At 39.0% G+C, this 72,089-nt stretch overlaps 1 pseudogene; it reads left to right on the top strand.

Annotated features, from left to right (window-relative positions):
• Window positions 1-56,817: 56,817 nt before the first annotated feature.
• On the top strand, window positions 56,818-57,156 carry LOC145046654 (putative mitochondrial protein AtMg00820 pseudogene; annotated as a pseudogene).
• Window positions 57,157-72,089: the final 14,933 nt, after the last annotated feature.

The raw sequence follows: 72,089 nt of genomic DNA, 5'->3' as shown, positions 1-72,089 counted from the left end.
TACGGGGACTATTTCATCCCTACCACTACCACATAATAACATAACATAACATATTGTCAGGCATATTTGGGTGTCCGACCTACCCTGTAGGTCCTTACAACCGATAACGGGGTCTATCTCACCCCTCCTACAACTATCACATAATATCATAGCATACTAGCACTTAACTCATAACAGATAATGACACACTAGACAACTATCATAAAGACAAGACAAAACTTCAAAAATGGTCCCTGTGGTTTTCGAAAATATCAAGTTTGGTCCCTAAGTTCAAAAAACCTCACAGATGGTCCCTATGGTTTCAAAACTTTTAACATTGGTCCTTCCGGCTCACTCCGTTACCATTTAGCCATTAAGTAAGGGGTATTTTTTCTCATTTCACTACCTAGGGGCCATTTATGAGGTTTTGTATTACTTTTTTTAAAATAAATAATAAATAAATAAATTTTAATATGCATGGGTCCCACCTCTCTCTCTCTCTCTCTCTCTCTCTCTCTCCGCTGTATAAAAAAACCCACACATCACAATTCTTCAAGAATAGTGTCTTGATCGAGGCTATGGAGGGAATCAATCAGATGCACTCTCAGTGACGTCGAACCTTTTGCCAATTCCATTCCGATGTCGTCGTCCAAACCAAATACATAAAACACAGATGTCCTGGCTTCAAAAGCGTGTGCTGGGTCGATTGCAACCATTTTCTCTCTGATCCTCTCATATCTTTCTCGTCTTACAGGTCCAAGACAAGGTAAATAGCCATTTCCACCATTACTCCCCTCTCTACTTCGGTAATCACCATCTCCATCTTTGATTTGCCCCTATTATGAACAATCCTTTTCAAACATCAAAAATGTATGGAACCTGGATAGGGAGACATACACGAGGTTGTAAGAAGAAACAAGAGGAAGGGGTATAAGGTGGTGGTCGGAAAACTCACACCTGCAGCGAATATGATGTCAACAGATGGCGGAGCAACGAGTGACGGTGATGGGTGGCGTGTTGTGGCAGCTCCGATGCCCTTCCATTGTGTTTTATCGGTGTGAACTCAGAGAGAATGGGGCAAGGAAGATGGCAGGTGGTGATGAAGGTTTCTCAGTGGTGTTGGAGGTTTAGGTTGTCCTCAGGAGGGAAGAAGTTAGAGGGAGGGAGAGTGGTGGTGGTGCTGTTTATGCTCGAGTTGGTACCACCGAGATGAAGAAGAGAAGGCTTGGCCCTTGGTTGGTCACAAGTAAAAGGGTGAAGGCATAGGAGGATGTTGGGTTTTTTTGTTTCATCAGTTATAGAAGAAGAAGAAGAAGAAGAAGAAGAAGAAGGAGAGAGAGAGAGAGAGAGAGAGAGAGAGAGAGAGAGAGAGAGAGAATGAGAGAGAGGGTTGGACCCTTTATTAAATTATTATATTTTTTTAATTAACAAAAAACTTCATAAATGGTCCATCTTTTGTGAAATGACGGAAATACCCTTCACTTAACGGCCAAACGCTAACAAAGTTACCGAAAAGGACCATTTGTTAAAAGTTTTAAAACCACAGGGACCATCTGTGAGGTTTTTTGAACTTAGGGACTAAACTTGATATTTTCGAAAACCACAGGGACCATTTTTGAAGTTTTGTCTAAAGACAATCATCTTAACTATAATCAACTACTAGTGGGTCGGTATTGGTGCATTTCACCCACTTCTACTGGAAGGTAACTCACCTCAATAACTGGGAAATAGCTACAAAGGCTCCTGCTCTGAAATCGACCCCTCTCAGACTCCTACACATAAACATTTCCTTTAATTACCCTTTCCATACTCATAACTGATGGATTTTGAGCAAAACATCAATCCTATGGTGTACATGTGAACCCTAAAGCTTTGGATCTAGTTTGTCTAGTTAACATGCAATAATCATCCAAAGCTCATAAACCCTAGATCTAGCATACAATAATCGAATTAACATATGAATTAGGGTTTAGATCTGACCTTGATTGTTATGTTGCAATAACAATCATAAATCTCCTTGATCTTGACTCTTGAAAGCTTAGTGCCTCAAATGTTGCACCTCTAATGGAATCACAAACACCATGAGAACCAAGATGATTTATGAGAGGGAGGAGGAGCACCAAAAACATCCATGATCTTCTAGAGAAATCTTAGCCACGTTTTTGGGAGCCTTAGGGGTCTTTATATTCTTGTGAGGGCTGCTAGGATTTTAGGTGAAACCCTAACTCTCTGCTTAGGCCTTAAGCAACCCATGGAGTCCCTCTAGAAAGCCCTTGGATGAAAATCACATGGGCTTCCCATAGATTTCGTCAAATGCCCTTTCCATTAAGAATCCATAGCCTAATTTGCAACTATCATATAATTTCAATATCAGTCCCCTTTATTTAATTAATATCTTTTAGTCACAAAGCTAATTCTCAATTAATTCTTGACTAATATTAATTAAACAATATGATTTATCCTTTAATACATTATTCTTATAATATATTAATCCTCTTTCTCCTTAGTTCATCCTATCAGTTGCTATGGTGAAGGCAACCCAAAAGGACCATGCTCGTAATCGGGTCAAGTACATACCAAAATAGTTATGGGCTTAGACACCTAATCCAACAATAACCCCCCTAAGGGTCAACTTGGTCAAATTCAAAGTCAAAGTCAACACCTTAGTCAAAGTCAATATCTGGTCAAAGTCAAAATTTGGTTGACTCAACTCACTGAGTTGGTCCATCAACTCGTTGAGTTCCATGAATCATAAAACCTTGAACTCGCGATCCAACTCGTCGAGTTCTTTCATGAACTTGTTGAGTTTCTCCCTATAACAGAGCCGAGAATTTTCACTACAACTTGTCGAGTCCTTCCTTGAACTCGTCAAGTTCTTAAATCATCAAAACTCGGAAAACCTTAACCAACTCGCTGAGTCATCTCCTAGACTCAGTAAGTTTTCTAAGGAATCAGAAAAGGTTGGGGATCACGATCCAGCTCGTCGTGTCACATGAACAACTCATCGAGTTCTTTTGGTCTATACCCATTCAGTTGTTTCCAATGGAGTTCAATGCTTCCAAACCATAGATCTGGTCCCCTAGGGCTGATATATCACATAAAGCTGCTAACTCTACATCCATGCATGGTGTCATGAAGCTAGAAACACCAAAACTAAGCTATATTAGAGATCTAGGGCATGGGGAAGGGCCAAGGCTTCACATAGCTGGCAACTTTAAGCCTCATAAGATGGTGAGTGTCTAGATCTGAAGTCACAACTTCATGATATATTCAAATCCCGAATATGACTTCGATATGGCCTAAAAGTGACAACATGCTCCCCTAAATGAAGATCTAAGTAATATAAAGTCAAGGTATCAACTTTATACCTCAAATGAGTTAGAAATGTAGCTCAAACTCCGGATCTATTAGCTTCCTCTTGACTCCCCATGCTTCTTCTTCCTTCTCAAGCTGTAAAATCACAAAGAATGCACAAAATGGATCAAAACTCTCCAAAAATGTATTAGGGTTTGGGAGGATGGAGGCTGTAAATGAGGCCATCCTTTGGGGTTAAGTTGTTTAAATAAGGTGCTAAACCCTGAAAATTAGGGTTTTAATCAGGCAGCCCTACTCGTCGAGTAGACTTTAAATCCTGCGTCCCAAATTTCCATTCTTACTCGATGATTTTGGGGACTCCAACTCGTCAAGTTCCTGAATATAATGAATAAATCTTATTTAAAATACATGTTAGGAACCGGGTGTTACAGTAGCAGTGGATTTGCAAGTAATAGATTGTGGTCATTATATGAGTATTCTTGAATTGGTTTAATTTATAAACTTTCAATTGTTATTATGGTCTTAAGAATAGCAACATTTTCTCATTCCCATGTTCAAGAACATATATTATTGTTTTTTTATACATTATTTTATTAATTTTGTATTGAAAAAAATCTTTCCTAGTTTTACAATTATAATCTTAAGAGTACATTGTTTATATTCTTTTGTATGGTGTTTATATTTATTTTATAGTTATTTAAGAAATTGATTCGGTTATTTTCTAAACAAAAACATTGAATTCAATAAAAAATAATACAATAAGGTAAAATGGTCATTTTATAATTCAGCACAACAATTCAGAGGTTCTAACCAAACATCATGTAAAAAATTTAGATCTTAAAAATTCAGAACCTCTTAGAAATTTAGACCTCTTAAAAACTCAAAATCTTAAAAATTCAGATACTACCAAACAACTCCTTAGTATAATTAAAACATTTTTACCTTAAATCTTTGCAAATCACCGCCTCCCAATCTCTCTTTAACCCTTTATTTTTGTCAAATATTGATGGTAATCCTTATTCTTCTTCTCAAGCGAAATGTAAAACTATGTTTGTATTCAGTTTCCATATTCACATTGAGGATTTTCTATTGCTTCTTATTTTTCTAATTTCATTTTGACTTATTCTATTCAGTTTTTGTTTGTTGTAGATTCGGTCGCTTATTAAAGATACCCACGATTGAAACTGAATGTGTATAAAGATTCGATTTTTAGTGTTGTGTTTCTTGATTTTGATTAAACTGATCTAACTGGTTTTTGAAATAGACATATCTTAGAGGACCCAGAAGTAACCATGGATAAAGATTTTATTGATCCAACTGGAAATGATGTTCTTGGTGGGAAGAATATGTAGAGAGGGCCATATATTATCTTCTTTTTATTGATTTCCTAATCAAATAAACAAGTGTGTACTAATCAGTGCTTTTTTATTCTTGAAATATAAATTTCCTGGAGGAATTCAAGTCCAAAGCAATTGGGAACAAAGATGTTCTTGAACATGAGAATGTGAATACAGGTTAGGAAACATGACATTCTATTTTGCATGTTATTTTTTTAATTTATTTAACTTTTGGGTCTTTTACTATGAATTTTAAAACTCTCTTGACTGATCTCCATTTGTTTAGAAAAAACAAATGAATCAACGATGGATGTAGTTTGAAATGCAAGTTCTAACTTTTAACCAACATCAATTCTTCAATACTCGAGGTGCAAAATTCTTCTTATACCCCTAAACCTTTTTTCTTATGTTGGTGTGTTTTAAGTTCAAGTATTTGCTTAATCAATATTTTTTAAGTATTAAGGAGATTAAAGCCTTAAGAAATAAGATGAATCAAGTTCTTCATGGATTTGATTGATCTTTTTATGGCTTAAACATCGCCACGAATCACCAACTTCATTCTGTTACTTGAAAGTTTCTAATTACTAGGGGTGGATCAAAGAAATTTAATTCAATTATACTTTTTTTAATTAAGAAACCAAAGTACCCAAATGATATAGATTTTGAGATAACCTAAATACTAGATTGCTATTTTTAAAAATAAAAATAGAATGTTATGTTCTTTTTTACCTTAAAAATGAAAGTACCAATAATAACATGGTACTTTCATTTTTAAGAACAAAATAGCATGTTACTTTCTTTTTCAAGGCTAAAGTTACATCATACTTTCATCTTTGAGGAAAAAAGCATGGTGCTTTCATTATTAAGCAAAAAATAGCATGCTACTTTCTTTTTTAAGGAAAAAAATAGCATGTTACTCTTTTTTTCTAGGCAAAAAATAGCCGGCTACTTTTATTTGTAATGAAAAATAGCATTCTACTTTTATTTTTAAACGAACAATAAGATATTACTTTTGTTTGCATTGTAAAAATATCATGTTTCTATCATTTTTAAGGTAAAAAAGTGCATGGTACTTTCATTCTTAAGCCAATAATAGCATGATGTTTTCCTTTCCAAGCCACATATAGCAGGCTATTTTCATTTTTTTCCGCAAAAATAGCATTTGACTTTTATTTTTAAACCAACACTAATAACATGCTTCTTTTCAATATTTAGCATCCTGCGTTTATTTCATCTTATTGCATGTAACATTATGCTTTGAAAAGGTCATGTAGTTATATAATTTTAATGAACCGTGAGTTATGAAAGATGATGATTCTTTGTTTTGCTCCAATGTTCATAAATGACTTAAACTTTATTAGCAAGAGTTTGACTTTTTTGTTAAATGTTTTTTGAAAGCAGAAATTGGAGCCATGGTTGTAATTTATTGTGCATAAACCAACAATGACATGCTACTTTCATTTTAGGGACACGGTTTTGTAAGGACACTCTCACACATGTGATTACATGTATAACTAGATTCATGATTTATTTTATGTTTAATTTTGGTTATTGCCATATTACTCTCATAACAACTCAGTTTTCTTAATGTATTGGTATCTTAATGCAATTATATGTACTTAAAATCACGTTTGATGCTTGATAAGTGTTTATCTGTATGGTAGTTTAGTAACTTTAAGTGGAATTTTTATTATTTTCAAATCATGCAAATCATTTGAGTCTAAATGTGAATGTGGTATAAGGGAAACTTATCATTTTTAAAATCATGCAACATTTGGATTATAAAAGCAATTCATTTGAATAAAAAATTTCAAGTGATTGATATATTTGTTTGGTAACACATTTTTCTTTCATTTGCTTAAATTTTCCTGCGATAAGACGTAGCCAAAACATTGATGATGTTTTGAAACCATTTTACATATTAATTGAAAATAACGATTATAGTTTTACGAACAAAACATTCAATGATGTTGTACAAAAATAATTGTTTTAAAATTATCGTTAATAATTATAACTTTTAGTCTATGTTATTTTACTTTGTCAACCGTGTTGTACATGGCTTACAACCTACTTATCATTAAGTAATTACCAAATGTTCCAATGTTTTGAAAAATGTAGATATTATACTTATTTTATATTTGCTTATGTTTCATTTGTTTCTTATGTTAATAGAAATACTAAGGATTATGTCGTATTTACTTCTTTTTCCATTCGGAGAATATACTTTGTCATTTTTAGCAATTATGTCAATATAATTTTGTTGTGATAATTTTGCATTTTCACTTAATTTAATCATCCAGATTTAGAAATAATTCATTATGCGATTATATATTATTATTATTATAGTTTATTCTTTACTGTAAGTACATTATTTATTAGTGTGCATTTTATGTAAAGCCTATATTATACTATGTCATTTAAAGCCTATTCATAAATATTTATATTTTCAATTAATGAGATGAGATATGTATGGAAAAATACTTTGCATATATGGTATCAAGCTAATCCTAATCTCTTTTATCCATTTCTAAGCCGACGACCTTCTTCATCCTTTGTTGTCCGATCTTTTCATATCTCATCTCATATTAATTCTTCTTCATTTCGTTCTTTCACAATGACGGGAGGTGATGCCCTAAAGTCACAACTAACACTAAAAACCCATATTGGATCGCTAATATCCATGCTTACATCTCGTCATCCTTAATATCGATCGAATGAATTATGAATCCGGGAGAGAGCTTTTTGAAATCCGCTATTATGGATTCGGTGTGGCTCATCACCTCAAATAACAAGTTGATCCCACACCGTCTGAGATGGAGGAATGGAAACGAATTGACAACATTGTTAAGATGTGGATATATGGTACTCTCTCCCCTTCTCTTCTTGAAATGTCATCCAAACAAAAAGAAAATGTTTTTTGCATTATCGTTGTATCTTGAGACTCATTTTTGTGAAAACAAAGACTCCATGGCGATGCAATATGATGCAAAGCTTTGTAATATCTTAATGGGGACGGCCATTGTCACTGAACACTGCACAAAGATCCAAACTCTTGTTAACCTCCTTAAAAAATTGAAAGTCGTAGTTCCACATAAAAACATTGTGATATGTATAATTAATGGTATCTCTCCTAAATTTTACCATGTTACTAGTTTGATTCGTCATAAAAAACCATTTCCCTCGCTCTACAACACCCGAGCCGTGTTACAAGTTGAAGAATAAAGATTTTAGTTGAATGAACAAAGACATCAACGCCACTCTTATTCTAATCATCCTTCCTGGCTATCTACTCTCGTCATCGGACCTGTTTCTCAACCATCGTTCTCGCGTGACAGTAATAAACGAAGATGTGGCGGATTTGGCTATCGACATTGCAGTAGAGGTCATCGTAATGGGGAAAATTACAATTTCAATCACATATGTCAACAATAATAGCTTCCGGCAGGATGGGGCTTCAAATGGTACCCTCTTGCGAACTCTTTGAGCTTATTGACAATGTCACAACATGTAACGCCCGCAGATCTGGGCTAGTCAATTTAGAGACAATGAGCATCAAAAATGAGTTTTTAATGGAAGAAAGTTGTAGTATATGTTATAAGGGTTCCGTACATATAAAGAACGCCAAAATCCGAGTTATAACGAAGAAGTTATGCCCCATCAAAGTTTTACGGCAAAACCGGCACAACACCGGGAGACGTAAGTAGTGAATTTTCGATAGAGGATATTTTAGCCTTAGTTAACTAGAAAGAAGTTGTAGTATATGTTAAACCGAGAACATACAAAAAAATAACGCCCAAATCTGACTTCGTATGAGGAAGTTATGAATTTTCTAAGATTTGACATAGTAGTACACGACCCGGAACTCGAATTTTAGTTCGAGCGGTTTTTGGCATATGCGAGCTAAATGAGAGTTGAAGATCTCATTAATAGGAACTCAATGATAAAAACAAGGATGAAAATAGAATCCGTATGTAGAAGTTATCAATTTTAAGCGGACATTTAACAATATAATCTCCTCCTACTATTAAATTTAACATCGGTCGAGAATGAGCCAACGGAGTCTAAATGAAAGTTGTAGATCTTGTTTTTACATACGATTGGATATAAAGAACGTTGAAAATGGAGCTTTTATGCGATATTTATGATTTTTCTAAGTTGGGAGGGTGTTGTGCGAGTTTGGGCGATGTATCTCCAAGGCAAGCCACTAAATGGTGACACCTTGCCATGGAATCGATGAGTAGGACCTCCTACTCGACGAGTAGAGTAGGATTCCAGCCTATAAGTAGAAGTGTCGGGTTCCCTCATTCTTCACACCATCCCAACTTCACTTTGTCTCTCTATACTCTCTCTAGCCTCCTTAAGCCCCCAAAGCCTAGGTAAAGCCCGTAGCACCCGAAGGAAGGCCGAAGGTTCCCGAATCCCCGAGAAAAGATTCTTTCGGCTCAGGAACACTGCTCTGGCAAAGACCAATTTTCGAGAAAACCCTTTGTAAGTGAGCTAGGCCTAACCTCTCTTTAGTATAGCTTATGTTTCAATATAGTAATGTTATTAGGAACTTATAATGAGTATTTGGGCTATTATTATGAGTTATATAAGTATCATTATAATATCTTTTTAACTACTCATGCTATAGGAAATCTGGTTTAAAGGGCCGCATAGGGTTGTTGGATTTCAGAAGTGCTATATGCCAAAATGGTCCTCCCCTCCGGTGTTTTATATCTGGCCCCTGTTTGTATAAAGTGGTTGTGATATATTTTCATGCTTATATAATAGTTATAATAGAAAGACTATTAATTAGTCTTGGTGAATATTAGACTAAACTCTAGTGGTAATGATACTAGGTTTTGTCAAAGGAAAATTGTGTTAAGCATAACGAAGTGCTGTCCGAGTGTCGAGTCACCACCTTTTCAAGTGAGTGCATGGTCTATTTCATCTTACGCATAGATATGAAGTATTTAATATAAATTACATGCTATGTGTGCATAGTCCCTTTCATCTTATGAAGTATTTTATATGAACTACATACTATGTGTGCATATTATCTGTATACTTGCTATCTATGCTGGATGAACGATTTTATATAAGTTTTATATGATTTAAACAGTATATCTATTTATATCTACATAATATGTTGGGTAAAACATGGGTAGATGAAATATGAGTTGGATGATGAGTTGAGAGGTGATATAAACCATGAGGTAAGGGTGAGAGGTGGACGATGTGAGAAGCCTTGTTCCCAAATGTTGGCTCCATCATGTAGCAGAGTATGGATGACAACCACGGATTATTCTAGACAGTCCAGTGGAACACTAACAGGCTCGCAATGTGTAGGTGTTGTGAACGTTGTGTTCATCGGTGTACTCTAAAAACCCATTGACATGTATTGCAAGTGGACTATCATAAACGATATTGTCAATAAACGAGATAAACCTATCAGCTGTGCTCGAAGGACAATAGCGGCAGCTGCGCCTCATAGAGAATGTCACAATTCTAGCAGATGCACCCAAGTGATAAAACTAGCAGCTGTGCCTGACAGCTGTGTCATTGACAACGATGGACTTCGTACCTATTCCTTAGGATAATCCTTAGAAATGAATGAATGAGAAATAGCTGATTCTTAGGGTAGACCCTTGAGAGTAAAGAAGATAATTGGGATGAGTAATTGGGTTAACTAGTTTGATGATTAAAAATAATAATTATATTATTGTTGGTTGAAAACCCTATGTATTGACAAGGTTTCTAAACCTAACCCACTCAGTTTATTTATATCACAGGTGTAGATATGTAGACACATTACACTGAGAGATTAAGGAGATATAAATCACCAGTGATAATGAATGTAAGTTATGTTTATGTTTATGTTTCTGTATTGACGATGACATCCTAAATGTTTTAAAATGAATAAAAATACTTTTCTTCGGAAATGCTTTGATAACGTATTGATCATGTTTTACTGGGAGCAAATTCTGCAACATTTTTACTAAAGATGTACTTTGATTTTTATAAAGCATAAACAAAATCGGTCTTTTTTGGCCGTGAAAATGGGGATGTCACACAACAGGCTAGCCTGTTTCTGCTGTTTTCCTTATAATGATCTCCAACCCAACTGGCCTCCTGGCATAATGTGTCGTAGCATTCTCGCCAACCTGGAAATTCCCACCTTTGGCATCAGGCCTTAGCAACATCAACTCAGCAACCCACTCTTCCTTAGGCTTGGTTTGGTCCATTGGGCTCATATTATCTTCAATAAAACGCATTGTGCTTTGGGGATTTTTTAGCACGATGTCTTTGAATAATCCTAATAATAACGGATGGTATATAGATATCGGGGCCACTACTCGTCCTCATGCAAAATCAGTTATTCTTAAAACTTTTAGCAAGAATATGGCTTGCTATATTGTAGTTGTTGGTGGTAGATATAATATTTCTGTAAGCAATATGGGTAACAATGACATTTCATTTTCCAACCCTTATCACTCCATTTCCTTGAAAGACATACTCATTTATCCAACATAATTCAAAATATTATTTTTGTGCATCGATTTACTAATAAAAATTCTTGTAGCATTGAATTTGAACATAATAGTTTTTCTATGAAGGATCTTCATACCAAACAAACACTCATTCAATGTGACAACACTGACGATGTGTCCCTTGTTACAACATTAACCCCTCAATATTTGTTCTCTGTTAGTCAATATCTTAAGCATTAACGCCTCAGCCATCCATGTCATCCAATTTTTTTAGCATCCTTTCTCTCATAATTTGCTTCCATCTACAAACATGAAACTTTCTAGTGTGTTTGATGCTTGTCAACTTCGAAAGCATACTTACTTGCCTTTTTGTTTATTTGATACTATTTCATAAAATGCCTTTAAGTTGATACATTATGATATTTGAACTTCTCCAATTGCTAGTATAAGTAGCATTAAATATTATGTTATCTTTCTTGATAATTTCTAACATTTTGTCTCGGTGTACCTATTACGATATAAATCTGATGTGTTCTATAAAATTGTCTATTTTCATCAATATGTCAAAACTCTTTTCGTGTCCTTACACTTCTAAAAAAAATGGAAAATCCGAGCAAATATTAAGAGCTATAAATAATATTATTCGCACATGACTATTTCATTCTTATCTCCCACCGAGCAAATGTTACACTTCTAAAAAAAAATGGAAAATCCGAGCAAATGTTAAGAGCTATAAATAATATGATTCGCAGATGACTATTTCATTCTTATCTCCCACTGAACTTTTGGGTGGAAGTGCTTCATATATTGGTTCATCTCTTGAATATTCTTCCTTCATCTATCCTTAAAATGACACACTCTTTTCCAAATTGTTCAATAAAAATCCATAATATTCACATTTACATGTGTTTGGTTACCTGTGTTACCCTCACACCTCCTCTCAAAAGACCGAACCCTTATATGTGTCATGCATCTTTGTAACATCCGGTTTAGGATTTTTTCTTATTTTAGGGTAGTAGACCATAATTTGATCAAGTAAGGTATCAGGCTTCAAGAGAATAAAGTTTAGACCTTATTAGCTGTTGATAATGTTGGTTAAGTAATTTAAGCCCATCAACTGTGTATTTGAGCCAAAAAGGGATAATAGGAGAAAGTGATATTTTCAACTATTTTGCATGTATTAATGAATTACGTTTGGTATTCATTAAGTGAAAAGTAATTGGATAAAATTGTCAGGCTTGTTAATACATTAGCATGCATATAAAGATTACTTAAATCGGGTTTGGAAGGAAAAATTTATGACTATTTGAAGTTGAAATGGAAGCCATGAAAACCAATCACCATGTCGTGGTGAGAAGTTCACCATGACATGATGAGGTCTGCAGCCTAAGCACATATAATTAGTGTTTGCTTCATATTTAAGGCTTTTCTCTGTAAATTTAGGTCATTTTAAGCGTCCATTACATCAAGAGCTCCTTAGGATCAAACCCTAGCCTCCCTTTCATAGATTAAGCTAGTCCTCTCACCTCTTGTAACACTATAAACTTTGAACTAATTTTTTTTTTATTTCCAAAATCACATAATTCCAATTATCACATTTCAAAAGAAACACAATTGTTTAAAATTAACAAAACACAATTCAATAATTGTTTAATAATCTAGGATCCTCTAAAAACATAAACTCCATCTCGTGTGTACAATCAAGTCGGCGCCTTCCCGCGATCGTGAGCAGTGCTTGAAACACATATCACATAACACGGTAAGCACAACACTTAGTGAGTTCCCCAAAATAACACACGCATATAGGTAGCCTCTCATGTCTATATCTCACATAAGACCGTTCGGTCAATGTCTGTCAGTGGACACCCTCCGGTTCCATAACTCGAATTTGGACACTTCGGTCCTAACTCAACAAAGCTGAGAATAATATACAACATATATCACAAAGATATAACGCATAGTATCACATAACTCAGTATAGGCATACAAGAACCTCCGGTCACACAATGTTACAACTCAGGTAAGTATAGTGAGAAGATTCACCTCGTAAATAAGCAAGTAAACCGCATACCCCTTGAACAGTTTAATCTCTGCCTACATCTCATGATCATCTCTAATTAACACTTAGAACCACAACTCCAAGATAATATGCTATGCTCTCTCTCTAACTCTTAAAAAAGGGTAAAAGAACATTTTACCCCTCTATGGCCTCCATAATTCATGCGTTGTCCAAACCCTAAAAGTCATCATAATTCAACGCTCAAGTCAACAGTCTATGTTGACCCAACTCGTCAAGTGCATCTATGCAACTAGTCGAGTTCCTTCATTTCCATAGAAGTCTCGTGAAAATACAAACCAAGTCATCGGGTTACCTTATCAACTCGCCGAGTTGTAACACATCCAGACTCATCCGGGAAAACCCTAACCGACTCGTCGAGTCAGCTCACAAACTCGCCGAGTCCCTTTAGTCCATTTCGTCATTTAGACGATTTTAAGGAGAACTAAGGTCTCATACTCTAGATCTAGCCTTCTAAGGCTGAAATATCACGTAAAGCCAGAAGATTTACCTCCATGCATGACATCTATAGCTCAAAATGCCAAAACAAGCTCTATAGAGGGTTTAATTCATGGAAGCTTGTCAATATCTTGATAGAGCCTGGGTATTTAGGCTCATGTGACCTTATTTTGTCCATATCTGGAGTCTCACCTCTGTGGTAGGGTCAAGCAACTCAAGAATCAAAAGATGAATGGGAAAAGGCCCTAAAACTCTCTAGATGGAGATCTTCTATAAGAAACGATCAAGGTGGTAGGGTTTTTTTTTTTTTTTTTTTTTTTAGGAAAGAGGCCGAAGCCCCAACAAAGAAGGTGGTAGCTTTTTAACACTAAACTAAAGCTAGAAATGAGAAACATTTGATCCAAAGGCCCCCTTCTTGTTCCAAGCCTTGTTGCTCTTCCCTCTTCTTCCAAAGGTGCACTAGAACACCCAAAGTTAGCTTCTCTCTCTCTCTCTCTCTCAAACTAATACACTCGATTAGGGTTTCTCACAGAGTTTTAGGGTGACAAGGGAGGCAGATACGAAGGCGTAATATCCTTTAAATAGGACACAAACCCTGAAAATTAGAGTTTTCTCAATCAACACCTACTCGTCAAATTGGGGTCCTCCAACTCGTCGAGTACACACTAAAAATCACACGGCCAATTAACTCTTCTACTCAGCGAGTTAGGGCATCCAACTTGTCGATTTTCTCTAAAATTATGAAAGTGAATTAATTAAATATTATAGCTGGGAATCGGGAAGTTACAATTCTCCCCCACTAGAATCAGACTTCGCCTTCGAAGTCATCCTCTAGAAACAAATCTGGGTACTGCTCCCGCATCTCGGACTCCAGCTCCCAATTCCAATCAGATCCCATCCGATGTTACCACTGCACTTGACCCAAGGGCACCTCTTTATTCCTTAAGACTTTCATATACCTATCCAAGATCGCTATCGGCCTCTAAATGAAATTCAAGCTTTCATCAACCTTAGTGTCCTCTAAAGGTACAACTGTCATCTCATCGGCTACACACTTCCTCAGTTGGGACATGTGGAAGTTGTTATGAATCTCGCTCAACTCTACAGGCAGCTCCAATCTATATGCTACCTTACCCACTCGTGTGATCACTGTGACGTCGTATTCGAGCTAGTCAATTTAGAGATAATAGGGGTTGTAAACGAATTTTTGACAAAATATTTTCTAGAATATATAATCGTAACCAAGTTGTAGAATATGTCTCAAGGGTTCCGTACATATAAAAAACACCGAAAACCGAGTTATGAAGAAGATGTTATGGCCCGTCGAAGTTTTATGGCAAAACCGGCACGACACCGGGAGACGTAAATAGTGAATTTTTGATAAAGGAATTTTTAGCCTTAGTGATCTAAACAAAAGTTGTAGTATACGTTAAACCGAGAACATACAAAGAAAAGAATGCCCAAATCTGACTTTGTATGAGGAAGTTATGAATTTTCTAAGATTTGGGATAACAGTGCAAGGCCAGAAACTCAAGTTTTAGGTTGAGCGGTTTTTGGCCTACCCGACCTAAATGAAAGTTGAATATCTCATTAATAGGAACTCAACGATAAAAAGACAAACGAAAATGGAGTTTGTATGTAGAAGTTATGAATTTTACGCGGACATTTATCAGTATAATATCCTCCTACTGTTAAATTTAAGATCAGTCGAGAATTAGCTGACGAAGTCTAAATGAAAGTTGTAGATCTTGTTTTTACCTACGTGTGGATATAAAGAATGTCGAAAATGGAGCTGGTATGCGAAATTTACGGGGTTTAGAAGTCGGGTGACGAGGCAGAATATGGGCCAATGCTTTCTCCCCAAGGCAAGCCACTAGATGGTGACACTGGGCATGGACTAGATGAGTAGGACCTCCTACTCGATGAGTAGAGCAGGATTCTAGCCTATACCGGGTTCCCTCATTCTTCACACCTTCCCAACTTCACTTACTCTCTCTAAGCCCCCAAAACCCCCTAAGCCTACGTAAACCCTCTAGCACCCAAAGGAAGCCCCGAGGCTCCCGAAGCCCTGAGAAAAGAGCCCTTTGGTTCAGAAACTCTGCTCCGGTGGAGCCTGATTTTCGAGAAAACCCGTTGTAAGTGAGCTACGCCTAACATATCTTTATTATAGCTTATGTTTAATATAGTAATGTTGTTAGGACCTTATAATTAGTATTTGGGCTATTATTATGAGTTAAATAAGTGTCGTTATAATATCTTTTTAACCACTCATGGTACAGTGAATTTGGTTTGGAGGGCCGCTTGGGTTGCTGGATTTACAAGTGCTTTATGCCAAAATAATCTTGCCCTCCGGTGTTTCTGTAATGCCTGTAGATCTGGGCTAGTTAATTTAGAGACGATAAGCATCAAAAATGACTTTTTGATAGAAGAGTGTTTAGAATAAATAATCATAACCAAGTTGTAGTATATGCCACAAGGCATCCGTGCATATAAAGAATATCGAAATCCGAGTTATAACGAAGAAGTTATGACCTGTCAAAGTTTCGCGACAGAACCGCCACGACACAGCGCGACATAAATAGTGAATTTATGTTAGACCGATATTTTTCCTTAGCGATCTAAATGAAAGTCGTAGAATACGTTAAACCGAGAGCGTGCATAAAAAGAACGTCCAAATATGACTTCGTATGAGGAAGTTATGATTTTTCAAAGTTTCAACTTAGTAGTATGCAGTCCAAAGTTTGAATATGAGATCGACAGATTTCTAGCCGAAACATTCTAAATGAGAATCAAAGATCTCGTCGATAGTAGTTCAACAGTAAAAAGACAGATGAAAACGGATGTTGGATGAAGAAGTTATGAGTTTATAACGGAATTTTCCTGTCCCGACCTACCAAAAATAATACAATAAAAATTAAATTCAAAATTAGCCGATGAAGTCTAAACGAAAGTTGTAGATATTGTTTTTACCAATGCGTGGAAAAAAAAGAACGTCGAAAACGGAGCTCGTATGCGAATGTTATTAATTTCTGAAGTTCGGGGCGCGAACCCAACACTGTGTTAGAGTTCACGACGTGAACACAGTGTTCACGACGTGGACTCAATAATTATGACTTCTGGAGCCTGACAGACGCAAGTTGTGATGACGCACCTGATGACTACTGAACTCACGACATGAATATTTGAGATTCATGATGTGAATCCATAAAAATGGCCCTATAAATAGAAATCAAAGGGCAGCCGGCCATAGTTGCTAATCCCTTCACTCGCACTCCCGATACCCTCTCTAGTTGTCTTGAAGTACTCCCGAAGCCCCGGTACCATCCCAAGACCCGAAGTGAGTCCTAAAGCCCGAAGATCCTGAGAAGAAAAATGTTTCCAAGCCGAAGCTCTTCTTGCGAGAAGCCCGATGTGAGAAGATATCCCGGTTTCACCGAAGAAATACTACTCTTATAGCCGTAGTGCTGCCCGATCATCTTTTGATCAAGTGAGTGTATAGTCCCTTTCATATACACGATTTTAATACAAGTATTGATGAATGTATTAGATATATATAATATGAGTGGGTGTATAGTCCCTTTCATATACACGATTTTAATACAAGTATTGATGAATGTATTAGATATATATATATATATATATATATATATATATATATATATATAATATGAGTGAGTGTATAGTCCCTTTCATATACACGATTTTAATACAAGTATTGATGAATGTATTAGATATATATAATATAAGTGAGTGTGTAGTTACTTTCTTCTAACACACACACACACACACACACACACACACATATATATATATATATATATATATATATATATATATATATATATATATATATAAAGTATTTTGCTATGAAATACGTGCTATGCATTGATACATTGTTTGCTTACTTTATATGGATTTTGAATGAATGTTTTATATACAAGTTTTAAACTGTATATGTATTTTATATCTACGAATATGTCAGGTAAAAAATGGGTAGATAAGTGATGTGGTATGAAAGATGTTATAGATAATCTTGGCAGATGCGCCTAATGTAGAGTGTCATAATCCTAGCAGATGCGCTTAATAGTGAATGTCATAATCCTAGCAGATGCTCTTAATAGTTAAATGACATAATCCTAGTAGATGCGCTTAATAGTGAATGTCATAATCCTAGCGATGCGCTTAATAGTTAAATGACATAATCCTAGCGATGCGCTTAATAGTTAAATGACATAATCCTGGCAGATGCGCCTAAATGATAATATTTGCAGATGCGCCTAATAGATACCATTGGTAGCTGCGCCTTAAGTAACAATGGAATTTGTGTCTATTCCTTAAAGTCAATCTTTAGAAATGAATGCATGAAGGATAGGTGATTCTTAGGTTAATTATTAAGAAATAAAGGAGACAATGGGGATGGGTAATTGGGTTCTTTGTTTGATGATTGAATATAATAATTATATTATTGTGGGTTGAAAACCCAATATGCTCACTAAGCTCCCAAGCCTGACCCACTCAGGTTTCTTTGTATTACAGGTAATAGCACAAGAGTATAAGTCGGATGACTTGACGAGAGATTTTGGATTATAGACTAGTAGTTATTAATAACTGTTGTAAGGTGTGTATTGTATTATTTACGCTTTTGGTCTGTATCGGAACATGATATCCTGAGATTTTGTTATTTAATGAAAGTACATTTCTTCAAGAAATTTTTTGATAGATTCTTATCATATTTTGTTTTGGGAACAAATTCCGCAATTTTTTTCTTTAAAAAGATTACTCTGATTTTAAAACGAAGCATAAACAAACCGGTCTTTTCTAGCCGTGAAATTGGTGATGTCACAGTTTCATGTCTTGCCACTGTCTGTACATAATGGGTGAAAAGTATTGTGTTAATGCTTATATAATAGTAATAACAGTTAGACTATTAATTAGTCTCGTCGAGCATTAAACTAAACCCTAGTGGTAATAATACTAGTTTCTATCAAAGGAGTTGTTTAAAGTAAACGAAGTGCCATCTGAGTACCGAGTCACAATCTTTTCAAGTGATTGCATAGTCCTTTTCATGAAAATGATTTTAATACAAGTATCGATTAAAGTATTAAATATATGTTTATGTTTGAAGTATTTGATGTTTCCTGAAATACGTGTTAAAGAACATACCTGATTATATATGATGATTTAGGATAAAGAGTAAAGTTAAATTAATTGTGAGGAATAATGGGTAGTATTTTCATATGAGTACGAGTGAGTTATACTCAGAGAATTGAACTTTAGTATATGTCATTGATCCGAGAGCATGGATTAGATATAGTCATTGTCCCTAGTCCGAGAGTATGGATTGGACATAGTCAATTGTCATCAATCCGGGAGTATGGATTAAGACATAGTCAGTTGTCCTTAGTCCAAGAGTATGGATTAAGACATAGTCAGTCATCCTCAGTCCTGGAGTATGGATAGGTTATAGTCATTCATCGTTAATCCGGGAGAATGGATTTACACATAGACACTTGTCCCTAATCCGAGAGTATGGATTGGACACAATTATTGATCCGAGAGCATGAATTAGATCCGAGAGTATGGGTTAAGTAAGAGGTAAAAGTTAAGGTCCGAGAGTATGGATACTCCCATTGTAAGGATTAACGGGGTGGGGTAAGAATTGCTTTTATATATATATATATATATATATATATATATATATATATATATATGTATATATATATATATATATATATATATATATATATATATGGTGAAGTTGTATATTTTGTGAGTTCTAAACTATATATATGATATACATTGTGGGATTGAAATCCCAATGTACTCACCAGGTTTTCCAACCTGACCCACTCAGTTTATTTATATCACAGGTGTCGATATGAAGTTACATTACACTGAGAGATTAAAGAGATGTAGATCACTAGTGGAAATGAATGTAAGTTCTGTTTATGCTAATGTTTCTGTATTGACGATGACATCCCAAATGTTTTAAAATGAATAAAAATACATTTCTTCGGAAATGCTTTGATACCGTATTTATCATGTTTTACTAGGAACAAATTCCACAACATTTTTACTAAAAGAGGTACTATGATTTTTATAAAGCATAAACAAAATCAGTCTTTTCTGGCCGTGAAAAGGGGGATGTCACAATCACCCTGAAAGGACCAATGTACCTAGCGACCAACTTTACCTATTTCCTAAATCAGATCACCCCTTTCCATGGGGGTACCTTCAGGAGGACAAAATCTCCGACATAAAACTCTAGCTTTGAACGACACCAGTCGGTGTAAACTCTTCTGACGACTGTAGGCCATCAATAACATCTGTCTGAACTATTGGATCTCCTCTGTCGTGTTGACCACTATCTCCGTGCACCCCATTGCTCTTTGCTCTACCTCTTCCAAGCAGATGGGAGTCCGACACCTCCTACCATATAAGAGCTCAAAGGGTGGCATAAAAATACTTGAGTGATGATTGTTGGTGTATGGAAACTTAGCTAAGCGCAAATAACTTTCCCTACTTCCACCGAAGTCCATTACACATGCACGTAGCATGTTCTCGAGCATCTGAATCGTCTGCTCAGTCTGCCTGTTAGTCTTTGGCTGTTATGAGGTATTGAAGTGAAACCGGGTACCAAAAGCCTCATGAAATTTCTTCCGGAACCTGGAAATAAAACGCACATCTCGACCTGATACTATTGATGTCGGAACCACATATCGTGGCACCACCTCTCGAACGTAAATCTCGGCCACTTTCTCCGCAGAAGAGGTCTCACTAATAGCTAGAAAAGTGAGCACGCTTCGCCAGCCGATCAACAATCACCCAAATCGCATCGACACCTTTCGTGGTCCTCTGTAATTCGATGATAAAATTCAAGGAAATCTGCTCCCACTTTCACTGGGAAGACTGCAGCAGTCCATGTGGACGGTGGTGCTCTACCTTGACCTGACAGCAGGCCAAGCACCTCTCGACTACCCAACCCACATCTCTCTTCATACATGGCCACCAATAATCCCTCTTCAAGTCCAAATACATCTTGGTGGCTCCCGGATGGATCAAGAATATCGACCTATGAGCCTCCTCCATCAAAACATGTCGAGATCCACCCATATATGGTACCCAAACCCGTCCACAGAAGGTCATAAGCTCCCGACTATCTGTCCCGAACTCAGAAACCTGCCCAATCACCCGCTCTCTCTTACAATTCTATGGACTCATGGCCACTGCCTAGGCCTATCGGATGGTATCTAGGACTGGAGTCATCACCGTCATCCTCATGCATACACCTCAGATCAAAGCACTAACTGCTCTACGAATCAGGGCATTGGCTACCACATTAGCCTTGCCAGGGTGACACAAGGTCTCGCAGTCATAGTCTTTAACTACATCCAACCACCTCCTCTGTCTCATATTCAGGTTAGGATGATCAATAAGGTACTTCAGACTCTTGTAGTATGTGTATATGGTACACCAGATACCATAGAGACAGTGGTGCTAGATCTTGACCTTTGAAACCACCACTCCCAACTCCAAATCGTGGGTGGGATACCTCGTCTCGTGAGGCTTCAAATACCTCGATGCGTATGCTACCACGTGCCCCCTCTGCATCAACACAGCACCCATCCCTGATATATATACATCACAGTAAACTACAAAGTCCTCCACTCCGTCAGGAAGGACTAACACTGGAGCTTCACATAATCTCTGTCGAAGAGTCTCAAATGAGGCCTGATGCTTAGGCCCCAAGCAAAAGTAACACCCTTCGTGGTCAACCTGGTAAGAGGAACAACCATCTTAGTGAATTCCCTGATAAATATCAGGTAATAGCCTACCAGGCCAAGAAAACTCCTGATCTCAGATGGGGACCTTGGTACTTCCTATCGCATAACTGCTACAATATTGGTCTGGTCAACCAAAATCCCATTCTGGTTAATGAGGTGTCCTAAGAACTGGAACTCTCGTAACCATAAATCACACTTGGAGAATTTGGCATAGAGCCTCTTCGTCCTCAATACTTCAAGAATCTCCCAAAGGTGCTCCTCGTGTTTCTCTCTAGACCTCGAGTATAACAAAATATCGTCAATAAACACGATCATCGACCTGTTCAATATGAACTTGCACACCCGGTTCATGAGATCCATGAACGTTGCCAGTGCGTTGGTGAGTCCGAAAGGCATCACCATAAACTCGTAGTTCCTATAGTGAGTCCTAAAGGTCATCATTTGGATATCATCCTCGTAAAATCTTATATAATGTACCCAAATCTCAAATCGATCTTTGAAAACCAAGATTCCCCTGCAACTGATCGAATAAATCTTCGATCCTCGGTGGTGCATAAGGTTCTTGACCGTCATCTTTTTCAAGTCCCGGTAGTCGATACACATCCGGTGTGAACCATCCTTCTTTTTGACAAAGAGGATCGATGCTCCCCATGGTGAGTTAATCGGTCTAATAATACCCTTCCCTAGCAGCTCCTGGAGCTGCAAGGATAAGCCCTGTATCTCGATCGACGCAAGGCGATAAGGTGCCTTGGCTATAGGCGCCACACCCGAAACCAAATCGATCCAGAACTCCACCTACCTCTTGGGAGGAAAACCCGGTAACTCTTTAGGGAAAACATCCGGGAAATCACACACAACTAGAACATCAGAGATAGAACTCAGCATCTCAATTTTAACCCTCGTATCTAACACATATGCTAAAAAGTCCAAACATCCCTGCTGTAAACTCTGCCTCCCCTGGTAGCAGAACACAAAGTTGATCCAAATCTGGTCCCCTCTTCATACACAGTAAGCACTCCCCCACTAGTGTCTCGTAAGGTCACCATTTGACACTCACAGTCAATCAAAGCTCCAAACCTACTCAACCGGTCCATGCCCACTATGACACAGACATCACCTATCAGTATCAGCACCAGATCTATCAGAAACTCAACGCCAAAAATCTCCAATACACATACACTGAATACATCGGTGGCAAAAACCGCATGTTTGTCGGCTATAGAAATCCTCAGTGGTCGACTCAACGCCTTGCGTCTGAGACTAATGTGATGACTAAAGGATAGAGACACAAAAGATCGACTCAGAACCTGAGTCAAAGAGCACCAAATTAGGCACACAACTCGTTATACGCAACACAATATAAGCATAAACATGTCTCAAAATAACATAAATAAGGAGATACGTACCAGCAACAACATCAGGCATTGCGCGGACCTCTCCGCAGTCAACTAGAAAGCTCTCCCATGAGCCCTCGGAGCTTTGGCGTTCACCGGCCGACCATCAGTAACGCGTAAGGTAGAAGGAGTTGAAGTCTGGGCTGATCCCTGAGTGAGCTGAGGGTACACCGCCTTCTGATGGCCGGTCTGGTTGCAATGAAAGCAAACTGTAAATCCCTTAGGGCAGTCCTTAGCTTTGTGCACTTCCTTTCTACATTTGTAGCAAATACCTGATCGGCAAGATCCCTCATGACTCTTGTTGCACTTGCCACAAGTGTAGCCCTTCTGGACCCCTGCTCTTGTATCAGTGGGCTTTGCCCGCTTCGTTGCCTACTGCGACTGTACCGGTCTCCTATCTCTACCCCGAGACTCGTCTTCCTCTCTGGTATGCAATTCTAGCTTAATCTCCCTCCTCCTAGCATTATTCTAAAGCTCAGCTAATGTCCGATATAACGAGTGTACCACGAAATACCGAATATCCCTCTTCAAGATGCTCAAATACCGACTCATACATGCTTGCTCGGTAGACACGTGATCAGGGAAAAACAACACCCTCTCATGAAACATCCTCGTAATCTCTATCACGGTTTATCTCTTCTTCTCGAGAGATAAAAACTCCTAGGCTAACCGTTCCCTCTCCACTTGGGGAACATACTCATCTCAGAACAACTGTGTAAACCTCTCCCATGTCACTGAAGCATGGTCTGCAGGAGTAAAACTAGTAGTTACAAACTTCCACCAGTCCTTTGCTCCCAAGTGAAGCTGGTTCAGCGAAACCTAACTCTCAGATGATCTAGCATGAACACGTATAGAAACATCCCACAATGTCGGAGATCCATTCATGATAGCAATCAGATCCTGTGTCCCATCAAAATCTAGAGGCTTCGTGTTGATGAACTCTCGGGAGAACAAAGAGTCACCTACCTGTGGCCTTGCAACAACTATGATTGTGGTGGCTACAGCAACAGCCACCTCTATAACAGCAGCGTATTGCTCATCAAAATTCTCGATCAGAGTAGTCTTAATAACCTGAACATCTCTGGGATGGCCTCTCTGATTGTTGCGGCCACCTCCTCCACAATGATCCTGCAAATCTCCTCATCACTGGTACCACTACCCCCGGGGTTGTTGCAGGTAATCACCAGAGTGTCTCTAAAACCCAAACACAAAATCATCAGAGACTAGCTGAATACACACACACACTCAATTGACCACCCCTACACGCTCCTTAGCATCCTAAGATTCTTATTTGGGTCGCATACATATCCGGTGTTTTTAGTAGTACGGGCCCAATACTACCTTCCACACCAAACTGTAGTCGTCTCAAGTCCTCCTCCTAGGATTCTAATTCATAATACTCTATCCCTCACGGATCTCAACTACTCTCTTGGTAGATTCCTCAATGCTCATCTATGTATCTCTCCTAGCTTACTCAAAACTCTCTCTCTCTCTCTCTCTCTAAAGATCCCAACTATGTTTCTCCCTACTCAGTACACATACAAAGCAAATAGCAGATAAGATCGATCAATAACATACCCTAGGCTAAGGCATCACGAATCAGGCAACTCTATCCCTAATTTCTGAAGTACCTAGCCTATCCTCTAGCATATAGCTCTAATATCTCATAAATATATCATAATATAAATAAATAATGATATTTTGGGAAATCACCCTTCGGGCTCTGGCTAATTGTACACAGTGCTTCGTCTCATTTTCTCTTTAGAACTCTTACTCATTTTAGAAAAATCATTTCTTTTTTGGAAAAATTTTCTCAAATCCTTAGTTTGAGTCCAGACATACCCGAGAGTACATCCGAATCTCTCAAACCAAGGCTTTGATATCAACTTGTAACACTGTAATTTTCAACTAATTTTTTTTTCATTTCCAAAATCACATAATTCCATTTATCACATTTCAAAAGAAACAAAAATGTTTAAAATTATCAAAACTCAATTCAATAATTGTTTTATAATCTAGGATCCTCTACAAAACATAAACTCCATCTCGTGTGTACAACCAAGTCGGCGCCTTCCCGCGATCCTGAGAAGCACACGAAACACATATCACATAACATAGAATGCACAAAGCTTAACGAGTTCCCTAATATACAGCACACATATACTTAGCCACTCATGGCTATATCTCGACTAAGACCCTCTGGTCAATGTGTCTCATTAGAGACCCTCCTGTTCCACAACTCGGATTTGGACCCTTCGGTCCTAACTCAATAAAGGTCGGAATAATATACAACATATATCACAAAGACATAATGCATAGTATCACATAAATCAATATAAGAATACAAGATCCTCCGGTCACACAATGTTCCAACTCAGGTAAGTATAGTGAGAAGATTCATCTCATCAATAAGCAACTAAAACCTCGTCCACTCGAACGGTCTAATTTTCGTCTACATGTCATGAGCATCTCTAATTAACACGTATAACCATAACTTCAAGATAATAGGCTAACCTCTCTCCCTAACTCTTGAAAAAGGGTAAAAGACCATTTTACCCTTCCATGGTCTCCATAATTCATGCGTTGTCCAAACCCTAAAAGTCAACACAATTCAACGCTTGAGTCAACAGTCTATGTTGACCCAACTCGTCGAGTGAATCTATGTGACTCGTCGAGTTCCTTCGTTTCCTTAGAAGTCTCACGAAAATCCAACCCAGCTCGTTGGATTGCCTCATCAACTCACTGAGTTGTAATGCTTCCAGACTCATCGGGGAAAACCCTAACTGACTCGTCGAGTCGGCTCACCAACTCGTCGGGTCCCTTTAGTCCATTTCCTCATTCAGACGATTTTAGGCAGAACTAAGGTCTGGTACTCTGGATCTAGCCTTCTAAGGCTGAAATATCACGTAAACCCACATGCTTTATATCCATGCATGGCATATATAGCTCAAAATGCCAAAACAAGCTCAATAAAGGGTTTAATTCATGGAAGCTTGTCAATAGGTTGATAAAGCTTCCGTCTTTGTGCTCATGGGACCTCATTTTGTGCAGATCTGGAGTCTCAACTCTATAGAAAGCGGAAGCAACTCAAGAATCAAAAGATGGATGGAAAAAATCCCTAAAACTCTCTAGAAGGAGATCTACTATAAGAAATGATCAAGGTGGTAGATTTTTACCTCCAAACCGAAGCTAGCAGTGAGAAACACTTGATCCAAAGGTCCCCTTCTCGTTCTAAGCCTTGTTTCTCTTCCCACTTCTTCCAAAAGTTCCAAGCCATTCGATTAGGGTTTCTCACAGAGTATTCGGGTGACAAGGGAGGCGGATATGAAGGCTTAAGGTCCTTTAAATAGGACACAAACCCTGAAAATTAGGGTTGCCTCACTCAGTACGTACTCACCGAGTTAAAGTCCTCCAACTAATCGAGTAGACTCTAAAAATCACACATCCAATTAACTACTCTACTCGGCAAGTTGGGACATCTAACTCGTCGAGTTTCTCTGCACTTATGAAAGTAAATTAATTAAATATTATACCTGGGAGTCGGGATGATACACCTCTCATTTATTTTCATGATGTTCTTGTAGATTTTGAGTGTGTTATTCTTCAAAGACTTGGTTTTGAAGTTTTTTAACTAAAGAGATTAGCCTTTATCTGCCTTCTGGACCCTTGTGAGTTGCAAAGATGCTTACTTTATTGTGTTTCATTAAGAGTTCTATGAGTATTTGGTGTTTTGGTCCATTTAAATGAGTATTTGGTGTTTTGGTCTCATACTCTGGATCTAGCATTCTAAAGCTGAAATATCACGTAAAGCCATAAGATTTACATCTATGTATGCCATTTATAACTCAAAATGCTAAAAAAAAACGCTCTATAGAGTGTTTAATGCATGGAAGCTTGTCAATAGCTTGATAAATCTTAGGTATTTGGGCTCATGGGACCTCATTTTGTCCAGATTTGGAGTCTCAACTCCATAGCAAGCTCAAGCAACTCAAGAATCAGAAGATAAATGGGAAAAATGCTAGAAGGCGATCTACTATAAGAAATGATCCTGGTGGTAGCTTTTTACCCCCAAACTGAAGCTAGAACTGAGAAACACTTGATCCAAAGGCCCCCTTCTCGCTTCAAGCCTTTTTGATCTTCCCTCTTCTTCCAAAAGTGCACTAGAACATCCAAAGTTAGCTTTTCTCTCTCTCTCTCTCTCTCTCTCTCACACACACACACACAAATGTATACATTCGATTAGGGTTTCTGACAGAGTATTAGGGTGACAAAGGAGGCGGATATGAAGGCTTAATGTCTTTAAATAGGACACAAACCCTAAAAATTAGGGTTTTCTCACATAGCACCTACTCGTTGAGTTGGGGTTCTCCAACTTGTCGAGTAGACTCTAAAATTCACACGACCAGTTAACTCCTCTACTCGGCGAGTTGGGGCATCCAACTCGTCAAGTTGCTCTGAAATTATGAAAGTAAATTAATTAAATATTATACATAGGAGTCGGGATGTTACAATTCTCCCCCACTAGAATCAGACTTCGCCCTCGAATGCATCCTCGAGAAACAACTCTAGGTATTGCATTCGCATCTCGGACTCCAGCTCCCAAGTACACTCGAATCCCTTTCGATGTTGCCACTGAACTTAACCAGGGGTAGCTCTTTATTCCTTAAGACCTTCGTCTTCCTATTCAAGATCATTAACGGCCTCTCAATGTAGTTCAGGCTTTCATCAACCTGAATATCCACTAAAGTAACCAATGCCGTCTCATCGGCTACACACTTCCTCAGCTGGGACATGTGGTAGGTGTTATACATCTGGCTCAACTCTACAGGCAACTCCAATATATAAGCTACCTTACCCAATTGTGTGCTCAACCTAAAAGGACCAATGCACCTAGGGCCTAGCTTGCCCTGTTTTCTAAAACGGATCACCTCTTTCCTTGGGTATACCTTCAAGAGGACAAAATCTCCGACCTGAAACTCTAGCTCTAACAATGTCGGTCGGCACAACTCTTATGACGACTCTGGGCCGTCAGTTACCTTTGTATGACCTATTAGATCTGCTATGTCGTCTTGACGACTATCTCCATGCCCCCATCACTCTTTGCCCTACCTCTCACCAGCAGATGGGAGTCTGAAACCTCCTCCTATATAAGAGCTCAAAGGGAGGCATACCAATACTGGATTGATGGATGTTGTTGTATGGAAACTCAGACAAGAAAAAATAAGTGTCCCAACTTCCTCCGAAGTCCATAACACATGCACGTAGAATGATCTCGTGCATCTGAATCATCCGCTCGCTCTGCCCATCAGTCTGTGGGTGATATACTGTACTAAAGGGAAACCCGGTATCCAATTCCTGATGAAATTTCTTCTAGAACGTGGAAGTAAAACGCACATCTCGATATGATAATATTGATATAGGCAACCCATGTCGTGCCACCACCTCTCGAACGTAGATCTCATCCAATTTCTTCGCAAAAGAGCTCTCACTAATAACTAGAAAAGTGAGCAGTCTCTGTCAGTCCGTCTACAATCACCCATATCACGTCCACACCTCGCACGATCATCGGTAATTTGGTGATAAAATCCAAGGAAATCTACTCCCACTTCTACTGGGGAATCTATAAAGATTGCAGCAGTCCATGTGGACGTTGGTGCTCTACCTTGACCTGACGGCAGGTCAAGCACCTCTTGACTACCCAAGCCACATCTCTTTTCATATTGGGTCACCAATAATCCCTTTTCAAGTCCAAATATATATTGGTGCCTCCCAGATGGATCTATGGGACTCTTCCAACAAAACATGTCGAGCTCCACCCGTATATGGTACCTAAACCCATCCACAGACGGTCATAAGCCCCCGACTATCCGTACCGAACTCAGAAACCTGCCCAATCAGCGACTCTCTCTTACGGTTCTCTAGTCTCATGGCCACCCCATGGGCCTCTCGAATGGTATCTAAGACTAGATTCAATACCGTCATCGTCATGCTTATACCTCGGATCAGAGCACTCATTGGTGTGCGACTCAGGGAATCAACTACCCCATTAGCCTTTCCAGGGAGATACAAGATCTCGTTGTCGTATTCTTTCACTACATCAAACCACCTCCTCTATCTTATATTCAGGTTGGGCTGATCCATAAGGTACTTCACACTCTTTTGGTTCGTGTATATGGTCCATCGGACACCATAGAGATAGTGGTGCAAGATCTTGAGGGTGAACACCACTCCTCCCAACTCCAAATTGTGGGTGGGATACCTCGTCTCGTGACGGTTAAACTACCTCGATACGTATGCTATCACATGCCCATTTTCATCAACACAACACCCATCCCTGATATAGATGCATCAAAGTAAATTACGAAGTCCTGCACTCCCTCGGGGAGGGGTAACACTTGAGCTTCGCACAATCTCTGGCAAAGAGTCTCGAATGAGGACTGTTGCTCGGGCCCCCAAGGAAAATTAACATTCTTCCTGCTCAACCTGGTAAGAGGAACAACAATCTTGTAGAAATCTCTGATAAATCTATGGTATTAGCCTTCCATGCCAAGAAAACTCTTGATCTCGGATGGGGACCTCGGTACCTCCCGTCGCATAAGTGCCTCGATCTTGGTCAGGTCGACCAAAATCCCGTTCTGGTTAACGAGGTTTCCTTAGAACTGGACTTCTCGTAACTAGAAATTAGACTTGGAGAATTTGACGTAAAGCCTTTCCGCCCTCAATACTCCAAGAATCTCCTAAAGGTGCTCCTCGTGCTGCTCTATGGACCTCAAGTATACCAAAATATCATTGATGAACACTCACCAACCTGTCCAACTTGGGATTATACACCCGGTTCATGAGATCCATGAATGATGCCGCTGCATTGGCGAGTCTAAAAGGGATCACCACCAACTCGTAATGCCCATAGTGAGTCCTAAAGGCCGTCTTCTGGATATCCCCATCGCAAACTCTCATATGAGGATACCTAGATCTCAAATCAATCTTGTAAAATCAAGACACCCCCTATAACTCATCAAATAAATCGTCTATCCTCGGTAGTGATAACGATTCTTGACCATCAACTTGTTCAACTCTTGGTAGTCGATACATATCCGGTGTGAACAATCCTACTTTTTGACAAAGAGGATCGACGCTCCCCATGGTGAGCTACTTGGTCTAATAAAACCCTTCCCCGGTAGCTCACGGAGCTGCGAGGATAACTCCTGCATCTCGAGCGGTGCAAGGCGTTAAGGTACCTTGGCAATAAGCGCCACACCTGTAACCAAATCGATCCAGAACTCCACCTGCTTCTCGGGAGTGTTGGAACCTAAAAGTGAACCTTAGCAATCGTAAGTCTGAAATCTAAAGTAATTACATTCCGCAGTAGATGTTATGAAGTAAACAATAGAAAAGCAGTCTGGAACCTGTCCGGACCAGGGATGAAGCATAAGTGAAGACGAAGCCATTCCGGAATGACTCCCAAGTCTGAAATGAATACTGATCCGGAACATCCATGTTTTTTCTTTTGTTCATTTATTACTTTGTCTTTTTATTGATGTAACGTTTCATAGAACTTAGTCTATAGTTGTATTTGGACAATCAGAATGTCAGATTTATCTCTTCTGTCTGGTCCTATGTATGCCCCTGGGTTAATGCACTATAACATTCACTCACTCCTATATAAAGGAGCATTCAATACAAGTCAAAGGTGGATCTTTTCACTCAACTTTTTGCATTTTACTAAGTTATTTCAAACATCTTTCAAAACATTCTCCTTGTTCATCATCTATTAGCTTTACTTTGATCATTTATTCTCAATCTTCATTTAATGGCTTGACCATTTTGCTGAACACATTATATAAGACTTGGCTGGTCTTTCCAGGCTTGACTTGAACTTTTTAATAAGCAAACATTGATCTTAAGCATTCACTCAAGGTTTAAGTTCTTGAACCTTCTCCCTGCATATCAGGTCTATCTTGTTCTCTCAATTGGTATCAGAGCTTGAGTGATTGTCCTTTGAATCCATAAGATCGGATTATAGTTGGTTTGAAATTACCTGGGTATTTCAAGCATTTCTGTGTTAAGGATAAAGCTTCTTCTATATACAATTTTAGCTTGAAGATATCTTAATTTCAATGGCTGGTTCTAATCCTCAGCAAATGATTTCAATGCAAATCGCAAATAGTGTGGGTGCCCCTACACGTGCCCCATTACTAGTTGTGGAAGAATATGATCACTAGAAAGTTAGAATGGAAAGATTTTTACTTGCTAAAGATTAAGGTATACAAATCTGGAGATCTGTCAAAGAAGGTCCTCATGTTCCTGTAAGAACAGTTGTAAGAGATGCAGCTGCTCAGCTCATGCGAGAAGATGAAGTTCGTCCAACTCCCTTAATTGCAGATGATATCGAGAAGTTGCATGCTGATCAAATTGCTTTCTCAGAAATGGTGTTTAATGTTCGTCCTTCGCTCTTTGAGCATATCAAGCTATACGAATCAGCCAAATAAATTTGGGACACTCTTCAGGACCTGATTAAAGGTTCAAAAATATGAAGGATAAGCGCCTTACCTCTATTGTCAACGATTTTGACACTTTCACCACCACTTCTGGTGAATCAGTGGCATCTGCTTCCAACCATTACCAAATCGTTGTCAACAACATGACTGTTCATGGGATTTTCCGAACTCCTTTGGAGTACAATCACAAATCCATAAATAGTATTGGCAAAGGATGGGGGAATGTGAAATCCTATCTTCAAAGGAATGGTTCACTGAAAAGGTTGAAGCAGTTTCAACTTTTTGATGAACCTCAAGGACATGAATCTAATGTTGCTTAAACTATAAGGGGACTCTTCAGATGTCCTCTTTTCCTTGTCAGTTCCTTTGAATCAACCATTCTGAAATCATCTACTTAAGATCCTTTCAAACCCACTGTTCCATTAGTTCAATCATTCGCACCTATCTTACCCACACAAATCTATACATTTTATAACTCCGAAGTTATGGAATCTGAACTCCATTTCCAACAGGAGTTCGCACTACTTTTAATGAAGTACAAACGTCCTTTCAATCCTTATTACCAACCATACCAAAACCGAAGCTATGGAATCTAAACTTCGAAAATCCTCCTGCATACAAACCTAACCTCCCTAAACAAAACTCTACTTTGGAACCCTCTCAGAGTTCAAAATCAGACAAACCAAAAATTGTGTGTCATAAGTGTGGACATGCAAACCATTTTGATAAAGATTGTCTGGCTGATGCTCCACAAAATCCAAAAATCAAGGACTCTAACTACTACATTCGAAGAGCACAAGAGTTGGCTGAAAGTGAAAAAGCCTTTGTCACAACGGTTTCAAGAGATGTTGAAGGATGTTGGTCCTCTAGTGTGACATCCCCGAAATCACGGTCAGAAAAGACCGGTTTTGTTTATACTTTATTTCAAAATCAGAGTTATCTTTTAATAAAAGGGTTGCGGAATTTGTCCCAAAACAATAATATGATAAAGATTTATCAAAAGCATTTCCATAGAAATGTATTTCATTAAAAGACTCGGGATGTCATGTTCGTACAGATCAAAAGTATAAACAGTACAATATAAGCCTTACTACATTATTTCATATCAACAGGCCTATATCCGTAATCCCTCGTCCAAAACATCACACCTATGCTCATGCGCCACTACCTGTAATGCATAAAACTGAGTGGGTCAGGCTTGGGAGCCTGGTGAGCACATAGGGTTTTCAACCCACAATAAATAAGTTTATTAATTTCATCAATCAACAATAACCCGATTACCCGTTCCCGTTATCCTCACTTTACGTCCCTAAACACCTATCATAAGGGACCTAGCCTAAGGATCATCATCGGGACGAACACTACTGCTAAGGGGATTCCTCAGCAATAAATGTCCTAATAGGCAACCATGTGGGGGATGGAGTACACCGGTGAACACATCGTTCACAACACCTACAGGTTGCGAGCCTGCTAGTGTTCCACTGGACTGTCTAGAAGAGTCCGTAGTCGTCATCTATACTCCGCTAGATGACTGGATCAACAACAACAACATCGAGGCCTCTCATCATTTTATCACACATCACCTATTACATCTACCCATGTTTTACCCCAACATTTTCGTAGATATAAAATACATATACAGTTTAAATCATTGAAAACATGTATAACAACGTTCATCTAACATAGATAGCAAGTATTCAGATAATATGCACACATAGCACGTAATTTATATAAAATACTTCATATCTATGTGTAAGCTAAAAGTAACTATGCACTCACCGGAAAAGGTGGTGATTCCGAACTCAGACAGCGCTTCGCTTCTTAAAAAGAATTTTTTCTTCGACGAAACCTAGTATTATTACCACTAGAGTTTAGTTTATTATTCGTCGAGACTAATTAATAGTCTAGCTATTATTATTATTATTATTATTATTATTATTATATAAGCGTCAAAAAATACTTATATAACCCATAATAATAGCCCAAGTATTTATTATAAGTTCCTAATAACATTACTATAATTAAATAAAAGTTATATTAAAAATAACGTAGGTGTAGCTCACTTACAGCGGGTTTTATAGAAAACCGGGCTTTGCTTGGAGCAGCGTTCCCGAGCCGAAAAGCTCTTCTTCTCAGAGCCTTCGAGCACTCCGGGGCTTCCGCCTCGTGCTAGGGAGGTTCCCTAGGCTTTTCGGGGGATTTCGGGGCTAGAGAGAGGTTCTAGAGAGAGAGAGAGAGAGAGTAAAGAGAAGAAAGAATGGGAAAGGTGTGAAGAAAATGAGGGTGGGAGAGGTGGTATTTATAGGGTGAAATGTGGCTGAACTTGGTGTCACATGTCACCATCTGGTGGCAAGCCTTGGGGAGAAAGCAATGGCCAAGATTGTGCCACATCACCCATTTTCGCACAGCACACTTCCGACTTCTAAAATCCGTAACTTTCACATACGACCTCCGTTTTTGACGTTCTTTATATCCACGCGTAGGTAATAATAAGATCTACAACTTTCATTTTGACACCGTCAGCTAATTCTCGACCGATCTTAAATTTAATAGTACAAGGAGATTATACTGTTAAACTTCTGCGTAAAATTAATAACTTCTACATACGGACTCTGTTTTTGTCTGTCTTTTTACCGTTGATTTCCTATTAATGAGATCTTCAACTCTCATTTACGTTGCGTAAGCCAAAAACCGCTCGAACTAAAATTCAAGTTTCAGGTCGTGCACTGCTAAGCCGAATCTTAGAAAAATCATAACTTCTTCATACGAAGTCAGATTTGGGCGTTCTTTTTATCGATGTTCTTAGTTTAACATATTCTACGACTTTTGTTTAGATTGCTAAGGCTAAAAAGTCTTCTATCGTAAATTCACTATTTACGTCTCCCGGTGTCGTACCGGTTTTGCCGTAAAATTTCGACGTGCCATAACTTCTTCGTTATAGCTCGGATTTCGGCATTCTTTATATGTACGGAAACCTTGAGACATATTCTACAACTTTATATAGAGATATCGGGTTTATATTACACTTTAATTTTGACGCTCATTTTTATTCTTTGTTAATTATACATTTATAATTAAATAATAAACACACATAATTCACATAATACTCAAATATTTCATATTTATTACTTCAAAAAGAGTTACAATAGTTGACCTAGACTATTACATTGACAAAAATGCTTAGCCCTGAAAACCCGGGCGTTACAATTCTCACCCCCTTAGGATGATTCCGTCCCGGAATCATGCATCAGCAAACAGATGTGGATAGCGACTCATCATGTCATCCTCTGTTTCCCAAGTGAGATTCGGCCCATTTGAATGTTTCCATTGGAATAGCACCAAGTCGACCATCTTGCGTCGTAACTTCTTAGTCTTACAGTCAATAATTGCCTCAGGCTCTTCGATCAACCTTTTATTCTCATCCATCCTTAATTCCGAGATTGGAATTATGTCGGGAACATCTCCCATGAATTTCCTCAAATAACACACATGGAAGATGTTATGAATACCATTGAGTTCTTCGGGCAATTCCAGCTTGTAAGCTTAGTTCCCAATCCTCTGAAGAACTTTGAATAGTCCAATAAACCTTGGACTCAAATTTCCTCGTTTCCCAAATCGTATAAGTCCCTTCCACGGTGAGACTTTAAGTAAAACGGAATCCCCAACTTCGAAGGTTATCGGTCGTCTTTTCTTGTCGGCATAGCTCTTCTGACGATCCTGAGCTGCTAACATTCTTTCCCTAATCACCTTCAATTTCTCAGCAGTCTCATGGACTATCTCGGGGCCCATAAACTGCTTCTCTCCAGCTTCAAGCCAACAAGACGGCATACGACACTTCTGCCCATACAAGGCTTGATAAGGAGCCATCTTGATGCTCGAGTGAAAACTATTGTTGTAGGAAAATTCTACCAGAGGTAAGTGCTCGTCCCAATTCCCTTGGAATTCGAGGGTACATGCTCTCAGCATATCTTCCAACGTCTGAATCGTTCTTTCACTCTGACCATCAGTTTGCGGATGGTAAACAGTACTCAAACACAACTTTGTACCCAACTCCTCTTGTAGACTCCTCCAAAACCTCGATGTGAAACGACTATCACGATCTGACACAATAGTAAGAGGGACACCATGAAGTCTTATAATTTCCTTCACGTAAGCATTTGCGAGCTTATCCATAGACCACTTCTCGTTGGCTGCTATGAAGTGTGCACTCTTGGTGAAACGATCCACGACTACCCAAATCATGTCGTGACCATTCTTCGTTCTGGGCAGTTTAGTCACAAAATCCATGGTGATGTCTTCCCATTTTCCCATGGGTACATGTAAGGGTTCTAAACTCCCATACGGTTTTTGATGTTGTGCCTTAACCCTCGCACATGTTACGCACTCAGCCACATACTTCGCAACATCGAGCTTCATCGTCGGCCACCAGTAGTAGGGTTTTAGGTCCCTATACATTTTAGTGCTACCGGGATGAATCGAGTACATGGTCTTGTGTGCTTCTTCCATTAGAAGATCTCTTATTCCTCCCGTCTTAGGTACCCAAATTCGATCTTGGAATACCTTCAGTCCTCGACTGTTCGTACCGAACACTAACGTTTTTCCCAAACGTTCTTCCTTTCGGTCATTCTTTTCTAAGGCTTCTTCTTGAACTTTCCTGATACTTTCCACAATCATCGAGATGACTTCAATTCTTAACGCTCTTGGCCTTTTTCTTTCAAGATTGACTTTCCGACTGAGAGCATCAGCAAAAATATTTGCTTTACCTGGGTGGTAAAGTATCTCACAGTCGTAGTCCTTGAGAAGTTCTAGCCAGCGTCGTTGCCTCATGTTCAACTCCTTCTGATTAAAGAGATATTGGAGGCTCTTATGATCAGTGAAGAGCTTGCACTTCGTGCCGTAGAGGTAATGCCTCCATATCTTTAAGGCAAATACTACTGCTACCAACTCCAGATCATGAGTGGGGTAGTTCTTTTCGTGCTCTGTCAATTGTCGAGATGCGTATGCTATCACCTTTTCTCTTTGGGTCAGAACACAACCCAACCCGACTCCAGATGCATCACTATAAACTGCGAAATCTTCGACTCCATCGGGTAGAGAAAGTATCGGTGCTTCACATAACTTCTTTTTTAGCTTCTCGAATGCCTCATTGTGTTTCTCACTCCATGTATACGTAGCTCCTTTATGGGTCAAAGCTGTTAATGGAGCAACTATCGAAGAAAAGCCTTGGATAAATCGTCGGTAATATCCGGCTAATCCTAGAAAGCTTCGAATCTCCGTGGGACTCTTCGGACGTTCCCACTTCATTACAGCCTCGATCTTGGCGGGGTCAACCATTATTCCCTCCTGGTTAACAACATGACCCAAGAATTGGACTTCCCGTATCCAAAAGTCGCATTTGGAGAACTTTGCAAAAAGCTTCTCCTTCTTTAACACCTCCAACACTTCTCGTAGTTGCTTGCCATGCTCCTCCTAGCTTTTCGAGTAAATGAGAATGTCGTCGATGAACACTATCACAGATTTATCGAGGAATGGTTTACAAACCCTATTCATCAAATCCATGAATGCTGCGGGAGCATTGGTTAGTCCGAATGACATAACCAAGAACTCGTAGTGTCCATATCTTGTTCTGAATGCAGTCTTCTCAATATCCTGCTCTCTCACCTTCAACTGATGATATCCTGACCTAAGATCGATCTTTGAGAAGTAGCTCGAACCTTGCAGCTGATCGAATAGATCATCAATCCTCGGCAATGGATACTTGTTCTTCACCGTTGCCTTATTCAACTCTCGGTAGTCTATGCACATCCTCATGCTTCCGTCCTTCTTCTTCACGAATTACACCGGAGCTCCCTAGGGTGATGAACTAGGTCGAATGAAACCGTTGTCCAACAGCTCCTGAAGTTGCGTCATGAGCTCCTTCATCTCCGTCGGTGCTAATCGGTAAGGTGCCTTTGCTATCGGTGTTGTTCCTGGTAATAAGTCTATACGAAATTCTACTTGCCTATCAGGTGGTAATCCGGGAAGATCTTCGGGAAAGACTTCCGGATAATCGCACACAACCGGTATATTCTGCACCTCTTTCTTTTCTTTCTTAGCATCGATTACGAATGCCAAGTACGATGCACATCCCTTGGACAAACATTTCTTGGCTTTCATCAAGGAGATGATTCCAGAACTCACTCTGCGTTTGTCCCCGTACACCATAAATGATTCCTTTCCGGGTGGGTTTATCCTAACTATCTTCTTTCGGCATAATATCTCGGCATCGTTGGCGCTAAGCCAATCCATACCCAAAACGATGTCGAAACCGTTTAACTCTATGGGTAATAGTTCCTCCTGGAATTCGTTTCCGTTTAGGTCAATGACGATGTTCCTAATACGATTACTAACAGGTACGAATTTGCCACTGGCAACTTCTAAAATTAGGGCGTTATCAAGTTTTTCTACATGTAATGCTAATTTCGCACTAAATTTATGCGACACAAAGGAGTAGTTGGCTCCGGAATCAAACAGTATATTTGCAGGCAAACCATTTACAAGAAAGGTACCTGAAGCGATGTCTGCCGCCTCCTTTGTAGCCTCGAGCGTCATCTGGAAGGCTCTCGCCTTCGGCTTTGGTGGTATGTTGGGTCTTCCTGCCTCCTTCATCTTCGGGAAGTCCTTCAAAATGTGCCCTTCTTCATTACACCCATAACAGGCCTTCTGGTTAAGGGTGCATTCATTGGCATAGTGCCCAGGCTTTCCGCATTTGTAACAAGTGACCCCTCCATCACACTTCCCAAAGTGCTTCTTCTTGCACTTGTCACACCACTTTTGTAACAACCCGAAATTTCCGCATCATTTTAATGTAACTCTTTCGCGCAACCGATCGTCGTTCCGATTTCCGATTTCCAATCTTCCGTTTAATTGAGTCATTATATAGAACGCATTTAAAATGACTTAATGGGTGTCTTAATACATTTGAAAATCATTTTAACACCCTACTTTAGTGATCGGAATAATTCTAGAATTTACCGTATCGGGTTACGGTAACTCAATCGGGTACGACCAAAAACCCCGTCTAACGCCGGTATCGGGTAGAATTCCACCGTGTCCAAAAATTAAACACTATATAAACATGTTTAAGACTTCATTTGAAGCCTTTGTCCAATCTCTCACTAAAATCTTACAACCTCTCTCCTCAAGCTAGAATTAAGGTCCAAATCTCAAGTTTAAGGCTTCAAATCTTTAAGGTAACCTCCCTAGCATGTTATTCAGCATCTTTAACCTTCAAATTGATGAAATAATTGAGTTTTAGGTCCAAGAACATGAGTTTACGGCCAAGGAACAAGCTTGGGCCGTAAACTCCATTAAATGGGGTTTTAAGCCCTTAAACTCCTTCCTAAACTCAATTGGACTTTAGATATGGCTATGGGACTTCAAGATTTGGACTCTAAACATTTAAAACATAGATTTTGAGCCATTTGAAGGAGTTTACGGCCAAGGAACATTCTTGGGCCGTAAACTCATATAATTAGGGTTTTCATGCCCTTGAACCCTTCCAAATCACTTCTATGGCTTAGATATGAATTATAGGACCTTGGTTTTAGCATTTGGACACTTGAAACATGAATTTTATGGGACTTATGTGAGTTTATAGCCAATGAGAGTGCTTAGGCCGTAAACTCCCCAAAATGTGACATAAATCCAATTCTAAAGTGTTAGAAAGCCATCCAACACCACCAAAAGCCTTGGAATAAATCAAGGGACCAACCAAAAATACTTTAAGGGCCTAAAACACATCATTTGTGGGATTTATAAGAGTTTACGGCCAAGGCTTGTTCTTGGGCCGTAAACTCCAAAACTTTTGGTGTTAGAATGCAAACTAAACACCCCTAAAGCCTTTAGATGAATTTTAGAAGCCCTTCTATACAAGTTTTAGACCTTGAAACACTTTGTATGACCCTACATAAGAGTTTACGGCCATGAGGAGGGTCTCATGGGCCGTAAACTCCATAACACCCCTCAAATGTCCCATAAAACTCATGTAAGGTCTTGGAATAATTCTAGTAATCACATGTGATTTGTTTTAACAACATTAAACATCATTTTCATGAAGATTAAGGAGTTTACGGCCAGGAGCCTATACTGGGCCGTAAACTCCCATAAAAATAATCATTTTGATGATCTAAATTCATTCCAAGTGTTCCAAGGCAATTTAGATAATCCATTCTAGCAACCCCTATGTCCATTTGAGCCCTAAAACCATCAAAACCACACCCACATGAGTTTACGGCCGTAAACTCATGTATGTGTGTGTTTTATGGTTGTAAACTCTTTAAAATGTTTACTCTTGGGGAGTAAACTCAAGTCCCAAGTCCCTAGTGCCATTACAAGTCCGAAGATGTCACCCAGGTCACTCCAAACGCTCGTTTTGAGGTGTTTAACCTCATTGGAGTGTAATGTTCCATATGATTAGTGAATGTATCTCTAATTGTATATATATGGACATTATATCATTTTACATAGGGTCATCGCGAGTAATCAAACCCCGAACCGACGTATAGCATTCAAAACCGACACGTTTCCGAGTCCGGTGAGTTCATACCCCTACCCTTTTTCACTGTTTTCACTGTTTTCAGGGGGGAACACAAGTAAAGTACAAGGAAATTCTTGTACTCAAAACATGTTTTCAAATGTGTATTTCATATTTCGTATGCTTTTATAACTGATTACCACAACCGATAACAGATCGAACATGCAAATCACGTAACACATATTTGTGAAATAATCTTTAAACTAGTATGTTTTACATGTATTTCACAAATAGTTTTCCACTTTTTATCAGTTAAAAGCATGACATTAAAATATTTGAACATAATACCTATACACTGTTTTGTCCTCAGTAACACTCCCCACACTTATAAGAGTGGAGGACTTTCATATTATCACTAGTAAATTTGTTATTCCTGTATGATTGGAGACACGTCCTCGGAGAACACTCCACCCAGATTACGCGAGTGGAGGACTATACCCATAACCAGAATCTCTGGTATTTAGAGAGCGTGACTTGAGTGTATAGATCTATACGGGGTTGACTACCCCACACCTGGCTGCTAGCTACAGCCGAACCGAAATGGTTCAAGGGTGACGAAAGTCATAAGTATGTGGACGACTTATTGCCACATGTGGACTACTTATTGCCACAGGTTTCAGTCTATTGTATGGTTATGGAACTCGCAATTAGGATAACAGAGATTTACTTACAGTAATAATGGATTACTTTATACATCGTTTACATCTTTTACATCTTTTACATCTCTCACGTACTGTAGCTAACATTCAGGAAAGTACGGGACTTTCTTGGGGAAAACATGCAACCTAACTACATTTACATCTTTTACATCTTTAACATCGTTTACATTAGAAACCTACATGCAGGAAAGCATGGGGCTTTCCTGGGTAACACTTACATAACTAGAAAGAGTAACAAACTGGATAACATTACATCTTTTACAAAGTGAAACATACAATAAGGAAAGTATGGGACTTTCCTGGTAACACACGATAAGTAAACATGTTTTCAGTGTACAAACTTACTATACTTTACATTTGTAAAATAATAACCAACTTTTAAGAAAATACGGTATTTTTCTTGGTATACATAACATTTCAGAAACTGAAAGGAAACCGAAACATTTTCACAAACAAAAACCGCTTATGAACTCACCAGCTTTATGCTGATTTTCAAACCGCTTGTGTTCTCAGGTCGATGTTAGAACAGGTACCCGAAGATCCTTTTGCTCGAAGACGGAGTACATGAAGATCCGTTTCATTTTGTCTATATATACTATGTATCACAACTGTACAAACTTTACTTTTGAAACAACTGTAATACTTTTATTATGTAATGTAATGGTTGTTTTACTTTACTTACTATGTACATTGGATTTGATACTCAACGTGGTAGTCAACCCCGGAAATGTTTTCCGCCTTCGGTTTTCGGGGTGTGACAGATTGGTATCAGAGCCCTTATTTATAGTGAATGAAGTATACCAAACCTTACATGGTATAAAACTATAAACACTAAAGGGCCTAAGTGCTCTGAATTAAAAGTATCTTCAAACTACAAGTATTTTCAAAAGTATATAAGTATACCGAACTGTCGTCATCTGTAACCACAAGTAGAACAAAACATAAGTAAATGGGTGTTGTATACTACGGTTAAACTTGGGTAGTTATGTAGTTGTGTCTAGGGTCAATATAGCCTGGCCAACTATATTCATTTGAGACACGACCAACATGTGCTTGGGAGTGACTGTGGTATGTGGCATGCCTAAAACTTACCCTAATATCCCAACATCAAAACATTGTCGCAAACAATTCATGAAATACTATGGGAGTATTTCTCGATTCTGATCCTCTGTAGTAATCCTCATTCGAGTGGTTTTCTGTGATTACTCTTAGCGATAAATTATCTATTCGATAACTCTTTCCTGCTTTATCGCTTACTCGAATCATATAACTGTCATATCTATCGATTCAATGTAGAGGACTTACCATCCTCTCTTTCTTGATCTTATTAGATCAAGATGCCTCCCCGAAAGAGACCTAGCTAAAAGAACGACAACAATCCTTCCTCGCCTCCACCTCCTCCTAAGTTCGATCTAGCATCACTCCAGACGATGATGACAGCTGCAATGGTAGCAGCTATGTCACAAATGAACCCTGGTGGTTCAAGTGGCGGTCCTCAATCTCAAAACCCTGAGGGTAGCCAGGGACACCAAAGAGGGGGTTCCTACAAGGATTTCATGAATGCGAAACCAACATCTTTTAATGGCGCTGGAGGTGTCATTTCCTTATCTCGATGGTTCGAGAAAATTGAGTCCATCTTTGAAATCTGTGCTTGTGCGGAGTCCGATAAAGTCAAATTCGCAGCCTGTACTTTCGTGGATAAAGCCTTGACATGGTGGAATGGTCGAGTCAAATCTCTGACCTTACCCGTAGCCAATGCCATGGGCTGGGAGGCCATGAAATAACTTCTCATTGCCGAGTACTGCCCCCGTGGTGAAATGCAGAAATTAGAGCACGAGCTCTGGAACCTGAAGATGAAAGGTTCCGACATTGCTGCATATACTTCCCGATTTGATGATCTCGCACTTCTCTGCCCGGGGTTAGTCACTCCAGAAAACAAAAAGATCGAAAGGTTCGTTTGGGGATTATCTCAACCAATAAAGAGTCACGTTTTGGCTGCTCATCCGGATACCTATGATAGCGCCAAGACCTTAGCACAAATTCTGATTGATCACAACGACAATGTTAAGGAAATCACTACCACTTCTGAGCCGACTCAATAGAGTGGTGAGAAGAGGAAATTCTGGAAAAAGAAGAAAGGTCAATCTTCTCAAGGATCATCCAAGAAACAACAGACGGTAGCAGTTCATGCTGCTACTACTACTCCTGTTGTTGCTGTTTCTGCTATGAGATCCACAGCCTCAACTCCTACCAGTAAATATGCTGGTAACCTCCCTCTGTGTGACAAGTGTAAATACCATCATCATCCCGGTCCTTGTCGAGAATTGTCTTGCACCAATTGTGGTAAGAAAGGACACACAGTTCGGTACTGCAGAACTCCTACCCAATCAGCCAACCAAGCATCGGGAGCAGGTGTTAGTCAAGCCTGCTACAATTGTGGTGAAGTTGGGCACTTTAAAAGGGATTGTCCCAAGAAGTCAACTGCTGGTAACACTGGAAGAATTCTAACCATGGGACGGGAGGAAGCAGTTGCTGATCCCACTGTTGTTTCGGGTACGTTCCTTCTCGACAACTCATATGCTAGTATTCTTTTCGATTCGGGTGCTGAAAGGAGTTTTGTTAGTGATGCATTCAAACATAATCTAAAACCAAATCCTCAACCACTAACTGAAACGTTTACCGTCGAGATGGCTAACGGTGAGAAAGAAAGCGCTAACGATGTATTCATAGGTTGTACACTTACCCTAAATGATCACTCATTTCCTATAGACCTCATGCCCGTTTCCATTAAGAGCTTTGATGTTATCATTGGCATGGATTGGTTGAGTCCCAATCATGCTGACATTCTTTGTTACGAAAAAGCCATCCGTCTCAATCTTCCTTCGGATCAAACTCTCGTAATCTATGGTGATAAACCCAGTTCCAACCTTCATATCATCTCTTGCATCAAAACTCGAAAGCTCCTTCGAAAGGAGTGTGTTGCATTCTTAGCTCATGTGATCAACGAGAAACAAGAAGTTAGAGACCTCGCGAGCATTCCCGAAGTTTGTAACTTTCCCGATGTGTTTCCCGAAGAACTTCCAGGGATTCCTCCCGAACGTCAAGTCGAATTCCGTATTGACCTAATTCCTGGAGCTACTCCCGTAGCAAAATCCCCGTATCGCTTAGCTCCGGCAGAAATGCAGGAGTTATCCAGTCAACTCAATGAGTTGCTCAGTAAAGGATTCATTAGGCCGAGTCCCTCACCCTGGGGAGCTCCGATTCTGTTTGTCAAAAAGAAAGATGGATCCTTTCGGATGTGTATCGACTATCATGAACTGAACAAGTTGACCGTTAAGAACCGATATCCTCTTCCAAGAATAGACGACCTCTTCGATCAACTCCAGGGAGCCAGCTACTTTTCTAAGATAGACCTTCGGTCAGGGTACCACCAGTTACGAGTCCAGGAGAATGATGTTCCCAAGACAGCTTTTAGGACTCGGTATGGACACTACGAATTCGTAGTGATGCCCTTCGGTCTAACCAATGCACCGACTGTGTTCATGGACCTGATGAACAGGGTGTGCCGCCCCTTCTTAGAAAAATTCGTCATCGTGTTCATTGACGACATTCTCGTTTACTCCCGAAGCGAGGAAGACCACAAGCAACACTTGAGGCTAGTGGTGGAAACCCTTAGATCCGAAAAGCTATACGCGAAATTTTCCAAATGTGAATTCTGGATACGGAAGGTAACTTTCCTCAGTCACGTGGTAAGCGAGGAGGGTATTCATGTAGATCCTTCCAAGATTAAGGCGATAGAGAGTTGGTCGGCAACGAAAACACCCACAGAAATTCGTCAATTCTTGGGTCTCGCCGGCTACTATCGACGATTCATTCAGAACTTTTCCAAAACCGCCAAACCTTTAACCACTCTAACACAGAAAGGTGTACCCTTTCGTTGGAGTGATAAACAAGAAACTGCATTCCAAACGTTGAAGAGAGCCTTATGCAGCGCGCCTGTTCTGTCTCTGCCTGAAGGGACAGAGGATTTCGTGGTCTACTGCGATGCGTCAAATCAAGGATTAGGCTGTGTGCTTATGCAAAGAGGAAAGGTGATTGCCTATGCCTCTAGACAGCTGAAAAGACACGAGGTCAACTATACCACACACGACTTGGAACTAGGAGCAGTAGTCTTCGCATTGAAGATTTGGAGACATTATCTCTATGGAACCAAGTGCACAATCTTCACTGATCACAAGAATCTGCAGCACATCTTTAATCAAAAAGACTTAAACATGAGACAACGGCGATGGGTAGAATTATTCAGTGATTATGAGTGTGAAATCCGTTACCACCCCGGCAAGGCCAATGTGGTAGCAGATGCCCTTAGCCAAAAGGATAGTACAAGCCACAAAGTGAGGAACCAGACGATGACCATCCATTCCAATCTACCTACGCAAATCCGAGAAGCTCAGTGTACAGCCCTCAAACCCGAGAACGTGTCAGATGAAACCTTGAGAGGAATGGAGAAGAAACTTGAGATCAGAGGTGACGGAGTTCATTGTTTCATGAATCGAATCTGGATTCCCAAATCCGGTGGATTCAGGGAAATAGTCATGGAGGAAGCACACAGGACCAAATACTCTATTCACCCGGGTTCGGACAAGATGTATCTGGATCTTAAGAAACAATACTGGTGGCCAAACATGAAAGCTGAGATAGCTACATTCGTGGGCAAGTGTCTGACTTGCGCCAAAGTCAAAGTCGAACATCAGAAACCTTCAGGTCTACTCCAACAACCCGAAATCCCCAAGTGGAAATGGGAGATGATTACCATGGACTTCATCACCAAACTACCCAAGTGTTCTAGTGGGTACGATACCATTTGGGTAATTGTCGATCGTTTGTCAAAATCCGCTCACTTCATCCCAATTAAAGAATCATACAAGATGGAGAAACTCGCACGAATCTACATCCAGGAGGTAGTACGTCTTCATGGTGTACCTGCATCCATTATCTCCGATCGAGATAGTAGGTTTACCTCCAGATTCTGGCAATCCCTTCAGAAAGCCCTTGGAACCAAACTAGATATGAGCACGGCGTATCATCCTCAGACCGATGGACAGAGTGAGAGAACAATCCAAACCCTGGAGGACATGCTTCGGGCATGCGCCATTGACTTTGGAAAGTCGTGGGATACACATCTATCCTTGATCGAGTTCTCGTACAACAACAGTTACCACACCAGCACTAGGGCTGCTCCGTTCGAAGCCCTATACGGTCGTAAGTGCAGATCCCCTCTGTGCTGGGCCGAGGTGGGGGATACACAGTTAGCCAGGAGTCGAGTCCCCGACAGTGCTCTCACTGGTCCTGAAATCATCCGCGAAACCACCGAAAAGATCATTCAAATCCGTAACCGACTGAAAGCTTCACGTGATCGTCAAAAGAGTTACGCTGATAATCGTCGGAAACCACTAGAATTCCAGGTTGGAGACCGTGTCCTGTTGAAAGTCTCGCCCTGGAAAGGCACTGTACGCTTTGGCAAGCGTGGGAAACTTAATCCGAGGTACATTGGACCCTTTGAGATCCTCTTCAGGATTGGTCCAGTTGCCTATAAACTTCATTTACCTCACGAACTCAGTAACATTCATCCTGTCTTCCATGTTTCAAATCTCAAAAAGTGCCTATCCGATGAAACCTTAACAATTCCCTTAGACGAGATCGAGATCAATGAAAACCTCAACTTTGTGGAGGAACCGATCGAAATCATGGATCGAGAAGTCAAACGTACAAAACAAAGTCGCATCCCGTTAGTGAAGGTTCGCTGGAATGCCAAGCGGGGACCGGAATTCACTTGGGAACGGGAAGACTCAATGAAACAGAAGTATCCACAACTCTTTTCTTATCCATGATTTGTATCTTGTCTTATGTTCTAAACTTGAATTTCGGGACGAAATTCCCTCTAACGGGGGGATAATGTAACAACCCGAAATTTCCGCATCATTTTAATGTAACTCTTTCGCGCAACCGATCGTCGTTCCAATTTCCGATTTCCAATCTTCCGTTTAATTGAGTCATTATATAGAACGCATTTAAAATGACTTAATGGGTGTCTTAATACATTTGAAAATCATTTTAACACCCTACTTTAGTGATCGGAATAATTCTAGAATTTACCGTATCGGGTTACGGTAACTCAATCGGGTACGACCAAAAACCCCGTCTAACGCCGGTATCGGGTAGAATTCCACCGTGTCCAAAACTTAAACACTATATAAACATGTTTAAGACTTCATTTGAAGCATTTGGCCAATCTCTCACTAAAATCTTACAACCTCTCTCCTCAAGCTAGAATTAAGGTCCAAATCTCAAGTTTAAGGCTTCAAATCTTTAAGGTAACCTCCCTAGCATGTTATTCAGCATCTTTAACCTTCAAATTGATGAAATAATTGAGTTTTAGGTCCAAGAACATGAGTTTACGGCCAAGGAACAAGCTTGGGCCGTAAACTCCATTAAATGAGGTTTTAAGCCCTTAAACTCCTTCCTAAACTCAATTGGACTTTAGATATGGCTATGGGACTTCAAGATTTGGACTCTAAACATTTAAAACATAGATTTTGAGCCATTTGAAGGATTTTACGGCCAAGGAACATTCTTGGGCCGTAAACTCATATAATTAGGGTTTTCATGCCCTTGAACCCTTCCAAATCACTTCTATGGCTTAGATATGAATTATAGGACCTTGGTTTTAGCATTTGGACACTTGAAACATAAATTTTATGGGACTTATGTGAGTTTATGGCCAATGAGAGTGCTTAGGCCGTAAACTCCCCAAAATGTGACATAAATCCAATTCTAAAGTGTTAGAAAGCCATCCAACACCACCAAAAGCCTTGGAATAAATCAAGGGACCAACCAAAAATACTTTAAGGGCCTAAAACACATCATTTGTGGGATTTATAAGAGTTTACGGCCAAGGCTTGTTCTTGGGCCGTAAACTCCAAAACTTTTGGTGTTAGAATGCAAACTAAACACCCCTAAAGCCTTTAGATGAATTTTAGAAGCCCTTCTATACAAGTTTTAGACCTTGAAACACTTTGTATGACCCTACATAAGAGTTTACGGCCATGAGGAGGGTCTCATGGGCCGTAAACTCCATAACACCCCTCAAATGTCCCATAAAACTCATGTAAGGTCTTGGAATAATTCTAGTAATCACATGTGATTTGTTTTAACAACATTAAACATCATTTTCATGAAGATTAAGGAGTTTACGGCCAGGAGCCTATACTAGGCCGTAAACTCCCATAAAAATAATCATTTTGATGATTGAAATTCATTCCAAGTGTTCCAAGGCAATTTAGATAATCCATTCTAGCAACCCCTATGTCCATTTGAGCCCTAAAACCATCAAAACCACACCCACATGAGTTTACGGCCGTAAACTCATGTATGTGTGTGTTTTATGGTTGTAAACTCTTTAAAATGTTTACTCTTGGGGAGTAAACTCAAGTCCCAAGTCCCTAGTGCCATTACAAGTTCGAAGATGTCACCCGGGTCACTCCAAACGCTCGTTTTGAGGTGTTTAACCTCATTGGAGTGTAATGTTCCATATGATTAGTGAATGTATCTCTAATTGTATATATATGGACATTATATCATTTTACATAGGGTCATCACGAGTAATCAAACCCCGAACCGACGTATAGCATTCAAAACCGACACGTTTCCGAGTCCGGTGAGTTCATACCCCTACCCTTTTTCACTGTTTTCACTGTTTTCAGGGGGGAACACAAGTAAAGTACAAGGAAATTCTTGTACTCAAAACATGTTTTCAAATGTGTATTTCATATTTCATATGCTTTTATAACTGATTACCACAACCGATAACAGATCGAACATGCAAATCACGTAACACATATTTGTGAAATAAGTCTTTAAACTAGTATGTTTTACATGTATTTCACAAATGGTTTTCCACTTTTTATCAGTTAAAAGCATGACATTAATATTTGAACATAATACCTATACACTGTTTTGTCCTCAGTAACACTCCCCACACTTATAAGAGTGGAGGACTTTCATATTATTACTAGTAAATTTGTTATTCCTGTATGATTGGAGACACGTCCTCGGAGAACACTCCACCCAGATTACGCGAGTGGAGGACTATACCCATAACCAGAATCTCTGGTATTTAGAGAGCGTGACTTGAGTGTATAGATCTATACGGGGCTGACTACCCCACACCTGGCTGCTAGCTACAGCCGAACCGAAATGGTTCAAGGGTGACGAAAGTCATAAGTATGTGGACGACTTATTGCCACATGTGGACTACTTATTGCCACAGGTTCCAGTCTATTGTATGGTTATGGAACTCGCAATTAGGATAACAGAGATTTACTTACAGTAATAATGGATTACTTTATACATCGTTTACATCTTTTACGTCTTTTACATCTTTCACGTACTGTAGCTAACATTCAGGAAAGTACGGGACTTTCCTGGGGAAAACATGGAACCTAACTACATTTACATCTTTTACATCTTTAACATCGTTTACATTAGAAACCTACATGCAGGAAAGCATGGGGCTTTCCTGGGTAACACTTACATAACTAGAAAGAGTAACAAACTGGATAACATTACATCTTTTACAAAGTGAAACATACAATAAGGAAAGTATGGGACTTTCCTGGTAACACACGATAAGTAAACATGTTTTCAGTGTACAAACTTACTATACTTTACATTTGTAAAATAATAACCAACTTTTAAGAAAATACGGTATTTTTCTTGGTATACATAACATTTCAGAAACCGAAAGGAAACCGAAACATTTTCACAAACAAAAACCGCTTATGAACTCACCAGCTTTATGCTGATTTTCAAACCGCTTGTGTTCTCAGGTCGACGTTAGAACAGGTACCCGAAGATCCTTTTGCTCGAAGACGGAGTACATGAAGATCCGTTTCATTTTGTCTATATATACTATGTATCACAATTGTACAAACTTTACTTTTGAAACAACTGTAATACTTTTATTATGTAATGTAATGGTTGTTTTACTTTACTTACTATGTACATTGGATTTGATACTCAACGTGGTAGTCAACCCCGGAAATGTTTTCCGCCTTCGGTTTTCGGGGTGTGACAACTTTGCTTCTGATCCTCCTCCTCTCGAACCAGGTTTCGAGAATCTACTCTTTTTGTTGGACTTCGAGGATCCATCGAACTTCCGTTTCTCGCCGACCTCAGCCCTTTCCAGACCTCTTTCCTTTTGTTGGGTCTCCACATTCTTAGCTGCTCGAACAGCTGATTTCAGAGTGGTTGCCATCTTGACTGTTGGGCCAAAGTCAGCCGGCAGTCCGTTTGCGAATTTCTCAATTTTAGAAAGTTCGGTTGGCACTAGGTATGGAAACAACTTCATCTTTTCCGTAAATGCAGCAGCATAGTCATCGATGCTCATTCTCCCCTTCTTCAAATTTTGGAACTCATTGTTCAGATCAATCAGGTATATCTCTGAACAGTACTGCGCCTTTAGTTGTTCCAAGAACTCATCCCATGACATTTTCAGGGCTTTTCCTCGTGGCATCGTATCTGCCAATAGCTTCCACCAACTCAAGACTCCAGTTTTCAATTGTCTCACAGCGAAGACAGTCTTCTGCTTTTCGTTGCAGTCGCAGCTCTCAAACACCATCTCCATCTCGGAGATCCAGTCCATAATCTCAACAGGCTTTGGGCTTCCTGAGAGACTTGGTGGTTTTGCACCCAAGAAATTTTTGTACATCTGCCCATCCTTGTTGTTTCTTCCTTCTGGGCCATCCCTTTGTTCACCTTGAGTCCCTATTTGACTCACTTGACGGATATAGTTCCCTTCCTCAGATGGCTCGGGAACTGGCTCCGTCGGTTCAACATGTATGGTAGGTTCGTCTCTATTCTCGCGGAGCATACGTCTCATTTCTTCCCTTTGTTCAGCTAGCATAGCCTGAATCATGGCTTGAACTCCAGCCATGGTAACTGGCTCAGGTGCAACTTCTTCAACAATAGGTATTTGTTGAACTACTGGGGGTTGGTTCCTACCTCCATTTGCGTTCACGTTTCCGCTACGGGTCCTTGCCATCATGATCTATACACCGAATAAGGTGAATTCAGATCTTTATTTAGGAGAGACGTTTTAAATCGTCCTTATCACTCCGAAACGTTTACATGCTAGTTCTAATATCGTAGTCATACATTTAAAATCCTAAACACATAAGGTTTCCAGATCCAGTCGGCAACAGACCATAGATCAAAATCACGGTCAGAAAAGACCGGTTTTGTTTATACTTTATTTCAAAATCAGAGTTATCTTTTAATAAAAGGGTTGCGGAATTTGTCCCAAAACAATAATATGATAAAGATTTATCAAAAGCATTTCCATAGAAATGTATTTCATTAAAAGACTCGGGATGTCATGTTCGTACAGATCAAAAGTATAAACAGTACAATATAAGCCTTACTACATTATTTCATATCTACAGGCCTATATCCGTAATCCCTCGTCCAAAACATCACACCTATGCTCATGTGCCACTACCTGTAATGCATAAAACTGAGTGGGTTAGGCTTGGGAGCCTGGTGAGCACATAGGGTTTTCAACCCACAATAAATAAGTTTATTAATTTCATCAATCAACAATAACCCGATTACCCGTTCCCGTTATCCTCACTTTACGTCCCTAAACACCTATCATAAGGGACCTAGCCTAAGGATCATCATCGGGACGAACACTACTGCTAAGGGGATTCCTCAGCAATAAATGTCCTAATAGGCAACCATGTGGGGGATGGAGTACACCGGTGAACACATCGTTCACAACACCTACAGGTTGCGAGCCTGCTAGTGTTCCACTGGACTGTCTAGAAGAGTCCGTAGTCGTCATCTATACTCCGCTAGATGACTGGATCAACAACAACAACATCGAGGCCTCTCATCATTTTATCACACATCACCTATTACATCTACCCATGTTTTACCCCAACATTTTCGTAGATATAAAATACATATACAGTTTAAATCATTGAAAACATGTATAACAACGTTCATCTAACGTAGATAGCAAGTATTCAGATAATATGCACACATAGCACGTAATTTATATAAAATACTTCATATCTATGTGTAAGCTGAAAGTAACTATGCACTCACCGGAAAAGGTGGTGATTCCGAACTCAGACAGCGCTTCGCTTCTTAAAAAGAATTTTTTCTTCGACGAAACCTAGTATTATTACCACTAGAGTTTAGTTTATTATTCGTCGAGACTAATTAATAGTCTAGCTATTATTATTATTATTATTATTATATAAGTGTCAAAAAATACTTATATAACCCATAATAATAGCCCAAGTATTTATTATAAGTTCCTAATAACGTTACTATAATTAAATAAAAGTTATATATTAAAAATAGCGTAGGCGTAGCTCACTTACAGCGGGTTTTATAGAAAACCGGGCTTTGCTTGGAGCAGCGTTCCCGAGCCGAAAAGCTCTTCTTCTCAGAGCCTTCGATCACTCCGGGGCTTCCGCCTCGTGCTAGGGAGGTTCCCTAGGCTTTTCGGGGGATTTCGGGGCTAGAGAGAGGTTCTAGAGAGAGAGAGAGTAAAGAGAAGAAAGAATGGGAAAGGTGTGAAGAAAATGAGGGTGGGAGAGGTGGTATTTATAGGGTGAAATGTGGCTGAACTTGGTGCCACATGTCACCATCTGGTGGCAAGCCTTGGGGAGAAAGCAATGGCCAAGATTGTGCCACATCACCCATTTTCGCACAGCACACTTCCGACTTCTAAAATCCGTAACTTTCACATACGACCTCCGTTTTTGACGTTCTTTATATCCACGCGTAGGTAATAATAAGATCTACAACTTTCATTTTGACACCGTCAGCTAATTCTCGACCGATCTTAAATTTAACAGTACAAGGAGATTATACTGTTAAACGTCTGCGTAAAATTAATAACTTCTACATACGGACTCTGTTTTTGTCTGTCTTTTTACCGTTGATTTCCTATTAATGAGATCTTCAACTCTCATTTACGTTGCATAAGCCAAAAACCGCTCGAACTAAAATTCGAGTTTCAGGCCTTGCACTGCTAAGCCGAATCTTAGAAAAATCATAACTTCTTCATACGAAGTCAGATTTGGGCGTTCTTTTTATCGATGTTCTTAGTTTAACATATTCTACGAATTTTGTTTAGATTGCTAAGGCTAAAAAGTCTTCTATCGTAAATTCACTATTTACGTCTCCCGGTGTCGTACCGGTTTTGCCGTAAAACTTCGACGGGCCATAACTTCTTCGTTATAGCTCGGATTTCGGCATTCTTTATATGTACGGAAACCTTGAGACATATTATACAACTTTATGTAGAGATATCGGGTTTATCGTACACTTTAATTTTGACGCTCATTTTTATTCTTTATTAATTATACATTTATAATTAAATAATAAACACACATAATTCACATAATATCAAATATTTCATATTTATTACTTCAAAAAGAGTTACAATAGTTGACCTAGACTATTACATTGACAAAAATGCTTAGCCCTGAAAACCCGGGCGTTACATCTAGGGATGATGATGATGATATGGAAACTGGGAGGAATATGTGTCTGATGGCAAGAAAAACAGTTGAATGTGATGAAGGTTATCGGTCTTCTGGATCAGAAGATGAAGATGATGTTGCTGAACCTCACTATTGCTATATGGCAACCAACGATCCACCAGGTCGAAGCATCGTTCAATAGGTAAAATATATGATCTCTAATAATAATTTTGATCTATCTCTTTGTGAACCTTATTTGACCCAAATCCAAATAGATATGAACACCATTTATAAATCTTATGAGTCTGCCATAGAAGCCAGTGAGAAGAAGGATTGTGAACTAAGTCGTCTTAGATTATGTTTTGAGGATAAGAAATTGAAAATCAAGTCTTTAGAGTATGAACTTGTAATGTCAAAAGATGAATGTATCATTTTGAAAGATAAATGTGAAATCACCTATTCTGAACGCAATATTTTGATTTTTGATAACAAACGTCTTAATGCTAAGATAGATTCTTTGCATAACTCTGTGGACATGCTAGAAGCGGACATTCGGATGACTCATAAATTTCGTCATCCGTGGTCCAAAGCACCTGGTATCAGAAGTGAATTTCCGAAACCAATTGCTAGTCCCTTGAAGGAGTTACAAAATTTGACATTCATGGGAGAGGTTCCGAACATTTAACATTCGGACACCCTTGTTTCTCCCTTATCACCACTTTCGGAGACTATAGACCATTTTGAGTCCTTAATTCCTGAGTTTAAAGAAATAGTTGTCAAGTGTCCTGATTACACGCCTCTTCCGCCTCTGATAAACCTGGACCTGAATCAGACCACAAAATTTCATTATAGTCCTCCAAATGGTGTTGATTATGTTCGTGTGAGTAATCACACAACCAACTGTGTAGTTGAAGAAATTCCATCTCTGACAACCGAAACTGATACCTCTGAGTTTGTATGGGAATCTTTAGATGATAAAGTTGAAATCCAAGCTGTGTATCCTCTGACTCATGCGAATCAGATTCCTTAGTATTTTCAAAAGGTAAATTGGTTCCCATTACTTCTGAGTATAGGAATCCATCCGAAGGACAAACCTCAAAATCCTCACCTCATACTAAGAGAAAACTAATGATGAATAGGAAGGATATTGTGGATCCCAAGGTGGAAGCTCACAATGCACTTAAGAAGGAAGTTAAGACTAGACACACTTCCAGGTTCATTGCTAACTCCAAACCAAGTGTTTCCAAAAACTCTCATGCATCAACTCACAGTCAAAACTCCTTTACTCCCACTAAGATACTCAAAAGGCCTTCCGTATCTCATAGTCGTTTAGAACCTAAGAAAGTAGAGAATTCTACTCAGACTAAAACTCATGTAAATGTCACAACACTCCAAAACACCCATCCTCGGACTAATTCATCTGTTTTTATTGCAAAATATGATGGCACAATTTTTAAACCAAAACTTTCAAAACCAAATGTGTTATCAAGCAAATACACAAATAAAAAGAAAACTTCTTCTTCAAAATCTTCAAAGAATTTTTTTTTTGGGGAGAGTCAAAACTCCCATTGATGAAAAAACAATTCCGGAGGTGACAAATGCTACCACCACTTCGGAAGTAAAAAGTCCGAAGTAGACCATTCGGAATTACCAAGTCATTGAATATGACTACTACATAAATGAAAAGACATTATCCTTCTGTCTATTTCAAAAGAACACCACTCAAAAGCACAAAGATATTCCAAAGTCACCATCAAAGTCCAAAGCCCGCATCTATGTCCCAAAATCTAATCCAGAGCCTAAAAACTCCATTACTCACTAATTTTGCAGGGACTTTGTGCTTCTGAGAAAGATATAATAAGGTATATTGATAGTGCTTTCTCCATGCACATGACGGGGCATAAAGACTTTCTGTGAGATTTAAAACCTACTCCAAATGGTGGTTACTTGACATATGGAAATAACTCAAATTCTCAAATTTGTGGTTATGGAATCCTCACCAATGGAAACATCTCTATCTCAAATGTGGCATATGTAGCTGATCTGAAACACAATGTGATAAGTGTTGCTCAGCTCACTGATTTAAATCAACATGTGGAATTTTGAAAAAAGTACATCTATGTAACAACTGAAGACAGGAAAGAGTGCTTAATCAAGTCACTTCGTGACAAGAACATGTACCCGCTCGAGATCAACATGATTATTGGCAAACCACAACTCTGCCTTCTCTCCAAAGTTGTTCCTGACGTACGTTGGTTGCCACATAGAAGGCTTGCTCATCTCAACTTTCGGTACATGAATGATATCGTATCTGGTGAAATGGTGAGATGCTTACCTCTCCTCAAATTCAAAAATGATCGTTTGTGTGCTACTTGTGAGTGTGGTAAGCAATCAAAGAAAGGTCATCCTGCTATCATCGAAAAATCCGTTTGGAACCATTGGAGCTTCTACACATTGATATTTATGGACCATCCACTATAGAAAGTCTTCACCATAAGAAATACATTCTTGTGATTGTTGATGACTTTACACGGTTCACTTGGGTCTTCTTCCTTCAGCCGAAATTCGACACAACCTCAGAGCTCATTAATTTTATCAAGGGAATAGAAGTTCTTATCAAACTCCCAGTTAGGAGAATCTGAAGTGGCAATGGCTCTGAATTCACTAATTCCATCATCGAAAAGTTTCTCACAGAAAAAGGAATTGACAACTTCTCAGCTCCTTATACCCCACAACAAAATGGTGTAGTCGAACGACGAAATATAAATCTTGTTGAAGCTCGTTGATCCATGCTGAACTTTGCAAATCTACCACTCTACCTTTGCGCTAAAGTAGTATCTACTGCCTGCTTCACTCAAAATCGGAGTATCATTAATCAACACCTCAACATGACACCGTACGAAGCAATGAATGGTTGGAATCCAACAATCTCGTTTCTACATGTCTTCGGATGCAGGTGCTTCATCAAGAACAACCGAGATCAGCTTACCAAGTTTTAGCCTAAAGTTGATGAAGCCATCTTCCTTGTGTACTCCACAAAATCGAAAGCTTACATAGTTCTTAACTATAGGACTCGTGTTCCGAAAGAAAGCTTAGATGTCACTTTCGATGACAACTTCGTCCGGAATTCTGGCCCGAATCACATCACCACTCACATCATGGAGTCCGATGCTCCTCCAACAGGACGTCCGAACCCTCAAACAATCCTAGAAGTTGATTTTGAAACACTTTTTTGTCCTTCAGAAACAACTCTTGATTCGGAATCTCGATCAAGACCAAACATCATTCCAATCTCCTCTTTGGAAGCTAATGTATCTTAAAATGTCTCCGGTCCAATCCCCAGTCTCCCTCCATTTGATTCCGAATCATTTCAACCTTCTCAGGTTGAGGGGGAGAATGCTCATCCCTCTCTTGAATCAAATGTGGATGGATTCCAAGATGCAACTGTTGAGTTTGATGACTCTAATTCTCTCAACAATGGTCAAAATGAAAACTTCTTTGAGTTTCCTTCTGGTGATGATGTCAATCTCTCTGGTTCAGAAGTCCAGGGGGAGAAAATCAATTCCACGGTTAATATAGGATAAACGACTGCACAAGAACTACCATGATTACATGTCTAGACCAAGGATCATCCTACGAACCAAGTAATCGGTAACCCCAATGCTAGTGTACTGACCCATTCTACTACAAGTGTCCAAAATGAATGCCATTTTTCAGCAATTATATCCATGATTGAACCCAACTCCATCAAGGAAGCACTGGCGCATGCTGACTGGATTACAGCCATGCAAGAAGAACTGGCTGAATTTGACCGAAATGAAGTTTGGACTCTCATGCCTTCTCCTCAGAATCATCCCATTGTCGGTACAATACGGGTATTTCTCAACAAGCTAGCTAACTCAGGAGTTATCATTCGAAATAACCCGAGACTGGTGGCAAAAGGATTTACACAGATTGAAGGGCTTGACTACGATGAAACCTTTGCTCCTGTTGCAAGACTTGAAGCTATCAGAATGCTCACAAAGGCTTCAAAGTTTACCAAATGGACATCAAAAGTGCTTTTCTAAATGGTGAACTTGACACTGAAGTGTACCCTCACCACCCCCCGGTTTTTTTAATCTCTCCTTTCCGAACCATTGTTACAAACTCCGGAAGGCTATCTACGGACTCAAACAGGCTCCTCGAGCATGGTACAAGACCCTCACAGATTTCCTCAAGCACTCCGGTTTCCAAAGACGAATTCTCGAACCCACACTGTTCCAAAGATCAAATGGAAAGCATCTCATGCTGGTACAAATTCATGTGGATGGCATCATTTTTGGATCTACGGATTTATCTATGGTTGATGACTTTGCTAAACTGATGATCAACCAATTCCAAATGACCATGAATCAGGAGTTAAGCTTCTTTCTTGGCCTTCAAGTCAAACAGATTAACAGAGGAATCTTCATTCATCAAGAAAAGTACATTTCAGAACTCCTCAAGAAATACTCAATGGACACCTGTGCCTCCGCCAAAGTACCAATGGGCTTCAAACACAAGATTTTTTCCGACCCTTCGGGTGTTTCTGTTGATGAAAAGAAGTATCATGGAATGCTTGGATCTCTACTTTATCTCACAGCTAGTCATTCGGATATAATGTTTTCCACATGCCTATATGCTAGATTTCAAGTCAACCCAAAGATGTCTCATCTTTTGGTTGTGAAACAAATTTTCCGATACCTTAAAGGTACCAAGAGCCTCAAAATCTAGTATCCGGAAAATGAGAGCTTCCTACTCCAAGCCTATTCAGATTCGAACTATGGTGGTCTTCAACTTGATAGAAAAAGCACTTTAGGTGGCTGTCAAATCTTAGGTGGGCGTTTGGTCAGCTGGTCATCCAAAAAGCAAAGCTGCATTGCAGTCTCTACAGCCGAAGTTGAATACATTGCTGCTGCCAACTGTACATCTCAGGTTCTGTGGATGAAATCTCAACTTTTGGATTATGGTTACCGATTTCAACAGATTCCTATCTATTGTGATTCTCAAAGTGTCATTGCGATTTCTCACAATCCAATTCAGCCCTCAATGACCAAGCACATCGATATGAGGTACCATTTCATAAAATATCATGTACTTAATGGTAACATTGAACTCATTTTTGTTCCATCTGACGATGAGATTGCTGGTGTCTTTACCAAGGCTTTAGACGAAACCAAATTCAATAGCTTTCTCAACGAGATGGGTATGATGTTACCAGATCCTTAGTTCTTTCAAGAGACTTGTTCTCTTTGATAGACGTATTTGAAAGAAATCTAGTTCAGATCTCAAAAATCTTTTAATCTCGGAACTACTTTTTTTTTTCGAAATACTTATGATCATTTTATTTACCGTTGTTTCTGACCTTCACTTGAATGTGTTAAGCTGTACATTTCATCTTGATTGTTTGAGATCTTAAGTTCACATTTTCATAATACTCGAATCGTCATCTCCGGAATTTTCAAAATGCACTCCGGAATTTTCAAAATGTGCTCCGAAATTTTCAAAATGCACTCCGTAATTTTCAAATGTGCTTTGGAATTTCAAAACGCACTCCGAAAGCTTTTCAAAAATCTCATTCCGAAATTTTTTTTATCTTGTTCCGGAAACTTGTTTAAATTCCTATTTCGGAATTTCTGCTCCGGAATCTGCAACCATTTTTGACTCAAAATTGAACACTTGTTCCGGAATCGCAAACCTTTTCAGCACACTAAATTTTTGATTTCGAAATTGAAATTCTGTCCAGACTATTTCTAATTTTGGACCTCTTTTCAAATCAAGAATGTTATGGGATACAACTCTTTACCCTCCGGTTCACACTCTGTCCGGAACACTTCATCTGGAAACCCAAAGGATGATAAGCTGAAACGCCCTTTTCTCTCAACGATTACTTTTGAAAAAGATCCTTATCTGATCATCCTTGATTCTCGTGTACGCGATTGCACGCTATAAAAGAAACCGTCGAATCGAAGTTTGGAGGTTACTATTTTGAGCTACATTCTCGCTAACCTTTCCCCTCCCAGGTCAACTCGACCCCCAAAAGCGTCATTCATTAAATGCAATCCGTTTCACATTTGGACCCTCATCATTACCTTTGACCAACCCGACCAATTTAACTTATCTATGAATACCCATTTAAAACCCCTTTTGCCTCCTTACGCTCTCAAAACACTCAATCTCCCAAACTCTCTCAACTGTTTTTCGTGTTCTTCAAGCACTCATAACCTGCTACAATGGCGTGTTCCCAAGAATGCACACCAACTGCTCACACCCCCAAGAAGTCGATTGCCAAGAAGAAATCTTCCAAAGGCTCAAAAGTTTCCTCTTCCTCTACCGATCAAGAACCATTCCTGAGAGACACTACCCAATTGTTCTCTTTCAATCCACTGGATTATGATGAATTGATAAGGGTAATGATCGAGTTCATCGCAAATCACCCTCTCTGTTCCACTTACAAAAATCGTTGAACCTCCACTACTACTTCATCATCTTCATCGAGCCTTTCCTAGTATCAGACTTGAAGATGGTACATTGGAGACCATCTTCATCGGAGATAGAACTGTTCCCATTTACAAATCAACCTTCCTCAAGGAGATTGGTGTAAAAGCAAATCCCAAGGGATTCAAAGTTGTCGAACCAAGTTCTGAAGAGTTTCAAACGTTTCTGAACTACATTGGCTACACATAAGACTACAAGGCCAAGGATTTCAAGAAACCTGATGTTTCTGGACTCTAACTGTTCTGATGCATCTCATCATCAGAGGTTTGTCCGGAAAGCATGGAAGAACGGACACCTGAAGAAAGGGCTGGCTCAATGTTGTCTTCAATATTTACTCTAGATGTTAGAATGTTGTTGATCTTCCAGAAGTCTTGTGGCAATACTTCTGTAAGTTTGCTAGCAAAAGGAAACTGAATGAAATTTCAATCCCTAGGCTCTGGGCACTGATGCTCCAACAAGTATTCAAGGAGCTTTCGGATCCACTTCCAGTAAACACTATCCCTCCGGAGGTATGTGTTACCTTTAAACTTGTAAAGGCTTATAGGATTCTAGACCAATCTTCATTTGGTCCGGTTAGATGCCTTCTAGACCATATGTTGGTCCTCATTCCTTCTGATTCCTTTTACTTAAAACAACATCTAGAGACTTTGGTTGTGTTCAACCCAACACAACCTGCCCCAGTCTCTGTTGAGCCAAGGTCGAAAGAGGCCAAAATAACTAAGTTCGGACCTAAGATCAAGAAGCCAGCAAAATGAAAGGCTTCTCCTACAAAGCCCATAACTAAAAAGAAAACCAAAGTCGGTACTTCATCTCTACAGGAAGGCACCCATGACATTCCGACTGATTCTAGCCGTCTGCACACCCCACCTACCCACTCATCCGAGGTACCCCTCGATGTTTCATAATCACTAGCACACACTCACGGGGAGTCTCTACATAATCCACCCTCACCCTCCTAAAAGGGTGATGCCGGTGTTGAACATAGTTCCTTGCAGCCCCCTGGAACAAACCCACGAGTCACCTTCGTTAATCCCATTGTTTCTTCCACACGCACACACTCCGGAACCCCTATTCCGGACCCCAAGCTTTCCGGAGAAGGAGTAGTCCCTCTGACTTCAGAAGCCTCAACTGGCCTGATACCCGGAAGGAGTACAGGACGACAAGGTACTAATGATCCTCTTTGGGAAGACTATGTTACTAGGGACGCATCCAGACATCCGGATCTCACTCGAGCTCAAGTGGATTCCACACTCATTTCCATGAGGAAAAGGGCTATCCAAACCAACTTGCCCTATGTTCCTCCCACTGACCCTGATGCTATAAAGGAGCTCACTTCAAAACTACCCCCCCCCCCCCCGGTTACTACTCATCAATGTGTTTTCCACACCGATCCGGAAGAAGAGATATCTGAAGAAATCATGCTGGATGAAGATGCACATCTTATGACTTCAATTCACTTCCAATCAAAGGCACCCCACATCAAAGTCTAATTATGACTTCGGATCCTCGTCCTCTAGCACTTCGGACGGACATTCAAACTCTAAACTTCAAGAAGATGACGCTACAACCAAACCGGGCCCTTCCACAAATCTTCTCCATACCACTCTGACTCCGATTCGGAATCTTCTGCGGGTGACTATGTTGACCCATGTGCTCTGCTGGAAATCCGAACCAATGTCTTCAACACCATGAAGAAAGTGTCATCCGTGGAGACATCTGTAAGAGAGCTTAACGCAAAATTGGATCAAAAAGTCTCTGGAATTGATGCCATACTTGATATCATTCTCCAGTCACTCTCCCAGCAATTCTAACCTTCTACTACGGAAAGAGAAGCTCAACTGGATGAACTAGTATCTCTCCGGTTCAAACATTCAGACGTTCAAGCCAAGTATGATGCCTCTGTCGAACACTAGCACGATACTATCACAATCATGCTCAACATCCATGGGGAATTGGTGTCTGCTACAAAAGAACTCATTAAGCAGACCTATGTTCTCCATGAAAAACATATTCAAGGACTGGAGAAGGAGATAAGGAAGAAGGATGAGATGAATATGATAATCCAACAAGTTCTCATCAGACTTATCCGATACACTTGAAACATCATTGATGTTCTGAATCGGAAGTTTGTTGAGCTGTTGGCCTTTCTAGGGCACCTGTTTGATCAACTCTCCGCTCAAGGCCCCACTGTAGATGGCTATGATAATCTCACTAAACAGCTAATCATCGGACTTCAAAAGGTGTTCGAAAAATTTGACGGCCTGCAGGAATCTTTAGCCCTTGCACCGGTCTTAAGGACTCTCGGTGCAAGAGGGGGAGAAGGTCCCAGCCAGATCTAGAAGCCTGCCTCGGAGTTTCTTCTCCAAGATCAAATTGATTCTGATAAAGAGGAAGTTAAGCTCATTTCCTCCCCTATAAACTCACCGAGGAAGAAAGTGATGACGAAATTGTTACAAAGGTTGTCATGGGTCTCGAGGATCCGAAGAATATGTCCCCTAAAGTTATGACTGAAGAAGAACAACGAATATGGTCTGCTGCTTCATGGCCATCTTCTCTTCTGGACGCTCTTTGGTTGGGCATTCAAATGGCTAAAGAAAAATCATTACCTACTACCCAAGCCTTCCGAGCCATGCCTTCTATGCTTCCACCAATCCCAACTTGCAAAATTTCTTAAATTGACCAGGCTCTCCACTCCGGATCCCTGATGAAATTCCGGAAGAACCTCTTCCAAACCCTACTCTGAAATTTGTCATAGATGAAAACATGAAGATGATCATTGAATCAATGTGGAAAGAAAAAGAAAAAGGCAAAACACCTCTATCAGACATTCAAACTGCTCACTCCGGACCTCCTCTAAAGCAAAAAATATTGATAGTCTCAGGAGGAAATCAACAGAGAACTAGAGGATAGAATTCAGATTCAAGCCTTAAAAGACAACCTTGATCCGATGCGTGGAATCTCCCTTCCTTACCGTAAAGGCATCCTACGTGATCATGAGATCATCCCACTCATGTATTACGATATCCCCTACAATGATCTGCACAATTGGATCTTCCTCTCTCTCCCTACAACAAGTTCTACACCAAGTTTGCCCCTCTTCACCCATCAGATGATCCGGAGGTGATCCTCCGGACTAAGCGAGAAAGACTTGCAACTTTCTTCTCCAAAAACGCACAAACCTCTCAAGGAAGTGTTGTCAAGGAAGAGAATCACCAAAGTTGATGGGTTCGGAAGGAAGATTTTGGTTAAATTCGATCTGATCTGGCCATTGTTCAAATTTCATGTCCTCCGGAACAAGCCTACTCACCGGACCATTTCAGATGCGGATTTCCCTTCGTTGAATCCGAACGACATTCTCACCCAGGCTGCTTATTTCACGGTAAATTAGAAAGATGACATCAGTATAGGTGCGTATCACACAGCTATGAACTTTCTCAAAGACTATGCCGCAATGTTGTGCCGACATGATTATGAGCTTGCGCACCTATACGGAACTGAAAACTTTATGGCAAAAATTAGCTAAGTTCTTGCGGAAGCTGAACTTCTTGCAAATGGCCCAATTGAAGAACCGATACTAGGGTTTGTCTACACCACTAGGAAAACAAACAAGAAGGACTTTTTCTGAGTCCTTGAAAAACACCTGGTTCCCACCAAAGCCCTGAAGAAGTTCATTTCAAGAGCATCGAAATCAGAAGCTCCATAACAAATCAAAGTCAAGTTTGGCAGTCATCTATCCTGGTATATTAAAGTAAGTGAATGGTTGTTCAGAGCCCATACTTTCATCAAGGAAGAAGTTGCTTAAACTGCATGGATTGTTGAGTTCACTTACGAGGAGATTGTTGGAACCTAAAAGTGAACCTTAGCAATCCTAAGTCCAAAATCCGAAGTATTTACATTCTGGAGTAGATATTCCAAAGTAAACAATAGAAAAGCTGTCTGGAACCTTTCCGAAATAAATGAAGATCCGGAACATCCATGTTTTGTCTTTTGTTCATTTATTACTTTTGTCTTGTTATTGATGTAAGGTTTCGTAGGACTTAGTCTATATTTGTATTTGGACAATTAGAATGTCATATTTATCTCTTCTTTCTGTTCCTATGTAAGCACCTGGGGTAATTCACTGTAACATTCACTCTTATATAAAGGAGTATTCAATACAAGTCAAAGGTGAATCTTTTCACTAAACTTTTAGCATTTTACTAAGTTATTTCAAACATCTTTCAAAACATTCTCCTTCTTCATCATTTATTACCTTTACCTTGATCATTTATTCTCAATCTTCATTTAATGGCTTGACCATTTTGCTGAACACATTATCTAAGACTTGACTGGTCTTTTCAGGCTTGACTTGAACTTTTTAGCAAGCAAACATTGATCTTAAGCATTCACTCTAGGTTTAAGTTCTTGAACCTTGTCCCTGCATATCAGATCGATCTTGTTCTCTCAGGGAGGCACACCCGGTAACTCCTCAAGGAAAACATATGGTAACTCGCACATAACCGGAACATCGGAGATAGAACAAGGCCTCTCAGTGGGAACCCTCGTATTCATAACATATGATAAAAATCCCATACATTGTTACTATAAACTCTGCCTTGCCCTGGCAGCAAAACAAAAAGCTGATCTAGATCTGGTCCCCACATCATACACAGTAAACACTCTCCCACTAAGGTCTTGTATGGTCACCATCTGATGCTCATTGTCAATCAAATCTCTAAACCGGCTCAACCAATCCATGCCCACTATGACACAGACATCACCCATTGCTATCGACACGAAATCTATCAGAAACTCAACACTGAAAATCTCCAATACACATCCCCGGAATACATCGGTAGCAAAAACCGTATGCTCATCGGCTATAGAAATCCTCAGTGCTTGACTCAATGCCTTGCGTCTGACACTAATGTGATGACTAAAGGATAGAGACACAAAAGATCGACCCACACCGTAGTCAAATAGCACCAAAGCAGGCCCAGAACTCAAAAGAAAATTACCTATACACAACACAATATAAGCATAAGCACATCTCAAAATAACATAAATAAGGAGATGCGTATCAGCAACAACATCACGCGCTTCATGGACCTCCTCCGCAGTCAACTAGAAAGCTCTCCCACGAGCCCTCGAAGCCTCAGCCTTCACCAGCCGACCATCAGTAGCACGTAAGGCAGTAGGAGTAGAAGTATGGGCTGATCCTTGAGTGAGTTGAGGGCTCTCGGCCTTCCGATGGCCAGTTTGGTTGCAATGAAAGCAAATCACAAATCCCTTAGGGTAGTCCTTCGCCATGTTCCCTTCCTTGCCACATTTGTAGCAAATCCCTGATCGGCGAGATCCATCATGACTCTTGCTGCACTTGCCACAAGTGTGGCCCTTCTAGCCCCTTACTCTCGTATCAGCTATGACAGCGGTGGCTTCAACAGTAGCAGCCTCTATGAAAGCAACGTGTCTCTCGTCAAAAGTCTTGATCAGAGTGGTCTTAATAGACCCAAAGATTTGTGGGATGTCCTCTCTGATATTTGCGGCAACCTACTCCACAATGATCCTACAGATCTCCTCATCACTAGTACCACTACCCCCGGGGTTGTTACGGGTAATCACCATAGTGTCTCTGAAACACAAACACAAAATCATTAGAGACTAGCTCAAGACACACATACTCGATTACCCACCCCTACACGCTCCTTAGCATCCTACGATTCTTTCTTGGGTCGCATACATAATCGGTTCTTTCAGGCCCAATACTACCTTCCACACCAAAGTGTAGTAGTCTCAAGTTCTCCTCCTAGGATTGTAAATCATAGTACTCTATCCTCATAGATCTCAACTACTCTCTCAGTAGATTCCTCATTGTTCATATAGGTATCTCACCTAGCTTACTCAAAACTCTCTCTCTTTAAAGATTCATGCTATGTTTCTCCCTACTCAGTACACATACAGAGCAAATAGCTGCTAAGATCGATCAATAACATACCCTAGGCTAAGGCGTCATGAGTTAGACAACTCTATCCCTAACTTCTGAAGTACCTAGCCTATCCTCTAGCATGCAGCTCTAATATCTCATAAATATCTCATAATATAAACAAATAATGGTATTTTGGGAAATCACCGTTTCAGGCTTTGGCTGATTCTACACATTGCTTCATCTTATTTTCTCTTTAGAACTCTTACTCACTTTAGAAAAATCATTTCTTTTTAAATTTTTTTTCTCAAATCCTTAGTTTGAGTCCAGACATACCCGAAAGCAACTAGACTTCTAGAAATTAATACTATTGACTTTCTTAGTAAAGTGCAGATTTTTGATATGTAATGCTTCGACAAGTCTCCAACTAGCCTTCTCAAGCTTAAACGCCTTTTATTACATCGCATATGTGTGTATGTGTTCAAATCCTTTCATAACTTATAAACATATATCCTAAAAGTTCAAACATTTCCTTGTCATCTCTCACAATTCAGACATTTGAAAAGGAATGCCGTAATCATATTGTGAATTCGAGAATTCAATTATCACAACTACTAACCATAATGATACTTATCAGATCTTTAAAATCTACTAGAGAAAGTGTTTTCTCATACTCATTCTCATGAATTAGAGTGAAAACTTTTGCCACCTAGATTTTTATGGTATACGTTTTCCTATCCATGTGAATCTATCATTTCCAACCTACAATCATAAGAAAAGGTTTATGATAAAACCAAATTCAAATTTAGCTTTAATGGACAGACCTTTGCATATTCTTAATTTATTTCCATCTGGTAGCACAAGGGCTTACCAGTGCTTCCATGATGTTAAGCATTCACCTATATTAATCAATATACTTTCACTGAACAACATGCTTTGCCTTTTGCAGTTAAATGAGAACCATCGTACTCATAAGCATTGCCAACCCAACTGGAAGGTGCACTGAAAAAAGAATGTGTCAACTTAACATGATAGGTTATCAATCTTAGGTCATGTGCTAGCGATAACTAAAAGGTTTATTCTTGTTTGACTCATGAAATTCTTCAAGATCATTAAGACTCCCACTAACTTCTTGACACATAATTTTCTCTCTTAAGGAACATTCATTGACGAGCAAAACAAATATTCAAAAGTTAGTGTGGATTCTCGAAAAGAAAACACTTCACTAAATTTAATCTTAGTTTATCCTTTGTTTTAACCGAAAAATCACAAATTCCAATTCAAAAATATCCTAGAGTAAGAAAACCTTATTACTCCACATTTCATGAGGTGACATAAACCATCTTAGTATGAAATAAGTTTTCAAGATGCGATCTTTAGTAACTAGATCATGGCTCTAAAACTTGATTGGAAATGAAGTATGACTCATCTCTTGATTGAACCATTTCAACAATATCTGATTCCACTTCTCACTCATAAAATTTCACTAATATTTTCTTCGAGGATCAATTGTGATATGGTTCCACAATCATCGAGATGATCATAAAGCATGATGCTAAAGTACTCTCATTTCCTTTCAGATTGGAGATAATTTTATCTTTCTTCCTAATAGATTCTCAATATTTGTTTTGATACACTTTGAAACTTTTCAAAGTATCAAAGTTATATTAAATCTTATAAACACAACCGTATTTACTAAAACATCAGTAAATCATGATGAATAGAATTTTCATCCTTTGTGGTAGATTTGAATAGTCCATATCGATGGACTAGATTCATTAGTCCTTCACTTTGACTCATATAAAACATGTGAGTAATGAATTAGTCATAATATTCCAAACATCAAGATTCCCATACATCACACAATTTGAATTATATGACTCCAAGTTTCTATCCAGTTGGAACTTGGGTGATGAGAATTGTGTATCACTTAGTCAAGTATGACATTTACCACAAGTGAAATAATAAGAATTAAATCCAAAGTTAATATTTCTAATAAAAGAAATGTAACCAACACTTTCAGAGATTCCATTTCAAGGAAATATAAAGTAAACCAACTATCTAAACCAAAATTTCACTTTTATTGATAATAAATGGGATATTAGAACTTGTCCTTACAATGCATAAATGAAAACAATGTATCTAGAAATTTCCTAAGCAATCTATTAAATTATCTTAACTCTTAAATAGTAGCTTCCAAATTCTGATCATCGAACCATGTAATTGAAATCCATCTCTCATGATCATAATTAGCTCATTCTTCTTAAGCTTCCTTTTTTCTCTTAGATCTTGCAATACCATGAAAATGTGATCATCACATCATGTATTAAGTTTCTATGAATAGGAACTTATTAAAATTATGGAGTTAGATAATGGATGTCCCCGAGGTAAAGTCACACGACTTGACGTTATCATCTTTGAGATCTTTAAGGTATTCTGGGAAACTTCACAATAAATGTCCCTTCAATTGGCAATAGAAACATATGTACCATTTAGGGTTAACTCATGGAACTATCTCATAACTACCCTTTATCTTTACCATACGATCAAACAGTTTTACCTTGGCCGATCCCTTTCCATTGAGAGATAAATCTTTTTCCGAACTACCCTTGTCACCATTGTCAACGTCCATGGAAGCTTTGGAATTTAATCCTTCAAACACTTTTTCTTCACTTTTTCTCTAAAACATTTTTGCTTCAGAAACAATCAACATATGTGTCATATCACTTAGGGCTACATCGTGGTCGGTCATGTAAAATTTGTCAATGAACTGACTATATTACTCCAGAAGTGAAAGGAGAACCAAATTAATCGCTTGCTCCCTTAGGAAAACAACACCTAATATGTCCAATTTTTCAATGTACGATTTCATTTCTAGAACATGCATACACACAGAATTTCCATCTCGATGCTTACAAGCCAATAAGGCTTGAGTAATTCCGTATCTTTCGATTCAAGGGAAATGTGGCATGGAGAGCACTACTAGAGGAGGAGGAGGAAAAGTTGGAGAAGCTTGATATCCATTTATACCATTACTCAAAGAATGGAACATACTTTTACCTTAATAAAAATGTGAAAAATCATCTTTAGAAGGTAGAGGAAAACCATTTCCAAAAGAACGGGGAAGACCATTATTGTCTTGGCTTAACATCTATGAATGGAGAAAAGAAAATTCAAGATATTTGATTTTAACCCTTAATTATTAACCCATAAATTTAAATGAAGGTTAGGATCCGTATTTTCGATTTCAAATTTGAAGTGGGATGTCGTAATCAAATTCGAATCTATTTTAGGTAGGTAAGGCTTTTACCGGTTTCCATCTTATGAAACTTCTAGATCTATTGAGATTCATTGAATCTAATCAGTGGAATGTTTAATCTTAATTATGCTCTCACTTTTGTGACTAAGATGCCGAGGATCACTAATGAGATGTAAATAACCATGCAAATTAGCTTGGCACTGTCCATGTCATTTATCATCTCATTTTAATGTGTCGGTTATCCACACACGCTCCATTAATCAACGATAATTTTCGAGACACCCATTACCACCCTTTATTAGTCCCCTATTAGTGTTTCATTTAACCATACACGCTCCACTAATGACTCATAAAGTGTAATGTGCAATTTCATGGATTAGTATACAAATTCACATTTTCCTAAAGTAACTAAGAGTGACATTTTAGAAAATAGTTTAGTTACTTTATATCATTATACTTTTAATGAGACTATGTCCTATTAAATTCGTTCGGCTAACGGCCCTCCACCACATAGGAGAGCAGTGGGTGAGAGTGGACACCCATTCAACGACCATTTTATAGGCCCCATCCTTATACCCTCTTTGTAGCATGGTTTCGTGAATGAGGCGTACTAGCGATTTGACTGACTATTCTTATGCATATATAATATATACTAAACCTTTAATTATATATATATATATATATATATATATATATATATATATATATATATATATATATATATATATATATAGTATAACGTGTATTTTAAAACATTTTAAAATAGAAATGGTTTAATCTTTTAATAAATTATACTTTAATTTAATTAAATTCAAATCTTTTATGGATTTACTAATTACTGTTAATTAATCACTTAATTAAATTAATAATAAGATCCGTAAGTATGTATTTTAAACTTTTCAAAATAACATGTTTATAATAATCTATAAAATAAACCATATATTATTTTAAATTAATTATTAAGTTTCATTAATATTCAAATATTTAAAAAATCAATCAAATTAATCATAAAACATTTAATCAAGTCAAATGCTAATATCCTAACTTCTAAGCTTTTAATTTATCATCTTGGACACACCAAAATCGGATTTCGTGATAAAGATAACTAGTAGATATCACATAAAAAGTTGTTAAGGCAGATTAGGCATAACATCTCGTCCAGACTAAGCGCACGTCGTGAGTGTCACACCCCCAAATCAAGGATGGCGGAAACGTCCGGGGGTGAAGGACTTCATGTAGAGTATCACAACAAGAAGTATAATAGCTCTCAAAGTAAATACAACCATCACAAATATAATTGAAAAAGTTACACCAAAGTATATGTTTACATGATTCACATCACTTACATTATGATACAAAGTGAACTGTTTGATGAATTATCGTCTCATACTCAAAACGTTGTTGATTTCCTGTTTCACTGAATTCCTGAGAATACAAGTAGTTTTGAAAAAGTGTCAACACAAAGGTTGGTGAGTTCATAAGAGATTTCGTTAGAGAAGTAAATCGTTTTCCTTGTAAAAGTGTTAGAATATGTATCAAGAAAATCCAATATTTTCTTTATTATGTATATGTAGTCCTAAATCCCAGGACAGAGAAATAACAAGTATTGGCCATACTTACAGATATAGAAGTTGTTTCAACTGATGTGTAGTCATAAATACCAAAACCGAAAGTGTACAGTAATATCTGTACTTATTGATATAAAAAGTGATTTTAAATCGACATAAAACCCCTTTAGGTTTATAAAAATCCCGTAAACTTTATGTATTGTTATCTCCCTATGTGAGTCGCTATAATCATACTATGACTGAATGAACCTGCCACGACGTTTCTCAGGCATCACGAAACTGAAATGACATTTGTCACCCGTAGACCTGCAGGTCCTACTGTAGCTAGCAGTAAGGTATGGGGTGTTAAACCCAATATATATCTATACACAATTATCACATTCTCCCTCAGGAGACTCTGATTATAACTACCAGGAATTTAGATCCCACACTCGGACGTACGGAAAGAGATTGTCTCACAATTTAGGTTAACAAGTTTACGTGTGGTGTGCGTGAGTGTAAAACCTTTTTGTATGAATGTACCCTTTTTGTACGAGTGTGTTATGTGATGAATCATAAACTATACCTATTATAGTTTATCTAAAACGTTTGTAATATATAAGAACTCTTTTATGAAAATGCATTATTGTTATGAATCCATAAACTATGCTTATTATAGCTTAATATACGTGTTCTAAATGAATGAATAATCTTATAATGAATGACTCAGTTTCAGTTTATGATGATAAACTAACAAGGGAAACACATTCAATATTTAGAACTTATTGTTATACGCTTTGCTCAACATAATACAAAGTGTTATGAAATTTATATGTTGTTAACTAGATTTAACCTTTCTGCGCTGTTTTAGAAAAGTCATAGAAAAATCATACGAAGTCGAAAACTAAATCCATAAATTCTGAGAGTTCCCAACATGTGTGTAGTTAACTCATAATTTTTATCATAATTTTTAATGACCTCCAACTTGGGTGAAAAAGTCTATAATCACAGACTCATCCGGATTGGTGTTTGAAATGATAGGCAGTTTTGTAAAAATCACCATAAATTGTAGAAACATCGTATGGAGATGTGCAAGTAGTCATTTTAAAGCTAAGAACTTGAACTACTTACAACTTGTACAGTTTTGAAAACATAAATGTTTAAGTTGTCCAAAACAGTCTGTGAATAGAGTTGAACTTTTCTGATGAAGGCTGCTAGAAAATTTAGTTATGTTCTTGGTGTTTTAACTTGTATTCCCCCTAAAAACTTGAGAAAACATTAGAATGTAGGGGTATCAACTCACCTTATGTGATTTTAGTAAACAAATGTTGGAAAAGGGAAGTGTTCAACTTAAAAACACTTGAAGATGCCTTGAAGATTTTCGAGAATCTAACATCAAAGTGATGGAGTTTGTGTAAGAAATAGGTGATTGGAGTTGAATGAAGTGTAATAATCACAAGGATGATGAATTATACTTACCAAGAGTATAATAACGCTTGATGGTTAGCCTTGGAGCCTCGAAATAGAGAGAAAAAGTTTGAGAGAAAAGTGTTTGATCTTTTGATGGAAAAATGAGTGAATGAATGAAGTGTGAGGAGAGAGGATGGATGTTCCATCCCTAAGAACGTGGGAATGGCTGAAAAGAGAAGGAAAAAGTACAAGGATGTGACTAGGTATGGTGGGGAGGGGTGTAGGTTGGTCATGGAGTGGGTATGGAAGGTTGCTTGTGTCATACACTAAAGAAAAGTCAACACTCCTCCTAAATATCTTACCAAC

This window comes from Lactuca saligna, chromosome 5, assembly GCF_052625555.1.
Source record: "Lactuca saligna cultivar CGN05327 chromosome 5, ASM5262555v1, whole genome shotgun sequence".
Taxonomy (NCBI): domain Eukaryota; kingdom Viridiplantae; phylum Streptophyta; class Magnoliopsida; order Asterales; family Asteraceae; genus Lactuca; species Lactuca saligna.
The sequence above is the reverse complement of the archived record's forward strand: the minus strand, read 5'-3'. Positions and strand labels throughout refer to the sequence as shown.